The 72,089-nt window shown below is 34.9% G+C and overlaps 2 protein-coding genes and 1 long non-coding RNA gene across 4 annotated transcripts; 2 read left to right on the top strand and 1 right to left on the bottom strand.

Annotated features, from left to right (window-relative positions):
• Positions 1–11,762: 11,762 nt before the first annotated feature.
• LOC138316657 (uncharacterized) lies at positions 11,763–38,302 on the top strand. The gene is made up of 16 exons (XM_069258332.1): positions 11,763–12,287; positions 14,473–14,845; positions 15,208–15,355; positions 15,707–15,942; positions 16,630–16,698; positions 23,576–23,671; positions 24,681–24,707; positions 25,213–25,296; positions 25,447–25,542; positions 26,114–26,197; positions 27,160–27,294; positions 27,835–28,188; positions 34,515–34,649; positions 35,667–35,693; positions 36,414–36,494; positions 37,240–38,302. The coding sequence occupies exons 1-16, from the start codon at positions 12,057–12,059 to the stop codon at positions 37,341–37,343; spliced, it is 2,280 nt and encodes a 759-aa protein (XP_069114433.1). The 5' UTR covers positions 11,763–12,056; the 3' UTR covers positions 37,344–38,302.
• Positions 38,286–47,952, bottom strand: LOC138316676 (uncharacterized). Of its 2 annotated transcripts, XR_011207659.1 has the most exons (4): positions 47,729–47,952; positions 42,319–42,494; positions 40,383–40,471; positions 38,368–38,417 (listed from the first exon to the last, which is right to left on the bottom strand). It is a non-coding gene; the product is annotated as an uncharacterized lncRNA (long non-coding RNA). The 2 variants fall into 2 exon arrangements; XR_011207660.1 differs by lacking the exon at positions 40,383–40,471 and having other exon boundaries at positions 38,286–38,417.
• A 45-nt stretch (positions 47,953–47,997) lies between these two features.
• Positions 47,998–57,116, top strand: LOC138316666 (protein dissatisfaction-like). The gene is made up of 3 exons (XM_069258337.1): positions 47,998–48,353; positions 50,049–51,262; positions 54,845–57,116. The coding sequence occupies exons 2-3, from the start codon at positions 50,053–50,055 to the stop codon at positions 55,084–55,086; spliced, it is 1,452 nt and encodes a 483-aa protein (XP_069114438.1). The 5' UTR covers positions 47,998–48,353; positions 50,049–50,052; the 3' UTR covers positions 55,087–57,116.
• The last annotated feature ends 14,973 nt before the right edge of the window (positions 57,117–72,089 follow it).

Below are 72,089 nucleotides of genomic sequence, written 5' to 3'. Positions count from 1 at the left end.
CTAGAGCACAGGAGTGCACCAAGAGTTTACGTCCATAGTTAGTATCAGAATACTAGAGCACAGGAGTGCACCAAGAGTTTACGTCCATAGTTAGTATCAGAACACTAAAACACATGAGTCCACCAAGGTTTACGTCCATAGTTAGTATCAGAACACTAGAACACAGGAGTCCACAAAAGGTTTACGTCCATAGTTAGTATCAGAACACTAGAACACAGGAGTGCACAAAAGGTTTACGTCCATAGTTAGTATCAGAACACACGAGCACAGGAGTGCACCAAGAGTTTACGTCCATAGTTAGTATCAGAACACCAGAGCACAGGAGTGCACCAAGAGTTAAGGTCCGTAGTTAGTATCTGAACACTAAAACACAGGAGTCCACAAAAGGTTTACGTCCATAGTTAGTATCAGAACACTAGAGCACAGGAGTCCACCTATCAGAACACACGAGCACAGGAGTGCACCAAGAGTTTACGTCCATAGTTAGTATCAGAACACTAGAACACAGGAGTCCACAAAAGGTTTACGTCCATAGTTAGTATCAGAACACTAGAACACAGGAGTGCACCAAGAGTTTACGTCCATAGTTAGTATCAGAACACTAGAACACAGGAGTCCACAAAAGGTTTCCGTCCATAGTTAGTATCAGAACACTAGAACACAGGAGTGCACCAAGGTTTGCGTCCTAAGTTAGTATAAGAACACTAGAACACAGGAGTGCACCAAGGGTTTACGTCCATAGTTAGTATCATAACACTAGAACACAGGAGTCCACCAGGGTTTACGTCCATAGTTAGTATCAGAACACTAGAACACAGGAGTTCACCAAGGTTTACGTCCATAGTTAGTATCAGAACACTAGAGCACAGTAGTTCACCAAGGTTTACGTCCATAGTTAGTATCAGAACACTAGAGCACAGGAGTCCACCTATCAGAACACACGAGCACAGGAGTGCACCAAGAGTTTACGTCCATAGTTAGTATCAGAACACTAGAACACAGGAGTCCACAAAAGGTTTACGTCCATAGTTAGTATCAGAACACTAGAACACAGGAGTGCACCAAGAGTTTACGTCCATAGTTAGTATCAGAACACTAGAACACAGGAGTCCACAAAAGGTTTACGTCCATAGTTAGTATCAGAACACTAGAACACAGGAGTGCACCAAGGTTTACGTCCATAGTTAGTATCAGAACACTAGAACACAGGAGTGCACCAAGAGTTTACGTCCATAGTTAGTATCAGAACACTAGAACACAGGAGTGCACCAAGGTTTACGTCCATAGTTAGTATCAGAACACTAGAACACAGGAGTGCACCAAGAGTTTACGTCCATAGTTAGTATCATAACACTAGAACACAGGAGTCCACCAGGGTTTACGTCCATAGTTAGTATCAGAACACTAGAACACAGGAGTGCACCAAGAGTTTACGTCCATAGTTAGTATCATAACACTAGAACACAGGAGTCCACAAAAGGTTTACGTCCATAGTTAGTATCAGAACACTAGAGCACAGGAGTCCACCTATCAGAACACACGAGCACAGGAGTGCACCAAGAGTTTACGTCCATAGTTAGTATCAGAACACTAGAACACAGGAGTCCACAAAAGGTTTACGTCCATAGTTAGTATCAGAACACTAGAACACAGGAGTGCACCAAGAGTTTACGTCCATAGTTAGCATTAGAACACTACCACAAATATCATGATTGCACAATTGTTCTGCGCTTTTGTCTTCATATCACTGCTGAATATCACTTTGGCTGAAGTTCTCGACCAAAAACAGGGAAACCAATATAATGACTTTGCGGAAAGGCTTTCGATGCTTGAGGAGAGCATGAACACCATGTGTGAATACACTGTCTGTGATAGAGGTAAGCCCATAGAAAACATCATTATCATCATCATTATTAACCATTATTATTTTGACCACCAACATCATTATGCAGGTGTTTCAATCATAGAAACAACACTTCTTGGTTTGTATTATGTTAAACATGTACCGTTTAGTATCGTAGATTTCTTTGCCGCCGTGGAACTTTAATTCGGGTTCATTTGAAACATTACACTTGATGTGATCGATGACGTTTAAGTGATCTCCGTATGCTTATTCAATAGATTATTGCGATCAATAACTATCAGAGGAAAGTCATTTTATGCAATACTTCATGTGAATTGCAATATAAGTTGAAAGTGAATTTGATCAACAATATACATTTTTACAATAAGAATGTATACATTTTGTTGTTATTTTATTTAGGTGCAAGGTTTATTCAGTTACATTTGATGAGTTGCTTTGTTATAAGTTATACATGTCTCATTTCTTATGAAAGGCCCCGTTAACGGTTGTAAATGTGATTGCTATTAGTCTAGACTTTTACATTATATATACTGCAGGTTTTTTAGGTGAACAACCCTATCCCCGATGTACCAGATCAGAAGGTTTTGATGTATATAAACAATAAATAGAAATACACGAAACTGCGGCAAAATATGGTATTTATATTCGTCTACAATGAGTATTACTGTATATTTCAGATGGAAAATATGCATTCACTGCTACCCTGACAACTGGTCAAACTGATGTTCTGCAAGACGGCCAACTGAAATTTCGAAATGTCCTCTCAAATGTCGGAGGAGCTTATAATGTAAACACCGAAATATTCAGATCGCCGGCTGGCGGCACTATCAAAAGTGTACCCTTACGCTCTTCAAAAACAAATTACCATTTGTGAGTGCCTTTAGCGGCTTTCCGTCTTTCATGTTCGGGAACACTGCTATTGTGGAGCTAAAGGAAGGTGATGTTATAAATGTCCACATAATGGATCCAATGTGCCACCTACGTGGAGGTCTATTCACAACCTTCAGCGGGTACAAAATCTAATGTAAAAAAGCGATAAACGGACTGTCATGACACTCGGATACTCAGTATGAATTTATCCTAGATTTATATGTCTCTTCAACTGCTTCAGCTGAAGTCGTTTCATCTCATAACAAAATGTATAGCAAAACGGAAGTCTGTAAAGCACGAAGTTGATTTGTGTTTGTTATTCAAATAAAGATTGAACAGTGTTTTGATTGCGTTAAAGGTGGTATGAACGCAATGGGATACAGACATACGTATTCAATGTAGCGCTTAGCGCTACATGTAGAATATGTCTTTAACGCAATCAAAACACTGTTCAATCTCTATTTCCTGAGGAAAGTCCCCCGGTTGTAGTCCCGACCAGCGATTCATTTTGTAGTTTATTACCGTTACAATGCTTGATCACATCTTTTGCTTTGATGTAAAATACATATCTAATTGGACCTAATAAAAATCCTTTATTGTTATTTTGAAATCTGTCAACTTATGACACAAAATCTCATCGAAGCGTGAACTAGAAGTAGTCCGAACCTGCACTGCGTTCGTGTTCATACGTCATTACGATTACGCTAATTTGAACGCAACTCCCCTCCCGTTGACTATACAGGGGCATATGTAAATAAAGACACATAAATGCTTGCAAGGCTCTATTGAAATCACTAATTCACCACCAGCGCTTTGAATCGTAACCAATCTTTCTGTAAATTTCATGACAACCTTGACGATTTATTGTTAAATGATGTAGTGGTTGCAGTATTGTGTTCTTTGTGATATATTAAAATACTTATAACCTATTAGATTAGTCTTATGCGTAGTTTCAAGACCTTAAAAAGGGGAAACGTTTTGTTGAAACCGCAAGTAAGTATCTTTACAAAATGGTTAAAGATATTGACTTGTAACAGGTACCTGTGCTTTACAGTCGAAACCTTGACAAAGTATGATTTTTTGCGAGGGCTGATAACAGAACACCGTTTGATTTCAAAACATTTGTAAGATACTGTTTCTCTTTCAAATATTTTAATTGAAAATTGGATTCCTTTAAATATCGATGAATTCTATCGCAAGATGGACAATTGGTTATAACACAGTTGCTTTTTGTCGGCGTGCAGGTAGGTTTTAGGTAAGATAATATATATGTTATTAAATTGCCTCATATTTCAAATAAATACATACGTCATCACAAACATAAAATGTCCAGACTTACGAGACACTTGGATTTGTAATATTCATCAGTATAACTGTAACGTACATGTACCGGCGGGGGTTGTTACCAAGATATATTTGGGTCTCTATTATGAATAACCAACTATAGTACAGCAGCCAAATGCAATATATACATATAAGCTAGGTTACAACCAGCAACAATAGTCAATGTTCTATGTACAATACACGTTATAAGCACAATATGACAGAGTACCTCTCTGTACTACAATGAATTAGAAGAAGGGAGACAACTCAGTGCTGATCACGGCCCTTCACAGCTACAATATAACGACTGCCTGTCGTTAAACGTGTACACCGACACACGTAGCCCGCTGACTGCGAGCGTGTCGCCAACACTTAAACAGCTAGCTGTTACCAGCCCTACTCATGACTACCTATGTCGTGAGTGTTCACGACTACCTAGCTAGCTAGTGTTCGTGAGCTGATGTCGCGAGTTACTCGCGACCTGTAGTCGATATGTGTGTACCAATCAACGTATAGCCAAGAGCCGCAAAGCTCTAACCTCAACAGCTATACAATACGACTACTGGTCCTGTTGCTCGATATGACACTGATCAAGGCAAGACTTATTCAGCCACTTCTATCTTTCAGTGCCAATACCGACTACCTTGTCGAAGTTAACAGATCGACGTTCAGGATCAAGAGGTGAACAATTCGATGTGAAGAGTTTTACGTACCGTGACGCTATATATAACGTTTCGGGGCACGAGAAAAGATAGAAAATGGAGTAGGAAGAGCAAAGTATATAGAGAAAGCATAGAGTGAGTACTATATATCTATTAATTTTGAAGACGACTTCTAGATCCTAAAAGGTCCTGCCATGGCATCGTCTAGCAGTAACAAGCCCTACCCATTAAGAGCAGGGGGAAAGGAAGGAACCTAGCCTATCAATTTTGCAATAGATTCTATAATTTTGAAGCCCTTCTTATTTGTCTATGTAAAAATATTTAAACTATAACCTGTACCTATACCTGTGAACAATTCGCCAGCTCGTTCCCTTTTATACAATCGGAACACCTCGCCCACTTCTTCGAACATAGGCTCGGACCAATCGGAACACCTCGCCCACTTCTTCGAACATAGGCTCGGACCTAACTGTATGAATACACATGAAAATGATGTATTTTGTGATCCGCCGGACAATGACCAAATTACCACTACCTGTAGGACTATATCATAGAGGGTTACCTCCCTTGTGAAACAAACAGCGTTATTTTTGTCTGCTTCAAATCTCTATATATGTACCACAAAAAAGAACTTAAAACAAACTCCCTGATTTATACTATGTAAATTTGTGTTTTACAAGACGTATGAGATATATTTATAGGAATGAACATGAATGTTCGAACAAGAAACTATGAAATGTTTTAGAAAATTTATCCAACGGTAACCTTTTATGAATGGAATATATGACTTAATACATTATACTTCTTTGAAGAATGTTCATAAAGTGTACCTCAGTTCGTGCGTTATTTATACCATTAAAACCGCCGACCAATGGTATTTTTTTTCTATAGTATAAAAAACAGGAGCGGACGAATCAAGTTTGTTTCAGTTTCAGAAGTTACATACTTTACACCATTACCGTCATTGAAAAGTTTGAGCTTCTAATTTTACTTCAAAATAAAAAATGTCAAAAATAATTAACTGCTTTCCAAAAAAGTCCATAGCACTATGTCCTATATGGAATAAAGTACTGATCACGCATGCACCATTTAGTAAAATATACTATTTTACATATTTTTGTGTTAGTAAGACATACATTTACATGAGTAAACACCATTTTTTTTCAAATGATGAGTATCGTTTATTCTCTGTCGGCGATGGAACATCTTAAAACATATTTGTACCGAAATATACATTTATTTGTGTGGTGACTGTTCCAACTTGAAGACCAGATAAGATACATTTTTTTCATATGAAAACGATATAGACAATAATCTAATTTGTTTACATGCTTCATCCGTGATTCGGGTCGCGTGGCATTATCAGTCCAATTAATATATCATTAAAAATTTAATTCTCCATAGTTAAAACTTTTATTCCTCGAATAAGAGATACAGAAAATGAGATATAAATACAATGTATATATATATATATATATACACGTGAACATATATACAATCAAGGAAACATTATCGTAATTATTACAAACTCCTCTTCTGATTTTACTTATCAGCCATTATAATCATACATGTATAAACAAATTTACTAATACTGCAGCTATTAATATACCGCTAATTTCATCAGTATGTAATCAGTGTTTTAAAGAAGTTCATAGAATATTCAAAACCTTTTGAATGATATCCTTAATCATCATTTTAATAATACGTAAAGATAAAACAATTACATGTTACAAGACATTCACTTTTAACAAAATTGGTGATGTCCATTAAAAACACATTTTGAGTCCGATATCGCTGTTTGAAGTAGCCACATGTACCCCATTCCTAGCATTAATGTACCATAAAGACGCTAATTGATTACCACTTCGTGTTTGGTTTTAGCTTTGTGTGGCTAAGTCATATTAAATCTAGAAATATACCTGTCTCTCATATCCCTACGGCCCAATAGTCCGAAGGCCAGTTAGTCCTAAGGCCCGTTAGTCCGAAGGTCCGATAGTCCCAGAACAGATAATGTGTCTGGAATTTATGTGAACACGGTACTCAAAATAAGACAAACTACTTTGTAATTAACTTGCTAAGATATAAGAGACACGGAAAATGCTATTGAAAAACGAAATGTAGCGAATTTTAAAAATTGCGAAAATGATCATAATCTTGAAATACGTAAACGTTTATGATGTTAAAGAGTATATACATGTACATTGCAATCACGTTTAACATTTTCCGAGAAAGTAATATTATGGAACAACTTTCATCATTTAAATAAATCAAAGAAAGGGGGAATGAGACGAAAATAAAAGTCATTAGTCGTTAAATTGTACAATATAGCGACGTACAGTAACTTTCAAGAGCGGGACGCGTGGCAGAACGGACTTGTGTGTAAAAAAAAAAAAAAAAAAACACACACACACAAAAAAAAAAAAAACCCCAAACATACCGGCCCCTCCTTAAATCAAAAAGGTTATCTATATATGTTGCAATTGATGATTCACAAGATCAATTGCATTGATGTTTTAACTTTTTTTTCTTATTTTACAATAACTCATCTTCGTTACCACAAGAAATTTGAAGACATTACGGCTATCGGACACTACATTGTATATTCAAAGTAGGGATACGTAATGAAAAAAACCTTTTTATAGCATATTTTCTCTACCATTACTCCTAGGGTAGATTTTTTAAAGAGACTGTGCAAAAATTTGATTAATTTGTTCACAGGATCCCCTCCAATATGCTAAATTATCATACTACCGCTAGATAAAATTCAATTCTAGACATTTAGATATATACTTTTAGATAATATAAGTTTGAAATATTGAACGTAAACGGTTGAAAAATTAATAAACAACAAAGTCGTAAAATGTTTCTTGAATTTTAATTTTTACATTGATGACTCTAAATAACGGAACTGTTTTCACCGGGACCTTTTGAATCAAGGCCTGCTGTTTGACCGTACACCGCCCAAAAGAGAGCGACTGAGTCATTATCAAAAATGAGTCAATTAATCAAATTTCTAGTTGTAATCTATATACAAAATCAAAGATACCATCATCTATAACTCATGTACAGTAGATATAGATGCAGTCGAGGAATAAATACCTCTTATAGCCAACTGATTACGTTGAAGCGTGCTACCATGGGCGCCGCCATTTTTTCCGAAAGTAGTTCAAAATGGTTACTGGGGACCGAGACCACAATTAACTCTGCTATATATTTCATTGTAACGTTAAAATTCATAATAAATTCCTAAAATTTCGTTGACAAGTTTCCATCTAACCTGGTCAAGGTCAATATCCGAGGAACAAATTCTGAAAGTTTCAACCTAGCATGACCGGCATTTTCTCAAGATATCTGTCATCAAGTGTCACCATGTGCCAATTATATACATCCGGGTCATGGGTTCGTTGGGGTCAAAACAGGACTTTTTACACAGGATCCTGGAGCAATAAAAACATAAGAAAATTCAGTATTTTACACTATAACAGTTAATTTGACATATACACTACACATCTACATTAAATTTGTTGGCAAATACCAAGTTCACAGGGGCATGCTGCATGTTTTCATAAAATACATACATTTCTGAAGGGACTTACCGGAAGTATGTAATTGTGGTCTCAGTCACTTAGGTCCGAGTCTAGTTTCGGAGAAAATGACGAGGTAATCCGATTGCCTTTTATACTGCGAGAGAAAGCAGCGCCCCTAGCGGCAATCATCATAATGATCTCGGAACTCCTCGGGTTAACTAACTAATGTCATCGAAACGCTTACATCGTATACTGCCCTGACAGTGAAGCGTCTGCCTAACGTTAACAATAACAACACACACACAGCGAAGCACATGTGTTACACATGACATAGAGGGTAAGGCCTATTTTCGCCACAAAACTATAAAAACAATGCTTTTGCTAAAAGATACCACAAAAAATTTATTTTAGGTATCATAACTTAAGAAACCTAAACCATAAAAGGTATGTGCGAAAGGGAAATTGTTGTTTTCTATATCATATCTAAAAAATCTATAAAAACAAAACTCTTCTTTCGATTCAATTAATTGCAATGACATGATTAATTTTTAGCCCACCATCTGATGATGGTGGGCTATTCAAGTCGCCTTTCGTCCGTGGTCCGTCGTCCGTCCGTCCGTCCTTCCGTCCTTCCGTCCTTCCGTCAGTCCTTCCGTCCGCCCTTTCCGTTAACAATTCTTGTTACCGCTATTTCTCAGAAAGTACTGAAGGGATCTTTCTCAAATTTCATATGTAGGTTCCCCTAGGACCCTAGTTGTGCATATTGCATTTTGGGACCGATCGGTCAACAAGATGGCCGACCGGCGGCTATATTGGATTTTGATAGTTAAAGTTTGTTACCGCTATTTCTCATAAAGTACTGAAGCAATCTTTCTCAAATTTCGTATGTAGGTTCCCCTAGGACCCTTGTTGTGCATATTGCATTTTTGGACCAATCGCTCAACTAGATGGGCGCCTGGCGGCCATCTTGGATTTTGATAGTTAAAGTTTGTTACCGCTATTTCTCAGAAAGTACTGAAGGGATCTTTATCAAATTTCATATGTAGGTTCCCCTAGGCCCAAGTTGTGCATATTACATTTTGAGAAAGATCGGTCAACAAGATAGCCGACCGGCGGCCATCTTGGATTTTGAAAGTTAAAGTTTGTTACCGCTATTTCTCAGAAAGTACTGAAGGGATGTTTCTCAAATGGCATATGTAGATTCCCCTAGGACCCTAGTTGTGCATATTGCATTTTGGGACCGATCAGTGAATAAGATGGCCGACTGGCGTCCATCTTGGATTTTGATAGTTAAAGTTTGTTACCGCTATTTCTCAGAAAGTACTGAAGGGTTGTTTCTCAAATGTCATATGTATGTTCCCCTATGACCCTAGTTGTGCATATTGCATTTTTAGACTGATCGGTCAACAAGATGGCCGCCAGGCAGCCATCTTGTATTTGGATAGTTATCGCTATTTGTCTGCAATTACTGAAGGGATATCTCTCATATTTCATGCATAGTTTCCCCTTGGGCTTTAGTTGTGCATAGTACCTTTGGGACTGATTGGTCAACAAGATGGCCAACCTGTCGCCATCTTGGATTTCACCGCTGATTCTCAGAGAACAATAAAGCGATTTGTCATAAATATCATATGTTGTATATTTTAAAAAGTTAGAAAAGCAGGGAAAATATCCTTCTTCCATTGTCAGACATAGATCATTCTATGGTGGGCGCCAAGATCCCTCTGGGATCTCTTGTTAAAAAGAAAAATGGACATAACAGATATTAATTTGAACACTTCAAGTGATTTAGTTCATAAATGAATATTCATACGTATTGGTGTATGTATATGCTTTCGTTTTGCTGGCTGTTAAAAATGACGACAACAAAACACAACTATTTTAGTCACTGTCAAACCACCAAAGCAGATTTAATTTAGTCCGACCACGTGAATGCCAGTTTCATGTTAAACATACATATTTCATCAGTTCCTGTTTCATAATTCTTGTTAAATTCATATACTGTATATACATGTTTAAAAATAAACACTCGTTATGCAAAAAATGTCTGACCCTGTCACAGACTGACATCACGTTAGTTTGCTTTACTTTTTTACTCTGAGTACGCTGCAACAAATGACAAGTGTCCAGCTATGTATAACAAGTACAACGAAAATTACTGTTTATAATTGGTTGCCAGTGCCTAACATTTAGCGGAATATCATGAAAGAAGATGAAAACTTTAACAGGCATGAAAAAACCGCAAATAGATGGATCATTCAAAAAGATTAAACAAAACAAAATGATAGTAATAATAATAATGTTAGTAATACTGGCTTGTTGTTGGATGATGTTAAAGCATAAAGCTGACATAAAGTTTGAATTCGAGGACATTTTATAGGCGAGGTAAGTACAAATTACACCACAGCACGAGTGTAATTATGTAATACTGAAAACGATTTTGAAAAAGATAAGATGTAAATTAAAGTTAAGAAGAATGTTTTTATTCCATCGCAGATAGTAAATATAAATCAATATTTCATAATGGATTTTATATTCATTTCCTGTATTTACATTCCCACTGATCCCAATTCTGTTGCTAGTTTTAACAAAAAGAAATTAGGTGGCCTTAAAATTTCGGAATCGACTACTGGTGTGACTTTAACGAAACGAAGGTAGATTTGATGTCTTCAAGTTTTGCAATTCTCCAGACATTAGATTGATGGCTTAACATGTTAGCCGGTCAACGTGACATTTTTACCACTATAGCTGTGCTATAACAGTACAACTGATATTACAACATAAAGTCATTCCCATTGGGAAAAATAGAAACACAAATTGCAAAGGGTGCAAGGGTATGAGACGGATTAATTTGGGATTTTTTTTTAAATTTTAGTTTAAGAATTTATATTTTGATATAAGTCCCACATTATTTGGTCGTTTTTTCGAACCTGAGCTAATATCTTCATTGATGCGTCACTGTATCTAGCCGTGAAACATTTCTCTGTCAAACCCAAGGGTACCTGCTTACCGGAGGAAAACAATTATACATGATGTCACGAACGTATGCGTCTTAACCGTGACGTGCATAACGTAGATAACATAATGATTTTTGACATTCGGTTGACGGACCAATTATTATGTCTTGTTGAAAATGCCGACTTATGTATCGTATCTGCTTGACTAGAAGTGCAATTGGACGTCAAGTTTAGGCATATTATTTTTATTCATTTACAGAAACAAAAAATACAAGAGATTTATAAAGATACATATGTATATACGTTTACAGTTTTAAAGATATTGTTTTGTTCGTGGGAGATATCGCCTCGTCACAAAGTGACGTCACGTGATTCCGTGAAAGATGTTCGTGAAGATTAAATATCTGTATTCACAATATACGCAACATTTAAAGTGATGATTATTCTTTCTATAGCTTAACGGAATGTGATCAGATTAAGCTTATAAATGTCACCGCGTCCGTTTACGATCCGGGTTACCTCATTTGCTATTGTCTCACTTCACATCTTGCTTTCCTCGGGCGAATGAACCACATCTGCAATCACCACCATGCCTACCTCCTCGCGGCGCTAGTGTAGATCACCGGGCCGGAACAGTGTAGCGATTTGATTGGTTGATATTACAGACAGGTACTTGAAGCGTAACAATAGGTTCAATAACAATGTATAGTTGTAATTGTCAACGGAACAAAATGGGAGTGAATGGAAGTGACGTCAAATTTGGTAAATTCTAATAAAGGAGCGAATGTGTGACGGTTTTACATAAACAAAAATGAAGTTTCGGTCCTAGCAAAACGTTCTGTGGAATTTTAAGATGACTGTTTGGCATCCAGTGAAATATTTTATATTTCTAACATGGATACTTCATATTGTGTTAGGTGTTGTCCAAAACTACACGGACGAGGATGTAAATACCAACAAGTACCACAGACGGCATGGGGCAAGGCTGGTTGACCCCGCCGGAAGATCCTCCCTATGGCGAACTAACACAAAAGGAGCGATAGTAAATACTGATGATGACCAACAGAATTGTGGAGGGGTTAAGGTAAGATTTGTAGCTGTCCTATTGGTTCTATAATCTGAATTGGCCAAAAAAATAATAATAAATGATTTTTTTTTCGAAATTTTACTTGTCAACGATTAGATTCAAAAATTTTAAAGGAAGGGTATATATGTATGCTACGAATACAGCAGTTCCTCTCTCTGAATACTGATAATCTGTTTTCTCTGCTCTTCTAGGATCGAAATGAGTTATCCCCCTTAATATTGCCATTTGACCGTAAAGCCGCGAAAAAAGGAGGGGGGGGGAGGGGGTCAGGAGGGGGGGGGGGTTGGTTGGTTCGATAGCAATGTTAATGTGTCATGACTGATGTTTTATATTTATGAAATTCTGTTTTTGCATATTACAAAGTTATCTGCCCTTGTGGGTAGATATTGAATGCGACGTCATGTATTTACGAGCATAACGTCATAGGTTTAAAGTGGAAACGACGTGAATTTCGCTCACAAAATAGTGAGGTTACAATGGATACCATTGAATAGCGTGGAAGTTCCTCTGTAAATGTAACATGCAAAGACGGAATATGATAGTCTGTGTATACTTTCTAGCAATATAAAACTCATTAAAACTCTGACAGGGCGTTTAACACACAGTGGTATACTGACTTGATGGACGTAAACATTAACTCTAAGTGAAAATGCTCAAGGAAAAACTTCAAACATTACGTGAAAGATCACCCCATGAATAATGTTTATATTACAAAGGAAATCGAAATTAACTGAAGGCTACAAATTTTCCCCGTAGCCGCTCGTCCTTTTAACAAAGGTTTACATTATATTTTTTTCGTAAATTATACTTAATGGCGTTGACATCTTTCTTATTAACAATAGGTACATGTACTATAAGTGACGGAGATACTATCTAGAGGTATAAACTTATTTCTATTGTCGTCTGGGGGGAATTAAACAATCCTTTTGATTTAGTCATTTTTTACCTTTTCCTATGAGTGATTCGTAAATACAATATGAACAATGGAATTTAAAAGCGACAAATATTTATCCTTAATTGTAAGCTAGGGGAAAAGAAGTTGTAAATTTGTTCGTGATCCATTTTGTGATACAACATAATATGTTTAAAGACAAAGTTAAAGTCAATGGAATAATGTCATATGAACTTAAATAAAGTTCATCTAGCAGCATTGGGAAATAGACGCCTTGGATACGTTGCAAACATACAAATAAAATAAAATATAAACAAATATAAATAATAAGAAAGGGTTATATGCGACTGATTTGTAACAAATAAGTTACAACTTCTTCATCTCCTCTGCAAATCTTTGTTAGTGATATGCTTGATTTACGGTGCGCATTTTACCTATGATCAAGCGTTTTGGATACACTGATGAATTATACAGATTGATATAGTTACTATTTTGATTTTAAATACCTCGGGGAGAGTGTTTTATGACCTATAGGTGCTGACTGTCGGTCAGTTATCTTGCCATCAATAGTCTAGACTACATCTGGCCCGGCCAGTCACTGGTCAGTCTGCTCAAGTCATCGATTAGCGAGATATACACAAAGTTACACACGAACCTTCGCATTATTGTACAGTTTTATTGATCATAGAAAGCACAGATTCATATTCTCTTTCACTGTTTATCGTTGTGTTAAATTTAGCAAAGTCATTCAAAATACACTCGTTGTTTAACTGTTTCCTATTATCACCGAATCTGAAGTTCATGACCAATCTGTGAAACAGTCGTTGATTGCTGATTTGGCTGTCTGTTTTTCTTTTTTTCCTCTTTCTAATCTAGTAATTAAAATGTCGTATTCATTTATGATTAGAGAAAACAAAATAAAGACAATATACCTGATAATGATTTTAAGCAATATTTAAAAACAAAACTTAGATGAAATTAAGATTTTATAAATACATTTTCTTCAACAACCAGTAATAACCAATAATAATGCTATTATATGTAGGAATACGCTGGTATATAATATAATCAAAGATTCTGCTTCGCTTTAAAACACCTGAACTAATTTAAACACACATACGTCATCCAACTTTGATGTACCCGAATGGAACTAAAAATGGAAGTCGTTTAGGCTGGCAAACAAGCGATATTGAAAGAACAAAATCAAAAATTAAAACGAGGTGATTGTATAAAAGGTCATGTGAAAACAAACTATTCATTTTGTATTAGTGCCTCTGAAATTCTATCTAGGTCCAATGGCATGACAACAATGGCCTCTGCGGAATTTGTGGGGATTCCTGGAGCGGTCCACGACCTCACGAGCCTGGAGGAGTTTATTTCAACAGCAATTTCATCTCAAGGACATACACGAAAAATTCTACCATATTAGTGTCGGTGAATATAACAGAAAATTTGCTAGGATGGTTTGAGTTTCGGATAGCTCCTTACAACGACAGCAATCCAAAGGTGACACAACGAGATTTAGATAGTCACGTGCTTCCGGTGAAAGGTGTGGGTGTGTTCCGGTATCGAGTAAAAAAAGGAGATATTCACATTGTTCCATTACAACTTCCGGCGGATGTAGTATGTGATAAATGTGTTTTGCAATGGCGGTATCACACGGGTAAGTCTAAAATATATATTTCATATTCTGTTGTTACTTGTAATGTATATACATATAACGTGGGTCATTAGCATGGAGGAAGAGCGGTTTCATTTGTCAGAACTCTTGATTAGCGTTGGTGTTCGTGAGTCAAACGCATTCCAAGTGATGATACTGTTTCCTTTTTATTTATCAATCAATCTATCCTAGTGCTTTCTTTCGTTTAAAATACCCGTTTTTCACCTACATTTTATTTGGGAGGAAGCAGATGAGGTATGCATATATTTTTTCAGTGTTATTTTTATTATTTTATTGTGAACTTATCGTTAAACAATAAAACGCAAGGGTCAAAGTTTGCAGTGATATACTTTTCCTTCCTCCAGGTATGCTATGGGGATGTGATTCAGATGATAAAACGTCATGTTGTTTCGGGTGTGGTGTCATCCAGGAAGAGTTTTATGGCTGTGCCGACATCAGTATTGCTGAAAGACCAACCTCATCCGTCCTTTCCTCAGATCACACAAAAGAAAAGTAAGGTCGCTTATTTTCGAGTTAAAACAAAAAAAAGAATAATGTTTTTGCAAAAGTTTTCATTCGCATGATTGGAAGATTCCCTAAGAAATGTCGACGCTAAAGAATTGAATATAAAATACCACGTAGATGATTTTACTTATGCCACTAGTAATATACAAATGTATTTTTGGACCTTCCTGGCACATGATATCTGTGAGATTGAGGAGACGCGTCGAACAATTTTGGTATTGTCATCAAAAAGAGTCTAAACATGTCGAACAGAAGGACAATGAATTTTCCAAAAATGTCGGGTGGGGAATTAGAACTTTAAAATTTAACTTCAACTTAAATTTCAACTTTTCTTTTTAGAATCGATGCATTGTCATACAGGAAGTGGTGGTGTCTAAGTCAGTGTACAGGCGCAGAATGTATTTCCACTCCGTGTGATTCAATAGACCGGAAACAAATACGGCGCAGGCGCGCTGTTGGGTTAATACAATGTCGTGCCACGGGGAGATATTACGGGAACCTTGAACTAGACGCTTGGTGTGATTATAATTGTCGTAGAAGTTTTTGTCCACCTGACTACTGTATGTGTACCACTGGTACGTATCGACGCTCAAAGTATCAATTGTGCGTTTTTCAGTAACTTATTGAAAAACTAAACAGGTTACTGTGATTTTCATTTTCCAATTTAAGACACATTTTACCAAAATGAAATTTAAAAAAAATAATAATAAAAAAACCCAAAACTCCAAAAAAAAACAACAAAAAACTAGATGCTTCTGTGAACAAAACTTCCTGAAATATTAATCTTCACTTCAATACAACCTTTGATAACTACAATTTATTTTAATCATTTGACCATTGACCAATGAAATCACCAAAACAATAGAAAAATATGTTGTTTTTGATTTCATACATTATGTACCTGACCCTAAAGTACTTAAAAAATATTAAGCAAACAACTGAGGAGGTCACACTATGGCCTAATAATGGCCGATAAAATAAAATGAAATGTTAGTAGTTAAATATTGATATGTAAAATCAAAAACATTACATGTGTGAACTTAATCATGGTGAACGGGTAATGGCAACTAGCATCGCCAGGACCCGACAAGAAAAAAGTCATCAGATGTATCTTCTTATTGTTGTCTTGCAGACTTGTGCATGTGCATCATAAGATAATGTGCATGACATCATGCAACATAACTTGTAAATATTAAATACAACAAGCGTAAGGTATGTGCGAGTTGATTCACTATAACACAAATACAAATGTTGTTTTACAGCTACAACAACTTCAATGACGACAACAACACCAACAACTACTACAACAACTGAACCACCACTGAAAAACGGTAAGTAAATACCAACATTTTATTTTTAAGCTAGAATGATCATAAACAAATTTCGAGTTTAAGCTATTTAAAATCAGATCGTAAACTTGCAGCCATTGCTGTTAAATAAATAGTTATTAAAGACTTATATAATTATGTCATTCGCGATTCATATACAGCAGCTTGATCATCAGGTTTTATTGAAGGTTTAACAAAAAGACAAGGATTATGGATTTACCCATACTTATCACCCATATTTGTAAAGATTTTCAATTTCCACAATATTTTATTGACATTACATACATCAAAAGGATCGGACACCAGGCTACAAATAAATGAGAGTTTAGTGTTATCATTAGCTTCAATTATCAGAAAAGTTAATCTCAAAACCTGTATTTTTTCCTCAGATATTTAATGAACTCCTAATTATATATAAACTGATAAAAACATTTTTTATTCTGAATATCATGTCAAATAAGATATTTGAAAATTCTTTTAACATCGTCAGAAACGACACGAATTTGAATATATATACACATTTATCTTTCACACTTGACAATATGATAGAGATATATCGTAGTCACGTGACTAGCCGCGGGCCTCGTTCTCACCCGTTATCGTGGCCTCGATCTGACCCACTGACACACGATATGGTGTACCTAATCAGGTCCACCTTGTCGTTTACACACCTTGATGGTACATCTCTACCCCCTACAGACAACTTATACCAGGTGAGAAGTGTAACGATACACAACGGTAAAACCAACATTTATCTTGCTGAGAGATATAGCAACGATTCAAAGGAAATTAATATTATTGAGTCAAAAAGAAAATAATTTCAAACGTTGTTTATGGCACAAATATTTTTTAAAATGTTTTGAAGTATTTGTAAAACTGAATTAGAACTTAAACAACGTTGATAGATTAATGTGCAGTATTTGCAACCGTAACGTCGTATTTTTGTCTCTTTGAATTCATTGCAGTCTTTAATCTCTCCCAGGGATCATCACGATTCATCACATAAGGGTCAATTTTAACTCTGAGGGATTGCGCAGTCCCCTGAGTAATGGACCACAATGAACCTCAGGAGGTTCCAATCTATACCTTTTCCCAAAGGGATAACCTCTGTACTATGCGAAAACGAAGACTTGTTAATGCATAGTGTGGAGATTAGTTACACCTGTATGTTCCACTTAATTTTCTCTAAAAGACAACAACTATTTCCTAAAAACAAGGAACATCATATTTGATTAGAGAGTTGTCGCGCTTAGAACATAAAGCGATAGTAAGGCAAGTATTAGGCCTGCAGTGTTTGTGCATATTATTATATCAAATGACGATAACTATCTCTAATTGTTTTTGCATATGAATGGATTTAAAGTTTCCTGAATGTGAGGGTCAGTATTCCGTGTACATGTTTGCCCGGTTCTTCCTTTCGTGTTTCAATATATTATCTCGGTCATTAAAACTGATTATTAGTTTTATATATCTTTAGGCACATGGAACGTCATATTAAAAAGGGTTGTCGCGCTTGGAACACGTGAATGCAGCAGACAGACAGACAATCTTTATTTCCTCTTAAAGAGATTTACATGGTCATTTCATGTCAGAAGTTATTTACAAATCAATTAAACAGTTCATATCTTGAATCATTCTATGTATAAAATCTGAGACAGTTATCATTACAACTGGCCATCGTTCATCGTCAAGTAAAATGTCTTGTTTACTGCCGAGTAGAAAGAAACATTTCTCATGATCTTCTAAATTGTCAAATTTGACGTATTCATAAACATCCAAGTAGTTTACCAGAAATTCTAGCATTTTATCTCGTGTTTCGAATAGACAGTAGCACTGTATAAGGAAGTGAACAGTTATATTATCGGTTAATTTGTTACATAATTTACAGAGCACTGGTTCTTTTTCATGACGATAGCTGAGCTTGATCATTTCACTTAGTTGCCATGTGTAGTTCGGATACTTTAATGCTAGAGTCCAAAGAGGATTTGGGCCATAGTTTTGGTGAACCGAGGCGTAGATTTGAAATGATTCCAAATGGACAATTTCACCAAGCCATTTGGTTTGATAAAAGCTTTGCACAACATTTTTGCAGAATGATTTCCAGGAAAAGCGAGATGGTTGGAAGCCTTCAAAAATGTAGTCAAATAGGCTGTCTGTAGTGTCAAACTTGGAAGCAATAGCGAATATATCAAATACAAAGCTTTTTTCGTTTAATGACTTCTTGCCGAAAGCAAACGCGCATAAGCGTACTATAAATAGTAGTTTCCAGACAAATAAACTACTTGCGGAGCACAATTTGTTCCAGAAAATCAGTTTTTTCTGCTCAACTTCTCCACATATGTCGAGCATTCCAAGCGCCCGGGTTGTAGCTAGAGTCGGCGATGTTTTTTCGAATCCTTGACACCGTCGTGCAGCATATCGTTGTGTCTTGCGTAGATCCTCTTGTGATTTCAGAGTAGGTGCTCCCCAGAGTTCTGAGCCGTATAAAATCACCGGCTGAACGATGGTTTCAACCAATTTTGAGCTGGTGATTGGATTCATACCACCATCATGTATTCCTACGCTGATTAAAGAGTTCAGGGATCGCCGTCCTTTTGCACACGACCGCTTAATATCTTCATCACATTGAAGGGTTGGAGTAAGGATGATCCCGGCATACTCTTTTTGTGTTACCCAGGCTATTTTTTGATCACCCAATTTACACTGTATTTCTGGGGTGAACTTTTTACGACTGTTACAAAATCGAAGAAGCGAACTTTTAGTAGAGTTGTAGTTTAATCTCCATTTACATGAGAATTCAAACACAATGTCAAGTAGACGTTGAATATTGCCGACTGAACAGGATAGCAGTAGCGTATCATCAGCTAGAAAAACTGACGGTATGTGGATATCATGGATGTGTAGACCTAGCAATGAGGAATCAAGATTTGAGATTAGTTCATCAATCATTATCAGAAACATCCAAGATGACAGAGTCCTACCTTGACCGACGCCTTGCATGACCTTGTACGGCTCTCCTCTTTTACCCTCGTATAGGACACAGGCCGAAACGTCTTCGAACGAATTCTGAAGCAACCGCCAGATTTTTCCGTTGAAACCTAGATGGTAAAGTTTATAGAGCAGACCGTTGACCCATACGCTGTTGAACGCTTTAGCGTTGTCTAGGAATGCCGCAAAAACAGTTGTGCTGATTTCAAAGTGATGAAAAACGGCTTCTCTCACGGTAAACGCTGCAGTGATACTACCACAGTTCGAACGGAATCCTTGTTGCAGTCTATGCGGGAAATTTATTCTGTCACAAACCACAGAAATTCTTTTGAAGAGAACTTTTTCGAGAAGCTTCTGAAGAACAGGAGTCAGGGTAATATCCCTATAATTATTCATATCAACCCTGGATTTTTTTCCACCCTTGAATAGAGTGATGACAATTCCATGCTTGAAAGACGGCGGATAACTTTCAAACTGCACTATTAAGTTGAATAACTCCGTTATGCGTTGTAATAGTAACGTTCCACCATAGCGTAAATGTTCTACTATCAGGTGATCATGGCCGCCGGCTTTACCATTTTTCATTTCTTTAAGGGCTGACGAAACCTCCTTTGTAACGATGTACTCCCGACATACTGTATTTGCATTCGTATAGGAATCTGTACGCATGCGGGTTACTTCCGACTCTATGTAAAGTTTGTGAGTTTCATCGAAAATAGGTTTAGTCGAGAATTGCGCGAGCTCACTGTAATGTGCTGTCCATGCAGCTCGATTAATGTCCGGATCACGAGATATTTCACCATTTACTTTAATTTCTGAAGTCTCTCGTCTCGTTATTTTTCGCGCACGAACAGCACGGTAAAATGTACCCGAGTCAATTTCTGCAGCTTGTTGTAAGCTCTGAAATTCGGACTGTTCATATTCATGGCGTGCTTGATCAAGTTCCCGCCTAAAGTCTCGTTTACAACGCTTGTAGTCACGATAAGACTGAAATTGGGATCCACGTGGGCGACCATCTTGTATCCACACTACTCGTCTTTCCCGCATTGTTTTGTGAAATGCTTTTACTTGGCCAGCGTTCCAGTAAGGTTTTAAGTAGGGCCGATATTTCTTAGAAGGTAGTGTGTCCTTTGAAGCAGTGCGTGTGGCTTCTACGATATTATTAACTAAGCATTGAAGATGATCAACACTAGCAGTGTCTGTATTTCGCGGAAAGGGTTCACGTAATAAGGCAGAGACTTGTGACGAATATCTTGTTAGTTGAGCAGCTGAACATTTTTTCCAGTTTACGGCGTATGGGTTACCTGCGTGTTCACGCACGAGAAGAGGTGTACGATAGCGAATGCGTATAGGCAAATGGTCGGATACATTAAGGTAATTATCGTCAAGAGTTGAGCATTCTTCAACACAGTCCACTCTTCGTGATTCAATGAACATGTGATCTATGAGTGACCCATTACCAGTTTTTGACACAAATGTTGACGTTCCACCGTTGGCCCACGCTTGAGAGTTTATCGATACAAGGTCCTTGTCAACGATGAAAGGTTCTAAAATCTCACCTCTATCGTTTGGTCTCAGATGATTTTTACTTCCAAACTGTTTACTTATCTGTGCGTTGAAATCTCCAGCAATTATTACGTGTCCGTATTGTGAGTATTTATCGAATAAGTCCGAGATGTGTTCAAGTGTTTCTTTATATACACCAATTGACACATTGGTGGACGGCATTAGGGTTCCGATAACAAAGACATGTGATCTGTTTTCCAATTGCAATGAACAGCAAATGACTCTATCATTACACTCGCTCTCGATAGGGCATACGTTTATCTCTTTACGCCATAGTATAGCCAATCCGCCGAATCCTCTGTTACAGACTCTGCGTTCTGGCTCTAATGAGATCCTAGTATCACTTAAACCGTAAGATTTAAAATTTGAGTCAATACTTTGCAAAAAGTTCATTTGTTCCGGCAAGAGCCAATGCTCCGTCACAACAGCAATGTCAGTCTCTTTGAGAAGTTCAGAGAGCAGCGGGGTGCCGTACATGATTCCACGGATGTTCCAGCATACCAACGTGAATATGCAATAAAGGAGCGTCGGGTATTTACACACATATGGAGGCTTCATTGTCATGACGATCGGTGGGAACGCGACGTACCATCAAAACGGTTTCGATATTCCCATTCCCGAACGAGAACATCTTCAGGCCAGAATGTGGGGTCAGTAGCCGTTACAAAGTCACATTCGCGGACGTTTAATCTGGCTGTGTAGGTTGGTTCATCTCCACCCCAGTACTTGATTATTTGCATGAATGTCACCTTCACATCCCCTCTAGCAGCGAAGTCAACGATTGAGCTTATGACGTCCTCCTCGGGAGCGTTAGCGGTAATTCTTGACATCACAAGTTTCCTTGTACGTTGTTTGCGTCTTACACCACGAAACTCATATGTAGACACTCGCTGTTCAGTATTACGATTCTCTGTGCCAAGCTGTTGTTGCGTGTTGTAGCCGTGAAATGTCACGTTACGTGCAAGTTGATTTCCAGTGCTCGCGGTGACACCATTTCAATGTCACAGATAAAACATTCGAACTGTTTGTGCGACGAGCAACGTTTGCATATGTATCACGGACAGTTTCAGTATGATTCAAGCTGCTTTTGTTAGTGATGGGAGGTGTGCTGTCACTTGCGTTTACCACTGTATCACTACATATGTCAATAATGCCACTCGAATTGCACACACCGATTCCTTCATCTCTCAGTACTTCCGGCACTTTGATATGAATTTTGGAGTTGGGGTTAAACGACTCATTACCTACTAACGAGTTCACTTGTTTTGGTATGGTCTCGGATTCTTTACGCTCTATTTCCATGCGAGTGTTTTTCAAGGCATTTCTGAGTGTATTTATTTCATCATCCTTTTGTTTATTCACAGAATGCATTTTACGTAATTCTGCTTTGAGTTCATTGATGTCTGAGCGCAAGTCATTACTTATGTGATTTATTCCGTCAATCATCTCGTTTCGCATGTTTACAATCAATATAAACAAATCAGCCACGGTTTGTTTAGCGATGGGTGTGTCTGGATCATAGGAACTGCACGACTGCTCACCTGTACCGTTATCGTCTCGGTTGGGAGATTCGGCACTGAACACTAGTTTTGGTATTGTCCCACTGTGTGGTATCGACGTGTTGGGATCATCTGTTTGTCTGATCATGTGTTTAATTTCAGAAAAAATCCGTTCCTCCATCAATGTAATGGAACATATCTCGGTCATTAAAACTGATTATTAGTTTTATATATCTTTAGGCACATGGAACGTCATATTAAAAAGGGTTGTCGCGCTTGGAACAAAAGAATGCAGCTAAACCCGTAAGACAATCACATGGTTTGAGTGATCTAGGCACCTATTTGGTCGGTGAATGAGTTATTGTATTATTGTCAATTTGCCAGTGTTGTGACTTTTATTTTTTGATAAACGTTGGTGTTCAAAAATTCTATAATGAGTGTTGATTGTATCTTGAAGTAGTGCAAATCATTATTTATTTTTACTAATAATCTTTCCTAAAAGCGGTACAACATGTAGAAATTTTCATAAATTTGAATCCATGCAGTCCGCTCGGCCTACACACCTCGATGTTTTAAGATAAACCTCTCTCAAAGTGATAAGATCATTACTATATCCTCGATATATGAAGATATTCTAACCCCTCCCCTACACGTATCCCCACTGTCGCTCTGTATATTATAGTCTCGCTCTCTAATTGACCACAAAAGAAACAAACATGATTGTATTTTGTTATACTAGTTATCACAATTGTATATCATATGTCTGCTATCTTCATATTGTTGATAAATGGTTAACAATTACCATCATTATTTTTTGTTTATTACAGATACACCAATTTCCCTCCGTCTCTTGTCTAAAGCGGGATGTCGGTATGGCAGAACAAACGGCGACATTACAACAGTAAACAGTTTCTGCCATGGATGTAAGTTACATTAAATCATATATATATACTGAACTTCATTTCGCAGTCATTTTTTTTCCATATACTTTTTCCATTTCGCGAGGTAAACTTCCCTGGTTCTACTGTACCTATATTGAAACATTTTCGCAATCCCTTAAAGTTTTCTGTGAAATACGCGAAATTCAATCGCACGCGAACAATTGTTGGTTTACAGTCGATTTTCTCTTGATATTAATATTTTTGGCGATCAGATTGATAATATATCGCTCTTATATTTTGTGGCTAAAATATACCCCATTGGTTTTTCTTTTATCATTAATATAAAACGTATACGTTGTAATGTTGTACGTTTTAACTCATTGAAGTAAATAAGATTGCGCTTAGTATTAATTTCGTCAATGTTCCGTCTTACCTCAAGTGACCTTCCTTGGGGGAGATATCCAATGTGATGTCATTATTTGTGGGCAAACCTCACGTCAATTTCTCTTTAAAGTATGGCTTTGGGCTCGAAAACACATGACGTCAAATTAATACCTATACTACTGTATAATTGTAAAGTTTCGCGGTTCACTGTAAGGAACTAATTCATGAGGATTTAGTTTCGCAAATTTTGATTGTAGCCTTTTATAGTGTCAATCTTACGATGGTAAAACCAGGATTTTGATAAGTTTCGTGAGATATCAAATTTCGCGAATTTGTATGAATATGCGAAATTACCGAATTTAAAACGCCACAAATATTAGCAACTGTACGGTATATAGAATATGTACGCTTACCACAGTTCTGATTCAGTTTGGTTTTTGTTGTACAATCATTTTGTTTGATATCGACTTGAACTGTAATTTTGAAAACCCACTATTTATGTTTTTTTTTTACTTATCGTGGTTAATTGCCTGACACCATTGCCTATCTCATTGCAATGTCAAAATATTTATACCTGAATGATATGTAAAAAGTATTAAGCAAACTGTTAAAAAAAGAAAATTTAATTCTCTCACAGATAGACTCATTAATAAATTCAATTTTACAGATAATACGACTTCCTTTAATTTCCTGGGTGAGTATTTGTTTCGATATATTTATACATAGAAATTTCATAACAATTAAATAGAGAAACAAAGAGATATAGATCAAACAAAAACAAGGACAAATAAAAGCATGATAATGCCTACACAAAAGGTTTACAAGGATTTGTATAAATATATACTTTTGATGCTGTGCTGATATTAACTAACTGGTTAAATTTGATTCTTTCATTTTCAGCTCCTTTAAAAATAACTCGTTATTACAAATGATAAGTAAGAAGGGCCTACTATACATTAAAATACATAAACAACAATGGAAAATAGATTGCTTTTTTACACGTTGACATTGACCCAATTTCATATGTTAATAAATTCCTTTAGGTTAAAATTATACATATGGAACCATTACAGAAGTTACGAGATGTAGAATCTACAGTTTAGGAATTCCTTAAAGTTAAGAAATGTTGATGAGACTGATCCCAGTTTGACATGCTAAAAACGGGAAATAAAATAGGTATTTGTACTATTTTACTTTAGGGACACTCGATAGTCGTCTGCGGCAGCTGTCAGATGAATTTTGTGCCTACTGCGGATCTGATGTGAACTGCATTAGCTTATTTTGTAAGTAAAAATCATTATCATGTTTGGTTTTAAGAGTAAATGTTATCAATGATTTGGACATACAATGTAATGATGAAAGTTCAATGAGGACATTTGGTTGATTAATCTGTTAATACTAGCCATTCCTATATTATTATTATTATTTCACAGGTGCCGAAAATTATGCCTTAGTGTTGGTCGCCAAGGCCCAACGTTGTCAACTATGTTACCATCGACAAGACCACACGTGTCTGACGGACCCCGCTTGTATGTACTAAGGAATAAATGTCTTAATTAGCATCTACCGTAATTTCACATTTTCGTGAGTCCGATCTATTCTACATCTTAACTGTATTATTTGTTTTATCGTTTTTATTGTTGTATTAGGTTATTTCGACTCCCGTTATCTTTGTGTAGGTAAATGACTAATGAATATTGCTAAATCATGAATAAAAAATCACAAATGATGGGAAAGGACTTCAAAAGATTTGTAAATGAAAAGCGCTATTTCTAAGAATGTTGCAATTTTATACCGTATCATCTGTCCAGTTTAAATATTAAATTACACATGGAATCCAGTCATCATTAGATGCAATGTACATAAATTCACTTTTTTTAGATTGAATATGCGGACACCTTTCGCAACGACGAGAATTATCCGAAACATTTCGATCTTTGTCTTTGACCCTTTTATATGTCGCCATATACCATTTTATGTCAGTATGAATTACCTTGAAGTTTGTTTATAGAATGGTGTAAGCTAATTGATTCAATATATTAATGTTGAACATCCTATAAATACTTCCAATTTGATACATGTTTTTTCTTTCTGTTGCAGGCCAAATTTATTACAGCCTAAAGAATGACAGTTTAGTTTCAGATTCACTAAACGTTAATGATAATTCTTCAAATGCAGCGACAGGTAAAGTTTTATTACAAATAAAGTTTAGAAGATCACCTGTCCAGTTCATTAGTATGTTTTCATTCTCTTTTCTAAAGTACAATTTATCAATTATTTATCAGCGAACAATGGCTATTTGATAAAGAAATATTACAAAATAAACCAGTACATAAATATAATATAATAAAAATAAACCAACTGAAAAAGTCAATTATTATCAAATGGTTTTGCTACGTATTAAAAATAAGCCCATCTTTAAAAAGTCAGGAATAGGTGAGCCTTTTAACTCGGAATTACACATGTAAAAAAGAGAACCAGACATTTAATTGACGTCAAAATGTCGAATTCAAAGAAATTTACAAACTGCAAATTAAAGGAAGGTCATTCACATTTTGCAGTACAGGTATATTTCGGGATAATGAAGTCGAGGGCGAAAACCGCTCAACGAGAATAAAATAGATTTTAGTCGGAGTCACGATTTTTAACGCATAAACCACATGCATGTATAAAATCAAACGTCCGCGAGCAAAGTAATTGCCGATAATCTTTGTGTTGGGATAATAATGAAGGTGCTAATTATATGATTAAAAAAAAACCATTTCAAAGTTGTAAGTTAAGACACGTTTACTATCAGATGTTCATAGCAAAATATTGAAATATTTATCTATTCAAGCTATTCAATTTATTTGTATATGTATTTCAATCACACCACAATTGTTCTATTTACTATATGCAATTGACAAATAATAGTGCAAATGTACTTTGTATAATATCTTTGGTTTAATATTTCGAAAAATGGTATTACAGCAAAAAACGTTATTTTCACTTACTGTAAAATACTGTTTTCTGCTTGGTCAATACTGAGTAAAATATCAAAAGTAATATTTACAATCAGATGAAAAATATCACATATATTTTCAACATAAAACCTTAAATTTAACGCTGAAAATATAATAAAACATTTTAATTCATATTGTCCACAGACACGTCCTCCGGGCGTGTGAGGCGATCTTCCAACCAGTGCATAGCTATTGGAGGGTACTGGGGAATGGATTCCATCACCAACTGGTGTCGCTCCATCTGTCCCACCGGATTCTGTCCTGAAGATGTCTGCTATTGTAAGTTGATTTCATGTTTAATCCATATACCATTCTTATTTTTACAGCTACTAAATATCATCCCAATGTTCCCTCCCAATAAATATTATGTACATATATATCTTGTAACATGGGTGTTTTTCGAGTGATTTTTACCACGTAGCCCCCCTTCTCTTGATCCCTCCATTTTATGATCACTCTCTTGATCTCTCCATCACTTGACATCTCCACCTCTTGATCCCTCGATCTCTAAATCTGTTTATCTCTCCATTTTTGATCCTTCGATCTCTTAATCTCTTCATCTCTTGACATCTCCATCTCTTGTTCCGTCCATCTCTTGATCCCAAGATCTTTTGATCTGTCCATCTCTTGATCTCTCCATCTCTTGATCCCTTCATCTCTTGGTTACGAGATTACTGATCCTAGGTCGATATTTTTTCTCCGCTGCTTTCATAACCAAGACACGTCCAGAATTAACTCTCACCGTTAATTTAAAACGAAAGTAAAATCAACTGAATCAACATTTACTAGCTTTAATATATTATTATCTTTTTATTTCAGGTCCAATGGAGAAACAGGCAACACCAATAACTTCAACAACATCATCAACAACGACAACAACACCTACAACGACTACAACAACAACACATACAACCACTACACCAACAACAACCACAACACCATCAACGACAACAACACCTACAACGACAACAACACCTACAACGACCACAACACCTACAACGACCACAACACCTACAACGACCACAATACCTACAACGACCACAACACCTACAACCACTACACCAACAACCACAACAACACCAACAACCACTTCACCAACAACCACAACAACAACTACAACATCAGCAACTACTACTACTACAAAAGCAACGACAGTGGATCCCGCGATACGGGGTAAGAAGATGACTTCTTTTTTCATTTAAACTGTCGGGTCTTAGTGTTCTTGATTGGTGTCTTTTATTATGAATGTCACTGGTGCCCCATCATCGGAAGTGTTTCCCATTGGCTGTCAGAAAACCCACTGACGTTACGTAGTCTGGAATGACGTAAGATAATAATTGCCTCCTTTGCATTTTTGCAACACATTTTTACTTGAAAAACGTGATGAGGTTTGTGCTAATTACTAGTGGGGCAACACCTTAAGGGATGTTGCAGATGAAATGAGAGACGAAAAGGACCACGATAACTCGTGATAATTCTCCAAAATATGTGCTATGCATATAAATGTACATGTATACGGTGCATACGTGCATGGAAATTAAATGAAAAATAACGCACAAGGGGTCATGTTACATATATCTCTGATCTATTTTGTCTGTATGAAGGAGTGTCGCAAAAGGGATATAACTCTTGCTTTTACTCTTAAAAGAGAGCGGTTTCATAAGCTTAGGAAACAATATCCAACAATTCAAAGTCATTTTACAATTTTAGTCTATTTGACCCCTGTGGCTGTGACTTTAAATGAAGGTCAAGGTCATTCTTTTGATCAAAATCAGAATTGGTAGCCCTTCAGCCCAGCATGCTGCAAACGTAATACATGTACCATGCATATGACTACATCAGACCAGTCAATTATTGATAGAGGAGTCATTTAAAGATTTAAGCTCATTTGACACTGTGACCTTAAATTAAGGTCAAGTCCATTTATTTGAACAAACTCTGTAGCCTTCCATTTGATTTCAGCATGTTACAGGCACTCCGAATTCAAAACTGGTAGTTTGATTCTTTTAAGACTTATCCTAACCTTGGGAAGATAGTCCGATTCTATTACAACTTACCAATTCTTCGGAAGGTAGCCTATTCTTTCACGTCTCATCCTAATCTTCGAAAAATATCTTAATTTCCTAACAAAAAGCACCTGAATGTACACATTCACATACCTTTTTGGTGAATAATGTATTTACTTGTTAAGATAAGATGCATTATTTTGTCTTAAGGTTACTTTCCCTAATAAAAGTAGCATTAGAATGACTATTTAATGTTTTGTATTCCTATGAAAATCTGCCTTGGGTATGGGTCTACCAAATTATTTTTCATCAATTCTACATACACTACTGTACATTTGTGGACCCTTTGACAGTGTGATATGAAGGTTTATTTATCTGAAGATGAATTATTTACTGAGGAATATTACATCTTAGGGTAAATTAACCTTCATATCACACTGTCTCCGGGGACAAACATTTTATTATATAACTCAGTGAAAGAGGAGCGGTTATACTAGAATTAAATATTTAGCATTATGCTTGGAAGTTTTGTGTTCTTACATGTACCCTGAAAATATGCATGTTCATGAATAAAAACTCCCCTATACTCATTTTATCAAAAAGAAACTGTTTTTCCTCATATAAATAAGAAAATGAAATTGGTAATAATAAACAATATCGTCCTCGTCGAACACTCAATCAAATTGGTAAAAATAAATAATATCGTCCTCGTCGAACACTCAATCCCTTACAAATACATACATTTTAGAGAACAAGATTAAACTGTTTAACATTGTTTTTATATCATATAATAGAGAATCACATAATTACACTGTAATGCTACACATTAAATTAATATCCAGAATTCATGTAATATGGATTGTATGACACCCAACAAGTTATTAAGAGGTACCGGGAAGTTTTGCAATGAATGTTAGCTGAATGCATGAAAGTGAGCAATCAGCCAATTACCTCCCCTTTCCTATTCCAGATGAAAATCTTATTTTATACCTGCAATTTTAACCACTCAGTACCCACAGCCCCTAACAAGCTACTCCATCTTTTTCACCTTCTGAATAATTTAAAACAGTGCGTTCTAATATACGTGACCAATACTGATGAAAGGACGGCAAAGAAAATTAACCAGAAAGTTGAAATTAAGGTGATTATAAAGTCATTTTGCAGGGACAAATATTATGCAATCATTGTGTGTTTGACTTAAGTGGTGTCTCGACATATTTACCACCAGCACACTACCTTTGGGTCACGAGTTTGAATCCCATGTGTGGTAGATTCCAGGTATTGACTGTTGGTCAGTGATTTTACTCTGGGTACTCCAACTTTCCTCTATCATCTCCTTAAATGACCTTGCAATTAATACTTATTCTGATATTCAATTTAGATATTATAATGGCATGACATTAACGATTTTGAAATGTCTTGAATATTAGGGGGCCGCGATGGCCAAGTGGTTAAGATGTCTCGACATATTACCACAAGTCCTCCACCACTGGGTCACGAATTCGAATCCCACGTGGGGCAGTTGCCAGGTACTGACCGCCGGTCGGTGGTTTTTCTCCGGGTACTCCGGCTTTCCTCCACCAACAAACCTGGCACGTCCTTACATGGCCGTGGCTGTTAATAGGACATTAAACAAATAAACCAATCTTGAATATTATAACCATGTAAAAGTCTGGGCCACGGTGGCCAAGTGGTTAAGATGTAAAGACATAATTATTACCACAAGCCTATAGCTAGCTCCACCTCTGGGTCGCGAGTTCAAATCCCATTTGGGGCAGTTGCCAGGTACTGACCACTGGTCGGTGGTTTTTCTCCCGAGTATTTTGGCTTTCCTCCACCAACAAACCTCACATCCTTACATGACCCTGGCCGTTAATAGGACATTAAACCACAGGTGTTTGTTTCTAATATAAGTATACGTTTGTTTTCTACCAAACTTTCATTCTTATGATGCTGAAGTGTTGACATGCAGTGGTTTTTGAGCTACCTATTAGAGCCCTGGCGTATTTATCGGAGGACACCACAGTGTCCGAACAGTTGAAATCTGGCTGTTTTCCGATGTTTCTGGATACCTAGTGACATTTATACGGCATGATTTATATTGTATCATATACCAAATTAAAGATAAATTATCTGGCTGTCGATTGAGAGTATTCATATTATCATATCCAATACTGTTGATTAATAATCATACTTTTTCTGAAATTGGGTAGTGTTATATGGCCGGACAAGTTACAAACCTTGACCCAGTATTATACTTATACTTATATTAGAAACGAACACCTGTGATTAAACTAATACTCATGTAAAAGTCTCCGCTATCCCTATTTGAGGTTATTTCATCAAAAAGAAACTTTTTTTCCTCATATTAATAAGAGATAATAATAAGTAGTAATTAGTAATAATAGACAATATTGGTCTGGCTAAACAAGAAATATGTTACCAATTACATACATTTCCATATATTGCCTATTCTTTTAATTGTATTAAGCATTATGCTAGAAAATGAACAAATAGACAAATTACCTCCCTTTATTCAATCCCAGTATTAAAAGACTTTTTATGTGAACATGTAAAGAATGAAGTATTTAATTGTAAGCAAACCTTTTCAAAGTCAGCTGTCATTTTTCATACGTTGAATGTATACATGCATCAGATTACAGCAGATATTGTCAGAAAACACTTGTAATTGATAAGATGTATAATTATAATGCTACTGAAAAAATTCTGAGGTGGGCATGGCTAGGTGTCCATCTTTCTAATTTTGTTCTTTCCCCTCTGAAACATGACATTTACGAGACCGCATTTCCAAGCGCTGACTGTTGGTTAGTGGTTTTTTTCTGTAGGACCTCTTTTGTACATCCGAATTCGAAACACATATATATTATTGTCAAGGATATGAAAATCAATTAACTAAATTCTTGGTACATAAGACACAGAAATGAACTATTTAGATACTTTTTTGTTATTATTTAGCCTTATTATTATAGCCTTTTCATGTTCAGGGGTCAATACTAACAGTAGCCTGGCAGCCCGGGGCTGATGAAAAAAAATCAGGCTGCCAAAATGTCAAAGTACAGTAGCCCTGTTATATTTCAGACATGTACTTTTTAGTTGAGGAAGATAAAATGGATGCTTTTAGATCTGCAAATTCAGTACCAAAATTCAAAATGCCGGAAATTGAATATAGAAATTGTTCCCCGTCCCGGAGGAAAATCATCCCAACCTACATGTACTCCATTATATACTGCTCGCGCCTTTTTCCACAAATTAGAGAACATTTTTTTATAATAAATTTTTAATATAAAAAAAAAATCAATTAGCCTAAAAATTCAGTACAATTAATTTTTAAAAAAACCTGTTGTTAACTATGCCCCCACCCCCTCCCTCCATTCTAAGTAAACAGTAACTTACAAGGCAATGTACATACATGTAGGGTATGTGTCATACTAAGTGCATATAATGTTAATCATATCCATTGTCAAACTACCAGATTTTTCAGGTTTGTCTTCTTTAGTTGTCACTTTATAAGCCTGTATTCATGATATTTGGTTTACAGTTATCTCTTGTCTGACATTGTTGCATGGACGTGTCATATGCTCGCGCGATCGGTAAGTCTATTTTTAGACTGCAGACGAAAACAGCTGACAACAAATCATGTGTCATCTTAACTATATTAGCAGTAGGTAGCAATTAAAACATTTATAATCAAGCAATATATTAGGAGAAACATATTCAAACGGCATCTGTCTCAGAGTCTACACAATAGACTGTCAATTTACGAGTTATTTTTTATTCATATCTAACTGTTACACGTATGATTCAGTCGCTGTCATGATCAGACTCGGTACTGCAGTAACGTTAGGCCTACGCCAAAAACAATTATAACGGACAACAGCAACCTCAAATATAATATAAAGATACTAACATCCGCCGATCGTGATATAGCCTAACAAGTAAAATACACAACTAGGCCTACTTACCTGATATTGACGATTGTAACTTGAAAAGCGAGGCGGCTTTCAACATCAACACAAACCGGTTCAAACCGGATACACAAGTGACACAACACATTCCTCCTACCAGATGGCGCTTGCCGTTGGCATTTCTTTGTGCGGTTGAATGCCCAAAACAACACACACTTCCCAAATTCACGCAATCCCCAATATATACTTGGATATCATTGCAAGACTTGTAAAACGTTTTATAAATTTAAGTAATTATTTCATAAAATAAACAGAATTTTTCATTAATACGACCCATTTGTGAATGGTTCACTCGTCGATTCAATCGTCAGAATAGCTTTGAAGGAAGGCGGCCCAAGTCCCAAAATATCTCGTCTGCCGTGGAAATTTACTGAGAACCTGTAAAATACCACCAATTTCCAAGACCGTCTTGTGGTCGTTCTTTATAATATTTTCAAAAACCAAAATTATCGTTTTGTTCAGAATTACTTGTACTAATAATGTGTAAAATCTCAATTTGTCAACTATGAGCGTTTGTTTGCTAGGACGAATTTAACAGAAACTAGCGATGAAAATGTCGATTTTTGCCTGTTTGACCCTAAATTTCTCCCTCAAATGAATTTTCGCAGAGTCAACAACTATCTCAGAAGATAGATCACGCCTGGATTTACTTAACTGTAAAATATCATTAAAAACTTTCTGTCAATTTCCTTATTACCCAACTTGCGGTTATAAGCGTGTTGGTAGGTTAAAATCGTCGTGGTTAACATTCGTTCCGAAGGAACGATAACTCTGTTATCGCACCTTACGTCTCTCATTTCATATAAGATAAACATATAAAGATGAAATTTGTCACAAAGTTGTAATTTCTGCTGGAATAAACTTGTAAAATGTCCCATAATTTTTTCTCTGTGACGTTGTTATTATTAACAGCTTTCTTTGTGTGTTTGTCTAAGCAACGAAGCAGGGGACATCTTGTTGTTTTAGTGAAACTCCGTATGTGTGTATTACCCTGGGTGTCTGTTTGCGAAGGTCGGCTACATAACTTGTTGATCTCAATTATTTTTTGTTTAATTTCACAGTGAAATATATATGCGTAGGCATTTCTCCAGAAAACAATATACAACTGCGGATGAGTACAATTGAGTTAATTCTGTACCAAACGTATAAAGTAGATTCTTTCAGCGTGTCAAAATGTCGTGATATTTATCTTAAGATTAAAAGATGTGAAATAAAAATATTAGATTTTAACGATAAGACTTCAAACACATGAATTATTTACATTTTCTAATTATTCCACCGATCAAATCATCTCCAGGCCGCGAGTTAATTACCCATGTGAGGCATTTGCCTGGTACAGACCATAGGTCGATGTTTTTATTCCGGGGTACTTCGATTTTCGTAAACCTGACACGTCCTAAAGATACGTAAAAGTGAACTACTTATCTCTTTACTGATGGTTCAAAGATTGCAATACTGACTAAAGTGTTTTCTGGATTTTTTTCTGAATGTTTGTTTTCTTTTGCAGATGATATTTCGCTATACAGCTTAAACGCCCTGGTTTACATCATATGCAGAACATGCGTTAAAAAACAACAAAAAGTGACAGGTTCTAAAGACTTTCAGAAGTGTATCCAGGAATTTTGCCCTCATTACAAACCCGGTATGGTTCATTTATGAAAAAATCACCTTTTTAAGGTTTTTCTGTGGGTACAATCTTTTTTGTGATTCAATATTTAGACTAAATGTAGATTTTCTATGTGGTCACATAAAATTCTAATATATAAAAAACTGTTGTTTCCAAAATAAAATTCTTCATTGTGTAAAACAATAAGTTGCTACATTAAAAGGAACAAGTACATGTACAAAATTAATTTCCTACCATTGGTGAACTCGCTCACAAAAAATTATCTTCCATTAGGAGTTCATGGGTTTTCTCTCAAGATTCTAATGGCAGGCGTTCGGACAAAATCCAATACACATTGAAACCTGTAGAGAATATGTTTGATATTAAATAGTATACAATAAAACATGGTTATAACAAAACGCTAACAAAGAATTCATGACTATAACCAAGGACGTACATGAGAAGGATAAGTCACACTGGGTTTTGGGGAAGTCCAAGGCAGGCGCTTTTGTGTTTGTGCACTGACCGTGACGTTGGGCGACGACTGATTTTCCTTTGATATCCGCCGGCGCAGCCTTTGATGTAGCTTGCGGGTGCGAGGGTTACCGTCTTACTTTCTGAAGCGGTGCCGTCATTTCATGAGCTGTCGATCTTTTTTAACGAAAATTTAAGACATATCCTCTAAATATTCCGTCTTTAAAGCAAGTAATATACGTCATGAAATTTAATAAACTTTACAATGGTGTTTCGTTTGACTCGATAAGACAAGTATTTGTTGAGAAAAACGGTTTTTATTCCCGGTTCATAGGCGTCTCGCGTGGTGTTTAGTAATGTAAAGAGACAGTCACGAATCCTTCTCACTTATAAATCCTTGCTATAACATAGTAATTTGCGTGCCCCATCAAGATTACTATAATATGTTTTTTTATAATAGTATATAACTAACTATGTTTATAACGAAGCGATATCATTGATCCCCATCGGTTCCTTATAACCGAGTTTTACTGTACTGTTATGGTTAAAGTTATAATACACGGATGTTATGTTTTTCAGATTTAACACGACCAGCCAACAGCGAAGGTATGAATGATTTAATTATTAAAATTGTATACAGTTACACTGTTCTGCACATTCAACGCAACAATTTGACTAGGTGGCTAGAGCAATGATACGTCGGTGTTAAATTTATTGAAATTCAAACAGCAGTTATGCAAATTGGTCATCTTAAATACATATTATTTAAGGAGGTGATTCCAGTTCAATGGTTTGCTAAGTTACACACTCATTGATACATTTGATAAAGTCTATGCATTACTCTTCAATATTTGTTATGATTATAAGTGATTAAATGTGATTTCAGTTCCATTTGGACATATATATATATAACAAAACGTTTTGTATTCAACCTTTTGATGTGTATTTAATTCCAACGGTAAACGTGAACTGGAAAGGATATTCAACTAACGGTTTTTTTTATTAAAAGCTTTTTTGTTTCAAAAACAAGTGTTTATCGTTCAACGGTTAAGTAATGAAGGTCAGTTGCTGTAGAATGCCGCTCATGGTAGATAGGTGATAATGACATCAGTTATATCATGTATCTCATACTTTCTCTACAGTGAATTTATTTTTCTGTTGACAACAACAATACGGAGGTATTTACAAATAACCAATATTATTTCTCACCTTCAGGTCGACGTCAGTTATTGTGATGATGCGCTAACAGATAACACAAACATTGACTTGACGAGAAGTAAACAATTTACACGTTTGATTTACCCTGCTGATTTCAATTTGTTTTAGGATTGGTTCCTTCAATAGCAATACCTTTACAATGTGCGTTAGCTGAATACGACGCAAATATCTCACACATGTTAACATTATGTAAGTATTTGAAATGTGTATACATGTTGAAATATCATCAAATTCATGAATTTACAGAAGCGTATACTTTATGATTTTATATCATTTTCGAACATATGGTGTAACTAGCATCCGTAATTATGGTAAACAGTGTTCATTTAGCTAGAGAGCTTTGAATATTGACGGATCACTAACTGTCAATCACACCGTGCGTGCCTTTGCATTTTGTATTGTTTATGTTACGATGTTTGTTCCGACACTGAATAGGTACATGTACACTTGTGTTTGGAAGCACGTTGCATGGCTACATAATTGTTGCAAAAATAGCAAAAGAAGTAGCAAAAATAATTACAAAGAAGTAGCAAAAATAATTACAAAATAATATATAATATTTTTAATACATTGTAACGTGTTTTCATACTATAATTCATGGTACTCTTCTCAAAGTTTTTATTGATTTGTTATGCAGTCCAAAGTTCACAAAAAAACTAAGCAATTTTGCAGTAAACACCCTATTAACTCCCTAGTCGGTATTTGCATATTAAAAATTTCGCTGCCTATGCGGGTAGGTATTGATTTTGACGTCATGTGTTTGCGAGCGCAACGTCATGCATTGAATAGAAAATGACTTGAAATGCGCACACATAATGATGACGTCAAAATGGATACCTTCCCACAAGGGAGGTAACTCTGTGATATACAAAGACGGATTACAATGTGTATATTAATTACTTTAAAATGAACTAATCAACTATTCATTTTTTAGGTCAGGACGAGTCGAGGATACAGGAGTACATCTACTATGGTATCTGCTATAGCTGTGTGATATTAGGAGGACATACTCTATGCGATCTGTATTGTCTATATTAGATACAACTAGCTCAATACTGTTTTAAAACCAATATTTCACTTGCATTTGAAATTATAACATCGTATCAATTTCTGTTATTTTCATATTTTTACCTTGGCGAATATATAAATGTTTAATTATTTAAGAACATATTGAATGAACAAGAAATAATTGTATTGAGTCTGCTACAACATCGTCGTGATAGCTTTATATCGATAACGTGCGATTTGATGCTTGTCTGTGAAGCAATTGCATTTGTATACTATGATAAATCCAAATAATTTAAAACTTATAATAGTTCCTTTGTTGTAGAAAGAGAATAAGTATTTATTGATCCGATACAAACGACTAGCGTGAATACAGCATAATTTTGTACATACTTAAGTAGGCAGTGATTTTATTTAATCAATATATTATTGCCTGAAATTATTCATATTTACAAACGCACACTGGCACAAAGCATAAACTTGTTTATAAAAGTAATATTTATACGAGAGTTCTTTTCGTAATGTTATTCTTGAATACAATATTATACAATCAGCAATCGTACATGTCTTGACCTTCAGTTTCCGTCTTAGTTTTCAGTTCTGGACTGCCATGTTCATATACCTGCATGTTATGCACAATCATCACAATTAGATTATATAATTTAAAATAGGTTTAAATAAGATAAAAAAATGAGACTAGATCAGATTTTCTGAGAAAATGATGATGCAAACGTTATTAGTGATTGTGTTGGACTTTGGTCTGAATCAGAAAAAAACCCAACACTGAATATCAAACTTCCTGGCGATTATTTTGTTTCGGACACCAAACTTGTTAATGATCTATAACTCTCGTTGATCCTGTTTCCTGGGAAATGCGTGTCACTGAGGATGCAGATTTCTTCCTATACATTTTCCTACAACAGGATGCCAACCAGGAATTCCTCGCACTTTTCCGTACCAATTCCAAGTTGGTTGCGTAGATTAGCGGATTTAGAACACTGTTTAAGATGCCAATTCCGAGCAGATAGGTAAAGATGACATTTTCAGACATACGTGGACTAAGGGTTTCCTCGATGTTTGTTGTATATACGATCAGGATGAAGATTCCTAAAACATAGGTATTTGGATATTTTGTCAGAATTATTAAACATATTTGTTTTTCATTTCGTTATATTTGATACGCAGCTTTTGAACAATTATGACTTTGTTTTGATATCCTTTTATCGCTTCAAGTCCAATTGCAGTTTTTTAAGTATTTGATTTCAGAGAAGCGAGTAATTATCGTGTGATTTATTTTAGCGCCTAAATAAAAACTTTGTACTGCTCAGGTAATGTAGATCAATGTCATGTTACAATATCAGATGTGAACTACACTTAAACAATAAAACATTGGTATAAAATGAATTTTAATATTTCGTTTATTCCGGAAATTGAAACTCGAAAGGTATCAATGTTTTATTCATAGTATATACTATTTTAATCATAATTGTTTAAATGTTTTTAAATATCAATTATGATACCAATGTCACAGGTGTAATGACATTTCATTCCTTAAAATAAATAATTATTTCATTTCTATTGTATTTTGATAGTTATGATGTCATACTTCTTAACGCCTTTTTCGAAGAGCAACATTTTAAGAAAACAAACATCATACATTATACAAGTAAAACCATTCCTGAGCACTGTATTTCTACATTGCACCAACATAATTTGTGCGGTTTTTTTTATTTAAGGTATGTTATAATGGTCCTCAACGGTGTATGAATAAAACGAGGACTTGGTTGACGTCATCATGTTGTAATTTTTAACTCTTGTTCTCTTTGATATATCTTTCCTTTCTTAAAAAAGAAATAATGAAATGCAAGTTAAGTTTGCAGTGATCAACGCATATCTAGTTATGTTTTTAATGTTTGCGATTTCGCGAGTTACATTATTATGATCACGGAAATTTGGTCCACGAACAATTGATAAATATGTGAAGCATTCTTAAAGTGAAATCGCAAAAAAAAAAAAAAAAAAAAAAAAAAAAAAAAATACGAACATTTTTACCCTCGAAAATATAAGTAATATAATCAATCTTACCTACACGTTGGCGAGTTTTTTGATAGTTTTATAGTGATGAATTGCACCGCGAATGTTATCGTGGTTTTTTTTAACTTTTGGGTTATATCTGGTATCTACAAGTAACCTTAGTAACGCCTCGTATGTAATCACTAACGACATGCTGATGATGTATTTCATGTGTTAGAGCTTCAACTTACATATTTTTCCCACCCATTTGTATCCAAAGGTTTTACGTTGAAATGTTATGATACATGCATTCCCAGACCCACACCATTTGCAGAGTGTATCAGTATCGAAAACAAATAGTAGATATACGGGTGATCAGCTTTTAGTTAGAGGTTAAGCCATTCGCCTTTCACATAGTCGACCGGGGTTCGATCCGCGGCACAGACGTGGAAAGGTCATGCGTCACCTATTCGATCACAAATGTTTTCTCCGGGCACTCCGGTTTTCTTCTATCCGACACCTCACGCGCATACATCCGGGCTATCGAAATATAATGTATGTCTTTTTTCGCAATCGGTGTCAAATGAATACGTTACTAGTTCCAAAGGCGTTATGATATATTCACTAAATGCCCCAAAGAAAACATTGTTGATTAGTTTGCAATTCAGATAAATAATGTATTAATTTAATTATTTATTTTTTAATACTATGAATCTAATAAAATATTTATATTTACTAACTCAGTGTAATAACTAATTGTCAGGGCCTACAACCTATCAAAGCATCATATCACATAAACTTCCACTTAGTAAATTTTAATATCTTCAAATACATGGAGCAACGCAAAATGTTATTTTATCATACATAGATATATTTATGCGTGTCATATATATTTCTTTCCGTTTTAAGTTATTCATTGAATATGAATTTCTCGATTGGACTTCTATTTATTTTATTTGGATATAATCACTTTTTATCGTTCTGATATTAAATAAAAATTCAAATAATTTTCTAAAGCTTGCTTCCCTGACATAGAATCCTATTTAAATGTACACTTACCCACTGGACTCCAGCATAGCACATAGGCGCCGACAATAATCACGGCCATTTTAACCGCTTTCCACGGATGCCGTGAAGACGCAACCTCTCTGGAATGACATTCCAAAGACTTGATAGCTTTTAAATGAGCCAATGATGTTTTTGCTATTCTTATGTATGCAAAAAGCATTATCAGGAAAGGCAAGGCAAATAGGACAATAACAAACGTAATGTAACTCTGTTCCATTGTGCCAAAAAAGTTACAGATTTGCAAAATGTCTTCGGTATTCCAGCCGAAAAACGGACAAGATCCGATTCCGAGAGCGACTACCCAGAGAACAGTAAGGAGTTTTTTTACCCTCCCTTTTGAAAAATGCCTGATGTATTTGAAGGGATGCTGTATTTTGAAGTAGCGATCAAATGTTTGAACAGCCAATGACCACACAGAGGCTAAGTTCACTGCGATGAAAAATCCTTCTCTCATTACACATTCCACAAATATCTTAAATTGCAGAATGTTATATACGACGTCATAACAAACAAATAAGCCGATAAGAAGATCCGAGACTGCTAAATTTGCAATGAATTGATGTGTTTGCTCCAATTTTTCTCTGTGGGTATATAATATCCAAAGAATCCATGAATTCAGCGACATTATGACAACTCCAACAAGCGTGAGAGCAACATTGATAAGGATATCCCAGTGGGTTAAACAATAACAATTAGACCAGCAGACTATCTCTGTAGTGCCGTTTGAACACATTTTCCTCTATCACAAAGCGTCACAAAATAAGTCATCAGCTAACACTTAGTACGTATTACAATGGAATACAATGCACAATACGAATTAAAAACTTATCAGATCTAGTGAGTACATTTGTACCTGTTGTTACTAGTATATTTCAACAGATCGCGAACATCACAACGAGAAACTCACAACGAGAAAATGTCCCGTACATTTTCGTGACTGATTTCGTACGCTGTCATTTAAATATCAAAAAATGCAAGACACACTTAAGCGCGGAGAAAATTCTGATGCAGCAATAGGCACGTTTCGATTATGTATGGTACGTAACTTTTGGCTCCGTAAGCTATCCATTATAAGAGATCGTGATGATAGGTTTCATATGTTGGTGTTAATCACATGCAGTTTCAAACCAATGGTGTATGCAACAACATGCGCATAGTTTGAACCTCTGACATGTGGAAAGACATGCCTTAAATCATTTGCGCCTTACCTTTTATCGGTATGTACGTTTCAATTTGACTCTGGCATTTACAAATCAGGTTTAGTTATGAACATAACCGTCAATGACGATGACATTTCGGTGAAGTATGTGGATGGATGGGGAGGGGGCGCTGTTTTAATAGATTCAATGTATACAAACACAAAGCAATTGTTGTGGAGAATTAATGTAAATGTTTAGAACAAACGTTACTCGCCTCAGAGTTTGCAAGATAGATTTAGATAGGTATTTATCAAAATTAAATCCATAGTAGTATACTGTAAACCTCTTTTATGAGATTCAAATTTTCGGGTAATTTCACGAGAACTTAAACGCAAATCCAAATATTCCGAAAATAATGCTATAAAATATAAATACATAATCTAAATACACTTTATTTCGTCGTAGAACCCGTTCACCGGGTACTTAACACACTTTGGATGCTAATTAAATTATTTGAAGATACATGTATATTAAAATAAACGACAATTCGAAATACAGTATACATGGAACGTTGTTTTCAATCGCAGATAGAAACTGGACATTAATAAAAAATGCATCATCGCATTCCAATTAAAGTTTTTTTTAATCTTTCATTGTAATACATAACAAAATTAGTGTTCGGTATTTTTTGCTAACAATGGAAGTGTTCTTTACAATCAATTTGAAACTAACATTAACTGATAAATTGATACGGCATAGGAATTGCGTGAAAAATAAAGCCTTCCAACCTTCGCAAAAGACCTCTTGATTATTTGTGACATTCTTCCTACGCATCTTCCTGTTGTTTGTATTGCGATCGGCATGGAAAATGTTTGTATCATGATTATTTGCTTTACCACATAGGAAGAAATGACGTCCTTAGTCTTGATGCGGTTTCCTCATGGAGAGCTCTTCAGGGAGTGTACTGTAAAAGAAATCACTGATACCAATTGTTTGACCACGTGCAAGTTATTGTTCAATTGTATCTACTTAATGTCGGAGCAAGTGTCGTAGCTTTCGCAATAAAAAATGTAAAGGCACGTGCTGTACCTGAATTGATTGAATAAAGGCTATATGTAAAGAAAGTAGTGATCTAATTAAAGAAAAAAAATGAAGTAGGAGCTCCAGAGAAGAGAAAATGGTCCATGGTTCATAATTATGGACTTCCGACATAAGGTGCAGTTAAAATTAGCATTGTACTTTTTAAAGAATCATGATGGACACAACCAAACTTCAAATTATATTAGAAAACAATTATCAATTGCACAATTGATTAATTTTCATTTCTGTTGTGGGAATGATATTGCAAAACAGGGTTTTGCCAGGTCTTTGTAGGGTCTGGTAAAAGAACCCATTCCCAACTGAAAAATAGCACTGTTTTTCCCAAATTTAGTCCACATTTTCCCAATTATGGTAGAATTGAGTTAAAAACCCCAAATAATGTGAAAAGCTAAGACAATAACATAAATATGTCTTGTTAAAATTGAAGGCATTAAGCAAAGATCAAATATTTTTTCCAGAAATTTTCAAAATTGGAAAAAAAATATTAAAGTTATACTTTTATATTTGACCAGTTTTGAAAAACATCAATTTAATTTTCCCAATATTTGCTTGGGGTCCTTTTCCCAAAATAGCTGGCAAAAACCCTGCAAAAGTGCCATGTCGAACCAGGTGTAATGATAGCACTAGATGATTGACAACAACCTGAAAAAACACCCTTCTTAATTAAGTCTGTCATAGACTTTAAAAGAAGAAGTGTCAAAACAAATGGCATAAGTGTCTGTAAGAGTTATCTTTCTTCAATAGTTCGCGCTTTGGAAGTTATAAATCAAATTTTGTTCATTTAGAAAAGTAAGATGTTAAAACGCAAAAAGGAAAGAGTGTTTCTACACCAATGAACAATTTATTCACTCCGAATGCATATTAATCGGGAGGGGATCTAATATCAACAATTATCGAAATTATAGAAATAATATCTCAAGAGCATATAAGGGCTTGTAAAGTGTTACATAAAAGCCATTCCCGGAAAAAAGAGACTAGTATTATAACAGTTATCGACCTATTTTCAGGTGGATACGGCGAGTTATCAACCCTCGAAAATTATATAACCCTCGGCCTCCGGCCTCGGGATATATCACTTACTCGGGTTGATAACTCACCCTATCCACCTGAAAATAGGTCGATAACTGTTTTATTATATGACATATACAGGATATTTACCCGGCTATTCAAAAAGATTTTACTACAATAAACAGGATGATATTTGCAAATATTCTTTTTACAAAAGTAGTTTATGAAATCCATTACATGTAGTAAATGGTAAATATCCAAATGCATCTTGCTAATGTTTTAGACTGGTACGTAGAACCGGAATATTTTATCGATGCATCAACTGCCCGTCTGGCATTCTTGAACGTTTTCCATAAATTGAAGTTCGCAGTTGATCACCGTTGATCGCAGTAAACTTGCTGTCTTCCGCCATATATGTTGCCGACTATAAATATGACGTCACAATAGATTATGCCGACGTCATTGAATGAGGGAAACTCCCGTTACGCTATATTTGGGTACGACTCGACGTCAAAAGTGAATATGACGTCACATCTAAAGGGTGTTTCCCTCGATCTATTTTTGACATAGGTAACTGGACTCGCGAGAGGTATCTGGACCGAGTCCAGTAATCTCGCGTGCATTTCGCCGCCGATTTTGGGGTTGATATCGCAGTTGATGAATACTTCTGAGAAACGTATCTGCCAATCAAAATACAGCAAAAGCACCAGTCATATAATAAAATAAAATGATAAAAAAGAAATCATTGCTAGATAACAGTAAGGGATTCAGTTTTATATTTTATTAGGATTTAAGCAACAGATTTGTTCATGCAAATAAATGTATGTTTATTTTTACAGAGGTAGACAGGATATTGTCATAACACTATAGCTTCATTGCGCTTTATTCAGAGCGCTTTTCATCTACCTAGTTCTAGTACATAGCAATATATCGAGGAACGAAGGATAAAGTGAAGGGAGTTATATTAATCGCCTCGAGCTATAGTGTAAACTACATCAAATCAATTGTTTGGTACAACTATTAAATAAAATCTTGCCATTTGTAACACTTCTTCCAAACATTACCGTGTCGTTGTATTTTCGTCGACAAGTATTGTTAATAACGTCATATACTTTCACAAGTTGTCGTTTTTTGTCTTGTTTGCGACTTTATCAAGGAGGAAACTAGCCTCCATTTGTAACGTGAATGAAGTACACATGTATGAAAAAAATTCGGATACCGACCGGTGTTTTTGAGTTACAAGCCTATTAGTGATTCGAACACTGATTCTTTAGCAAACGGTGCGACATCCAAACGATCTGGGCTACACAAACTTGATATTAAGATTTGTTCTGACATCAATTCACACGGAGTCTGGATGAATTAAAATTATTTTCTCATTTTTTCGGCACGACCGCATCGGAGGACAACTTTTTGTGAATATGATTAAAGTTGTATTTCATTATACTGAATAAAATGAAACATAATACAAGTGAAGCTGGTCCTCTGATGCGCTCTATGTGAGAAGAAAAAAAGTCACATATCGCACGATGATACGACTTAGTGGTCATTAAATAAGTTATCAACAAAAACAACGAAAAAAATGCAATGGTTATTATGAAAAGTTTTATTAGTTTTTGTACACGTTTTGGGAAACTACGGTATATTGCTGTTGAGTCTCAATGTAATAATGAAACTCAATCTCAACGATTCAAAAACTGTCTGTTCAGATTCATTTAGTCGTTTAATCGTTCATAGATTTGGCGTCACTTTCTCATTTCTCGGCACGTAGGAGTTATCTTTCTTTAGCAGGTCGATGTGTTCACGTTGATTATAAAACTTATCTATACAGTTCCAGAATAAATGCATGACTAAGACAAAATTGCAAGGCAAATTAAAGACTAAAGATAAAAAGCTTGATATAAAAAATAATTGGTGGAAAGGAAATAAAAATCTATGAGATAATGCGACATTTAAAATGGGTAGCTGGTTGAGTATTATATAAATAGCGTGAACGAATGAACAGGTTTTTAAAACAAACTAGACTTAAAATAACTCTTAAATATAATAAATATAGATGGAAGTACAACAATTTGAAATAAAGTATCTTTAAATTTACTTAGTGAACAACCATAATATGGTATATAAAGAACACAAAGCGAGTAAAAAAAAGCATTGCACTCCCGATTTTCAGGAAAAAAAGTGGCGACTTATACTCCGGAAAATACAGTACGCATTACTGAAAAATTGTATTAATGAAGAGAGCATAAAAACCTATCATTACAACATATTTCAATGATATACATAATGAGAGAAAAAAAGAAATATAAAGAATAGGATAAAACTAATAATAAAAAAAACACTTTGTAAACATTAAAACACTTTAATGTAGAGTAAATAAACAATACTTTACACTACAATATTGTTTAATAATAAAAAAGTAACAAGATATGTAAGGAATGGAATGTTCGTGTGGAAGAATACTCTGACAAATACATCATCATGATAAAGGTATCAGCAAGGGAGTGGTACCGATTACGGATAAACAGTGTGCTCCGAAGTGTATATAACAGTTATTTATTGTTATTAACACAATACAAGAAAATTCGTGGCCTTGGCAGCAGGGGTTTTGTTTTTCACCTTCCTTTTGTTTTCTATCACACGATATTATACGCAGGAGTTATAACAATCCATATATACAGTATATATACGAGGATAAGTCACCAGATGTTACCGCTACATCCCACGCTAAAACATAACAATAGCTTACAAAACAACAATGGACGTGTGTATTTGAACGTACACCAGTAAGGTTACATTTAATTATACTGGGATGAACATTAAAAGCATAAAGCGTTTTCTTCGTTGGTAAATATACCCTTGAAGGACAAATATTAGTCAGGGTAATCAAATCTTCCGTATATCAACAAACCAGAAAGAAATAAAATGTACCAATTTTATCAACACAAATATATAATATTTCGTCTTACTTGTACAACAAGTTGTCTATCAATTCGTTATTTATCTATCGCGATACGGAAGATTTCCACCCGCCGATCGCTGGGTGATGGCTGACCCAATAGGGACCTATTTTCGTCAGGGGGCTGTTCTAAGCTTATAACGAAAATTGAGGTAATTCCAAATAAATTTTGACCACCGCTTGTGACATCGTGTTTAAGCTGAAAATTTCTTGTTGTTGAACAGACACGTGAGTTCCGGTACTTTATTCAGTGCACGTGGACAGTCAAACGCTGACGGTAGTGATTTAAAGTTTCGTTTTAAATGGACTTAAGAAAATACCTTCATTTTGAGGTATATTGCTACATCGTTTTTATAAAATCACTTGGTTATAGCATGACAAATCTTCTTGATCAAATCTGCTTTGACAGACGACACTCTTTATGAAATCAAGCGATTGTTCATGAGATATAAGCAAAATTGTAAACATGACGAAAACAGGTCCCTGACGAATTTAGGGCACTTGACCATTTATATATATATATTTGAAAAATCAATATTATCAACATGATGAGATTAATAAGGGAAAAACAGACAGGCAATAAACAAAAACAAAAACAGATTTAATACTGGTAAAAGTTATGTATTAATATTGTAATCCTGCTTGTTCTTTATATTAAAAACATTCATTATTCAATTCTCGTTTTTAACTTTTGATGTGTTTTTGTAAAAGTGTTTTTACATACTGAAAATACATTAAGATGACGAAAAATATATATCACTAACATGAGAAAAGACGCAAAAAGTCGTAGTGACCTTGATGGTACATAACGAGTTTGACCGAATTATAATCCTGTTTATCTAAACCCCACTTAGTCACATGCCGCACAGATAGTTATACAAGTAAACACTAGACGATCATTCATACAAAATGTATGTATACACATAAACCTCGAGCCTCGCGCCAACCAGGCTTTCCTGTCATCGTATTGGCTGGCTGATCAATATAAGACCATCCCACAAATTAGATATGTTATGTACGCCTCGGCTTTCTTCGAAGACTCAGTACTAGAAATTAGAAATTCCTATTCCAAATCTCGAAAAGTACCATAATATATGATTCTACAAAGTTTAGATTATAAAATTATTTACCAAATTCTCTCTTTCGGAGGGTGAAGTTTGTGTTTACAAGAGCTGACTTCGCTGCACCAAGCGACAGCCTTCACAACAGGAAGTGGGTCGATTATGCGCACGTGGTTTTGTTTGACAACTCAAGGTCATGACGTCAGAAATCTAAATATGAATAGAAGTGCTACACCCAGTGGATCATGGCGATTTTCTGTATGAATCACCTTACAACGTCTCATTTTATTGGTGCATACCTCTTTATCACACTCCCTTTAAGTAAACAATTCTACATACACATAGAAAACCTCATAAACACAGACTGAGAACCGATTCCCACATTCATTCGGATCTCCTTTAGCTTCTTCTGTTGTATATATGAAGCGTTAACCTCGTTGAATGAAACTAGGAGTCAAGGTCGATGGGTTGTATGGGGCAAGTGCACTTTGAGGGCTGAAGGGATATACTTTTGTCGAGTGTCGATGGAGCGAGCAGAACATTCAGAGAGATTGACGGGGCAAGTCGCTTAGCGTTATTCAGGATATTATCATCGTTGTTTACATAAAAGGAAGTTTAATACATTGACACTTTACGGATAACTTACACAGAGATATTCAACAGATATATTTACAAGGAATATTTTGTCAACAAGGTATGTATTTATTTGTTTTCTTTTACACGTTGAGCATGTTATTGTGTTGATGTAATGTTTATTTACATACAATGTTATTTCAAATCATGTTTAATTTTCTACATTTGTGATGTTTTTTATAATGATTTACATTTTTATTTTTTTTTTTATTTTGTTGTTGTTTATTTTTTTGTTATTTAATCCGTTATTGGTTTGATGTCTTGATTTAATTTGTGTTTTTGATAATTATTTTATAAATTTTAAAGAATTTCATGTATACAAGGGTTAAAACATCTTTGAATGTGAACGGATGTTTTTTTCTTCTTATTCTTAATTTTGTCATTCAATTACACAAACAAACAAACCAGATAAATTGCTTATTTAACTGTCATTGAAAGACATCAATACCAATAACCTTTATCAATATTTCAATGAACATTATGGAAAATTTACTTATATGGAAATAGTTTTACATCCTGCATCCTCTTTCATCCTCCCACTAACATCCGACAGACTTGACATCCCTATAGATAAACCAACAGTATTGTCATACATTTATATATAAATGTATATACATATGTATAGTGTATTTGTCATTGATAACAGTGCTCAGTAATCCGGGTCATTCATTCAATGTCTTTCTCATAGCAATTCATAAATCGGTGTATATATTAATTTACAGTTAATATAAGAAACAATACAATATAAATTAACATGTATACTGTATGGTATTTGTTGCTATTTATGCCACCACATTAAGTAAGACGAGTGGCGCGTGTTCCCCGAGGTCGATATCTCACAGAGGCCGCATTAGGACGCTAGTAGCTACAAGTACATAGGAACCACACGTGCACTTTTAACAGCTTTCTCTTTGGTTAAATCTATAAGAAAGGCTTTATTGTGTTAGAGGTTAAAGTCAAATACGCAGAATTCAAGTGTACAAGAAACCAGCGTGGATTATATATATACATACATATGAAGGACTCATATCGAAGCAGAACTAGTTCAGTAGGTCATATCTAAGCTGTACAACAGCCATGTACTTGTAGGTTTTCTGTTCCCCCTACCAGGCAAGGCAGATGGTGTATCATTACGCTCAGGTCAATACCTGGCTTTATCGCACGACTGCCGGATATTTTTATACAACCTTCTACTTTTAATTTGAGGAAACCTTGACTCACCGATAACATTTTTCTTGTTTGGTTACCTCGCCCTTCCAAGTCAAATATAGGAGTCGGTAACAAAGACCTCAATGGCCAGATGTGAGCGAAACAAAGAGAAGTTACAAGCGGATCTGGCGTGTTATTATTAAAAAGCACAGACGACTGCTGAAATTTAACTTTCTAATTTTAGCTACACGTTTGCTATGATGCAGCAAATTAAACGGATTTGATCCAGATTTTATAAGGGAGACTATAAAAATATTTGAGTATCAAATATTGAAATAAAATGAAGGAAGTAAGATATCGCATGACTTTAAATCTTTCCTGGTCACAAAGTCTATGTTCATTCTTGTTTGTTTTACATGATCAACTTAAAGTTAAAAGATATATTAAATACTGAGGTATAAAATCAGTTTTAGAAAATTAGTTTTGATTTAGCTAGTCTTCGATGATAGACAAATATTGGATTTTTTTTAAACAGAAGTTAGTTATATTGTAAATCAATCACTTTTAATCAGTATTTGAAATTTTTTTGTTTGTTTTATTTTTGTAGGGTCATGGACCTTGGCCGAGAGAAGGGTTCTGTCTGTACCTGTCATCCGGTGTCCTACAGCAGTAACACACTAGAACGACTTCTCGTACATGGACCGGAGGCTTACAATTCATTTTACAACACCCAAAGACAACCATCGACCTGCAATAAGGCCGCTATGGACAATTTAAGTCACGTGGGGCACAACAATAGACACAACACTCTTCAGAGTGTCTTGTTGGGCCAGGTGCCTGCCGAATATTCTCATCTGGCTTCCAGTCAAAATTCCATGAGAGATATGCTTTCTCCAAATGTACCTCATCAACGCATTACAACAAACAACGTCTCAACTTTAAGGATTCCAAGTTACCATGACAACTCTTTGCCATCTTCATCTCCGCGTCATATTCCGTCTCCACATGTCATGACGTCATCACCTCACTCTCCATCACCGCGTCACATTTCTTCATCGCCACATTGTCGGCTATCTCCGGCGCACATGACACCACCAAGACACATGTCTTCACCGTCTGAATACACGTCCTCAGCACACATGAATTCACCAAGACATGTGTCTTCACCTTCACGACAACACGTCCCATCACCATTTTCAACCAGCTCCGCATGTTCACCCTACAACACATCCGAATCTTGCCAAGAAGAACCTATCGACCTGTCGTGTAAAGGGTCAAGCACAGAAGACAGTGATAGTGTTATGTCAGAATCTCCTAAGTCGGATGCTGGTTCATCCCTGTTAAGGAACCTCCTTTGCATTGGCAAGAACTTAGACATAGACGAACAGTGCCCAAATAACAGTATGGAACTTGATTCTGCTACAACTGCCATCTCGAGCAATACAAGAGTAACACTAGCCAAGAAAAACATGCTACCAGTCAGTTCAAGAGTCTCAGATTGGTTAGTGAAAATTGTACAATTCTCAAAGTCCATTCCTGAATTTCAGAATTTATCTCATAATGACAAGGTCACCCTGATTCTGAATTCCTGGACCAGATTGCTCTTACTTTACATGTCAGAGAGCAACTTCCAATTCGCGGTCACCCCGACACACAGCGGTGGAGCACCTGAGGAAGAGGCCCCCACGACTACCCCAACCCCCGACACACCTACAATGAAGTCGGTGGAGAGTGTGCAGAACTTTGTAAAGAAGTGTCAGAATATGAACCTTGACCAGAAAGAATATGCATTCCTTAGAATGGCCGTCCTTTTCAATGCAGGTATGTTGACTTTAGCATATTCATGAAGTAAAAAGTCAGTGACTGTAAAAGCAGTCGAGGCGAAATGTCAAAAGGAAATATGAAATTTAGTTAGCTTATATGAGTTTATTATGTCTGAAATCCGATACGAAATATTAAAAAATACGAAAATAAATCAAAATATTACAATATGACTTTCAATAGACAATAGATGAATACAACGTGAAATAATATTATGAAAAAATAAACCTTTATAAAATTTCATTTAAGTAGCAACATTGTTAGCTCGATTAATTATGAACATATAAATTGTTATATATCTTTATTTCTAAAAACATATCTGAAACGAATCGTTCGGTTGAACACATATTACAAAACAAAATTATGATTACAATATAAATCGTTTCAAATAAAAAAGAGAATACTGTTTTTGAAATTCCCATAAAGTATGTTCATATAGTCATAAAAGTTCACTGCTAGCCTTAAACGGTGAAAATATAAATTAAGGTGAAAATACGCAAACAAAAAATCTTTAAAATGACCCCCACTTGTGATAACTGCTACTGGTAGTGGTCAGAACTGACCTTGAACATTAATACATTGGGGACGCTTGAGTTCATTTATGATACATTGACCTGCCCCGATACCGAACAAAGAAAAGGGGCCACACGGCAAGGAACAAAGGCACCAGGGCTGGCTTCACGCTTTGGGGATTATCACACCAAGGTATGCGCAGATGGCGCTGAACAGACTGGTGTGTCACTCCGGGCCGGTCCAGGTCATCGCCCTGGTATTCCTCAACTGACCTTCTGAGGAGCTGACCTCTCATTAGCCTCAGTGTGTATCGGTACTATACACAGTAAACTCGGCTAAGGCGAGACTGAGGTCAGTCACACTCAGAGCGGAGGAAAAGGCGGATGACTACAGTACTATATTAAGTACTATTGCACGTTCATTCACCGGTTGAACGACATTTTATATGAATATAATTTAAAATGTATTCTGTTAGATAAGTATAAATTACGTAATATAATAATATAATTTTTCGTGAAAGCATTTTGATTCAGAAGTACAGTGTATATACAACAATAAATAAATAAACAGATGGGATTTGTGTTCGTTTAAAAAAAATGTAAAACAAAAAAATAGGTAGACATATCATAACGCTTAATTATGATAATTTTCCATCCTTGAATGAAAAAAATCGTCTCATAAAAATAAAAAATAAAAAAGATAAGTGTATCCACTGTTTTGTGAAAAAATCAGAACCAATTTAAGTAAATGCGAAAAAAACATCAATCTGTCATTTGAATATGAAAAATAACTTTGAATTAAATCGTTTCAGTAATTCAAAATAAATCTACATTAAAGATGCTCCACCGCTGACAAAAGGTATTTTTTCATTATCAAAAACAGCTGCAGACGATTTAGTATTTTCATTCAGATACAAAAGTTACTTACTTTACACTATTACCGCCATTGAAAAGTTTGAGCTTCTAATTTTACTTCAAGTTAAAAATATAAGAAATAATTAATTGCATCCCGAAAAAAATCCGTGGCACTATATCCATATGGAATGAAGTACTGATTGCTCATGACCCAAAGACAAAATAAATTATTTTATGTTATTTTTTGTGTTAATTAGACTTATACACGATAAAACACCAATTCTTGTTCAAATGATGAATATCATTTATGCTCTGTCGGCGGTGGAGCGTCTTTAAATTTATACTTGACTTAAACAACAAAATATGCAATCAAGCGAAAACTCAAAGGACAATTAGTGAAATTTATTCTCATTTCATAAACACATTATAGAATCATGGATGAAATCATAAACTTAACATTAAAAAGATAGCTATTTCACCTATATGTTTGTTTAATAATTAAGAAATCCCTGAAGTAAACGCATGCTTGCTTATCATATCAATATCAATTGAAAAAAAAAGTATTTAAACACACACTTTTATAATTTGTTAGAGTCAGGGTCACTGTAATGTGATTCCTTGTCAAGGACCGGGGAGATTAATTAAAACGATGAAATTCTTGTTGTTCTTTTTGTCCCTCATCGCCATTTATAGGTAAAACTAACCCACGAAGGTCACACGCTATATCGTTGTAGGTCTGCTACAAAAAAGTCGGCCTTCTACCAGGAATATAATGGAACCACCTAATAATGGTACTATTGAATATAGGGTTACAGTGCATTGAGGGGTTATGAAAATACGCCCTTCGGGCTTTGACGTATAAGGTCGAGTATGTCCTTGGAACGAAATTGGCATTCAGCATTCTTTACAACTCGGACTGAATACAAAAAGAATTGGCACGCTGCCAATAAACTCGCGTCATTCCGCGTTGCTGTTTTTAGGAGTATATGTACCGAGAAAAATGGGGAGTGTTCGACCGAAATTATTATTTAGGAATGTTTTGATAAATATTAATTACAAAGCACGGAGGAAAAAATTTAAGATGTTAATAACACATTTTAAAATGATTAAGAATATAATAAACAAAACGAAAATAGAACTATAAACAATGGGTAGAGATTTGATGAAGGTATATTTGGCAGTGTATTTATATACTCTCAGCTGTGTACTGTTATCGCACGATTAAACGTTTGAGCTGGCATGACTCTTGGTTTGTGTACTAAACCTAGGTCATTAATAGCACTCTGCTGACCCGTGGCCGTAGACACAATTATGTCATTGATGGGAACGTGACCGTTGGTCAGATGAACTATTTACCTTATGGCTAATGAGCGTAACCTTGGAGAGCGAGGTTACACTCAATGAGGCGTGCCATGGGATGAAGCACGTTCATACGTATACGTGCTAGGACACGATCCCCATTTTACCACATCCTATATACTGTTCCGATCCCTCCGAATAACTGATTTTACGTCACCGTAAGCACGTAAACATTTCTATACACCGGATCAGGATAATATATACAAATAGCCGCGAATGGTTAAACCTTGACGTCTTCATTCATCGTGATTCGAAATACCACATTCTTTGTTTCTTGTAATAAAATTTAAAGCTTGCTATCTGGTTGAAGGGGTGCCAAACAGATTCAAGCCAAATGCGTTATCACATTACAATCTCGTGATGGTTGTCTGATACAAGCTATTTAGCAACGCACATGCTAACTGTTCTTCTGACCTTCCACCGAATTTTAACTTCCAACGCTTCATACAATTATGACAAATCCGTCTGCCCGCGTGCGGGATCTTCTATAAATAGCCGACCTCTGTCGTAATAAGTGTGCTTACTGTAACAGTGTGTTTATATATATGCGTAGTCATCCCTGAGCATCCCACTAAAACAGAGAGCCTTCAAATACTTTCAAATAATTCATTTATTATCATCAATACACAAGTGGAATTATTTAGGTCAATTATACAGAAAATTCAACTTCGTAATAAAAATATCACATATCTTATGATAATAACACTGATATGTATAAATTTTCAATGTTAGGAATTGCTGTTTCCTAAAAGTCTTTGTCATTGCTGAAAAATGATTAATTACGAAATGATTTGATATATGACATTTTAATAATACCTCACAATTTATTCATGATGTTTAATTCTGTATGTTTTAGGTTACGTTGGATTGGACAGACCGGGTATGGTTGACCAATTGAATTCCTTGATACAGCAGCTTTTGCAAGAACACGTCCGATTGGTCCGACCGACTGACGTCATGCATTATTCCCGGTTATTGTTGCTACTGCCTGCCTTGTATGGGATAAACTGTAAAATGATTGAAAACCTCTTCTGTGGACATATCAACGGCAATATGGACATGGAAGTGTTGTTGAAAGAAATGATTCAAAATCTGTAACCAAGGGGAAGAAATTGAAAAGACATTGATGGAAAACAAAAGACGATGCACGATTTGTAATTGGATGAGAAGAAGCAAGACACACTAATCTAATTGGACAATTACAATGGTACAACTTGTTGGGATTAGAAATTAGTATACATCGGATTTGATTGGACAATATCCGTGAATCACATTTTGTTTTTATAAAGTGTCATGACACTATGAACTGTATAAAACTCGTGCTGCTAAAATCTTTTTAAAAGATAAAAATGGACATATTGCCACGTGATACAAGTCGTTTGATATACAATTTATATTCATCAAGACAAGGCCAAAGCTATATAATGCTTGTTCAGGTTCCCTATGTTTCGTCGTTATACTTTTTTGTTAACTTTAAAAATAAATTTAATAATTGAAAACAACTTTAGGGTAAAAAGTCTCTGCATTATAAAGGCACACAACCGATGTTGTGATTGATGAAATCCAAAATAAAGCCACAAGACATGGCTAATAAGAGCTTTATGAGTTATGTAAACATCAAGAAAAAAACGTCTTGTCATTGTAAAATATAAATATGTTGCCAAGGAGCCTGAAACTTGTCATTAGCTATAATTGTCTTAGATCTTCATTAATATCTAGTGCTGGGTACTAGTTTCATCCTCACAGTCCAGTCATTCCAACCGGATATTTTCTTGAATTACCTCAGTGTGTTTTTGTTTTAAATTATTATTATTCTTATTATTATGATTATTGATATTGTAATATGTGTGACCATATCAAAAACTACATTCGAAAATCTACCATCACGTGAATTATTTATGTTATAGACAAAGGTGTTTTATACATTTAAAAACATTGTCTACTTCAGATGGTAGACATTCACGAACTAATGAGATAGTTTATAGGATTGAACGATAATCGGATAAAGGAATCTAAACACCTACTTTCGGCCACTTCAAGGGAAACTTTATCTTGCCAGAACGCCGTGAAATGGAACCATACGCGGCACATCATGTGTAGTCCAAATACAATTCAGATTCAGAGCCTGAACTAATTAGGTCAAACTTCACCAAATTATCTGACCTTGTTCAGATAAGATAACATTTTAAATCCTAGTTTACTAGGAAAGGTAGATTTGTATATTTACGTAGTCTAAATTATATTTTCCACGTAGTAATTTATTGTTTATTTAGTTTTCTTTTCCTATTGTTTTGTATATATTTAAAGGCATAGTTTGACAGTAAGGGGAAATAGTGATACGACTTACATAGTTAATGGTATTTTATTCAATATATATCTCATTTATTTTATTTAAAGCATCAAGCTGTCTTTTAAGAATTTAGAAATGTACACAAATATTATTGATCGGTTTAACCGCAATGATAAAAGACAAAAACGTATGACCGTAGCTGTTATATGATAGACATAAAGGTACGGGTTGGTGTGTGAAATGTTTATACAAAGTAATCAAAAATCTTGTTTAATTCAAAGATATTCCGAAATACTTAACCCGCTGTCCATTTTAAGTATATTTGGGAGTACTTACATGCTGTCTTGTCCGTGGTTTTGTAAAGACCACTAATACCGGTGAAATTTCTTGTGACGATATCATTATTTGCTGTGTGAGAGAAATTGTTGTTGCCTGAATGAAACTCTAAAAAAAGTACCAGTTTAATTTGAAATCTCAAATTAAAGAACATTTTTAACATGACCTTATCAGATTTCGGAACAATTGCAAAATAAATTCAAGGACAAAATGTCAAAATTTAACATTTGTCGTCTTTGCACACCGTCATGTTGATCGAATGACATTGGTAAAGTTAGATTGTGTAGCTGGATTATCTGTTCACTCTCTACCATTTTTGAGAATATACAATGTATTGAAAGTAAGATAAAAATCATTTACATTGTATTCTGTATGTCGATAAGCTGAAAAGAATGTATGTCTAAACGTCGTGAATAGTGTGCTTATATATTATCATATTTGTAGAAATCGCATTCTATTTTATTTATTTTCATGTCAAAATAAAAGATCAATAAGAATTCAATATGTTATTTGTTTATTTTGTCAACACCCAAATGACCATGAGTTTTGTAATACAGCCACTGACCATTGAGGAATATATCAATTAAGTGACCTGAAGTTGTTTACAAGACGATGACCAGTACTGCTATTTACGCTCATAGTGTAGTTTGCTTACGAGACATGGAAATCGATACTGAAGTAGATTAAGGTTAACAGCTTAAGGACACAAAAACTGTACTGAAACAGCAAGACAAGGGTATTTATTTATTGTTATAATGCATTGCTATCAATAAAACAGATTCGATAATATTATGTGATGAGTCAGTATTTGCTGTTTAATTACAAAGTTTATAATCACAGAAAATATACCACTTCTTCTATTGCACCCAAAAAAACCTACTTAACTCAAGACAAACCAAGAATAAGAGACTATTTTGTAAACCATGACTGAATAAGGTCCGGCATTGCTACAAAAAGTATAATTTTAAACCAGAACAGATTTAACGTTATATAAATGCTCTATGTGTACAGTAATATATTCAAGACTCATGTATCCCAGAAGCTGAAGCGTTCATACGTAATCCACAAAACCAGAAATATATAAATTCGAGATCTCGAAATATCAAATGGCAATACTTTTCTGCCGGAGTAACAAAAGGGCAACACGTATATCTTGAAATGTAACACATGTTACGGTTGTAAGTAGTTATTTCAAAATGAGGTTAAAATGTCGACCAAAGTGATATCATTGTCTCCATTAATTTGCATTCGCTTTCAGATTAGAGGATAAAATATTTGTTCTGTAAAAATTATTCGTGAATCAGTCATAGTGACTAGAGTGTATTTATTTTTCAAGAGGAGCTTCAAAACCTCTGGTAACAGTCTGTTTGAACTTTACCAGTAAGCGCTATAGCAATGTAGAGGACCGAGTATGTAACAGATTCTTGTATAGGTCTATACAAATCAGAATCAGCCATGGTCAGAAATAATTCATTTCCAGCACAAACATATTAATGCGTCTGATTTATTTGACCATCTTAGTGAAGGGATGATACACAATCAACTAGGTGCATAATGATATTGCATCATTATCGCTGACGTCATCAGTCTATGCGTGGGTAGGAGAAATGTTGCCTTGGTGGGACGGTGTGTATAAACAGAAAGCAGACTTTGAACCGGTAGATATAAATATACACAGGCGACCTGTAGTATGTATTAACCGATATACGTATGTTTGGCCCTGGAAATGACCTCTGGTCAATACTTGACCAGTGCATACTCTAGACAGTAGTAGTGTAAACAGTTCATGTTTACAATGCTAAATGGGTCACCGTATTAGCCTAGGAACATTCTAGACCTTCATAACGTTTGTATACATGTACGTGACTCCCTGCTCACGCTTCACACGACGACTTAAAGTACAGTTTTCTTAACTATAGGTCAAATCTCAACACATTAACCTTATCCGATTTTAAATTTATATATGCATATGAATAAATTATATGAATATGGCGTCGGTCAGGAACAGTTGAATTCTACCCACACATTTCACAACTGAAAAAAAGGAAAAATATTTATTCATATATTTATGATAGAAGTTAAGACAATATTATATTGTTTCGTGTGTCTGTTTATGTGTCTGTCTGTCTCGGTCTGTATATATGTGTGTCTGTCTGTCTGTCTGTCTCGGTCTGTATATATGAGTATCTGTCTGTCTGTCTCGGTCTGTATATATGTGTATCTGTCTGTCTGTCTCGGTCTGTATATATGTGTGTCTGTCTGTTTGTTACCGTCTGGACTTCTGTCTACCCCTGTCTGTCTATATGTCATTTTGTGTTTGGCATCCATTCAATGAAGAGAAAGTACAAGCTTTGAAGGTGGGCGTCGTTGTCTGTGTAATCTTCAAAGGGAGTCTGAGCAGGCATGTGATTGTTTTTATTTTCAGTTTTGCTCTGACATAATCCAGGGGTGTATATAACGGCAGTGATAGTAACCCAGGTTAATATCAAGGATAATATTATCACCGTGATTTGTCCGCATTGTCCGCAAACAAAAACAAGAAAATGTACGAGTAAAAAAAAAAGAAAAATATAAACAAAGCAGCTAACACGAAACGGGAAATTATGGTAATCTTGCATTTTTAACAAAAGGACAAAAACAAAAATGAAAATATAGGACTATATCACAACACGGAATCTCGTCTTAGACCTTAATTAAGCTTATTATATAAAGCACACGGCCAACGCACTGACCATTGGATCCAACAAGAAATATAATAAGTGGGTCGGCGGGTTGACCTGTATATTGGACAAACACTGATCTGATAAAGAGACAAAAACAACTTTGCTGATTCAAAAATGAGACTAAATCCAATACTGACCGATGAACGAAACATGAGTTTGTGTTTTACTTGAAAGTGAGTTCTAGTTTGACAGTGGCCCAAAATTAGGAGATACTTTCAGTCTGGCCTAATACCGACAACAAACTATCAAATCTAAAATCGGAAAGCTGGTCATGATCACAAATATTATCAACACTAGCAAAGAGTATTCTCCAATGATAACATTATTAAAATGACTTTTAAAAAATAAATATCACACATTACGATGCAATTTAATCATCCAAAATGAATATTAAACAAAAGCGATATAAAACATGTCACAGGCTGACAACGAAAACAGCTAATGTCTTACATGTTGGGATAAAACGACAGGAATTTAATTATTAAATTTATAATTGAAAAAGAGTGATAAACATGACGAAGAAGTTCAAATGGAGTTGTTTTCATCGAAAGGCGGTCACATTTAAATTGACCATTGAATCGGCAAGTACATCCTAATTATCACACAATTCACCAATATAATGACAAATGTTTCATATTGTGTAAATACTATGTAGATTGATAAGTGAATGATGTTATGACTTATTGACCATTACACTGACTGACTCGTTGACACAATATACCAACAACCAACACACTGACCCATATCTCGGACAACATGCATGGACTGAATGTTCATACATAAATATGGACTCCATAGAGATCCAGAATGAAAGCTGAATATGTTTAACTAACCTGCTATATCAAAGTTTGATAAAAAAATACAATGCGGTGAGTAAAACGTTTACATCGACTTCTTCCAATAAAAATACTTCATTTGCCATAGAATAAACTAAGCACACACGTCAATAGTACAGACGCGGGAGCCGTTTATAGTTTCGATATTATTTGTTGTTCTCTTACAAAGAAAAATTAAAACTTCCTTGTTTCGTTTTTAATTATTTATTTGAATTTTACATTTTTACAACAAAAATTGATCGTTAGTGTTAAGATGGTACATATAAATAACCAAACTATATTAAAGTCGAGTAGTTGTACTGACAGTGGAGCAGAACGTTGATACTCCAAGGTTATTTAAGGAAAGTCATGATAAATACCTTCAATGATATATCGGTGTACTTTAGTACATATCATGAACGTACAATACCCATTTTTCCCCTCTGGATCTAAAAATCAATATTACAGCTGTTGCTTTCTACCGCGCACAGAAATGGCCTTAATATAGACTTGACAGATAAGGTTAAACATGTCCAAACAGGTGAAAGACGTATATATATCGCACCTGTGGCCTCTGACGAACGAATTCCTTTAACATTGATCTCAAAGGACGCGTGACCTTCGGTTTTAAGTGCTAATCTTGATTCCGTCATCTCACATGATAACGCGATTGGTTGGTTCTGTCTCTGTGAAAATCACTGCATAATGAAAGGTATGACGTCAACCATCACAATATGTACTGTGGGGGTAAGGACATACTTTTACCTTCACAGGTAACATAAAATTATGAATTGAAGGTCCAAGCTTAGTCTAAATAAATACATTCAAACTTTATCTTTTTAGATAACCATTTTGAGAACGGTTCAGTGATAAGATTTGAAAAATAATACATAAAATGTGTCTTGTTCTAAAAAACGAATGTGTTGATCTTATCAAATTTGATTCAATCATATCTTTTTGACACGAAAAAAATGTATATCTGCTTTTTAAGCAATTGTGGATTAACGCATTGGCAATTTTATAAACATAATATTTCAACCCCACCCCTCGCGTAAACAAAGATGAATTGTTCTAAGTCAAGATAACGTTTATGATGTTTCCTTATTTGCAAGTCATTCTTTCTGACTCATTGTGGTCAAACAGAATTGTGTAAGCCGGATACCACCCTCCTCACGTAGGTATAATCTGAACGCTGGTCATTAAGGCTTGTTAAATTACTGATAATTTGAACTCGATTTTGTAATTCCATACTGAATCCTAGAATGACGAAGATTTCTGTACTTATTAAAAGTATCAACAGTACTAGTAGTGTAACTACATTTTGTAATATCACAAATCCCGACTACTAATTAAAAGTATCATTAGCACTAGTAGTGTAACTACATTTTGTAATATCACAAATCCCGACTACTAATTAAAAGTATCAACAGCACTAGTAGTGTAACTATATTTTGTAATATCACAAATCCCGACTACTAATTAAAAGTATCAACAGCACTAGTAGTGTAACTATATTTTGTAATATCACAAATCCCGACTACTAATTAAAAGTATCATTAGCACTAGTAGTGTAACTATATTTTGTAATATCACAAATCCCGACTACTAATTAAAAGTATCAACAGCACTAGTAGTGTAACTATATTTTGTAATATCACAAATCCCGACTACTAATTAAAAGTATCAACAGTACTAGTAGTGTAACTATATTTTGTAATATCACAAATCCCGACTACTAATTAAAAGTATCAACAATACTTGTAGTGTAACTACATTTTGTAATATCACAAATCCCGACTACTAATTAAAAGTATCAACAATACTAGTAGTGTAACTACATTTTGTAATATCACAAATCCCGACTACTAATTAAAAGTATCAACAGTACTAGTAGTGTAACTACATTTTGTAATATCACAAATCCCGACTACTAATTAAAAGTATCAACAATACTAGTAGTGTAACTACATTTTGTAATATCACAAATCCCGACTACTAATTAAAAGTATCAACAGTACTAGTAGTGTAACTACATTTTGTAATATCACAAATCCCGACTACTAATTAAAAGCTCAAACGCTTGACAGCTGCACTTCAGTGTTGCATTTCACTTCCACAATGAAATGTTTCACTTTTTGCCGTTTTCCTTTTATTCTTTCATTATTTTTTACTTCAAAATTTACATTTGAATTTAAACACTTAGATTATGTTTAATCACATTTCACAAACCATAAAGTCAACTATTCCAAGAAATAGGTTTGAGCGTCACACATATAAAATTACGGACCTCAGGTGTTGCGGTTATCAAGCGATGTTATACACCCATTGACCTCGCAACGTTTGAATAGTTTCTGTTCGAAATTAAAAATAAATACTAATCTCACGATCAACCTTCCTTGGTTAAGCTGACGTAAATATAAAGCCACATGTTCCTTCTGTTTGGATTGGCTTAAAACCGATAAACATAGACCCCCACTTCCGGCTGATGGCCTTCGAAATAAGACTCTGATTACAGTGGCTTCCTTTGATTGTCTGCTTAATATTACAAAATACAAAACGTATTATATTATTTCTCTTACGTTACTTTATACTTACTTCCTGCAGATGAAACTTAACAATATTTGTTTTGTGGTGTAATTTATTTCCGTAAATATATGTCAGGAAAGATAAATTATATGTCTAATTTCTGTTATAAATCGTTATTGCGTTCACAAATCTTCTCAGAAATTTGTTTGTTGGAGAAAATCGTGATTTTTTTTCTATACGACATCTAAGAATTATACAGTATAATTGTTCTGATACAAGATATTGTATGACTTTGTATTGAAAATTGATTTGGAATACGTTATCTGCAGTACATATTTAAGGTGTTTTTTTAGTTTGACATATCATACAGACTGGCCACCAGTCTCTAGAATATTTTCAAAGTCAAACCAGCATTTCGTTTTTTAATGTTTGACCTGTTTCCCAGTACATACCATCATAAATGGGCTATTTGAGAGTTGGACCTGGCTTCCTGTGCATACCATAATGACGCGTTTGAGTATTGGACCTGTTTTTCTGTGCATACCATCATGAAGTGTTTTAGACTAAGGCCTGCTCCCATTTATGTACATCGAGCAATACCTCTTCATATTGTGTTGACATATTGATTATAAAGTAAACATATATCTCGCTTTATTTCTCCGTAACACACCCAAGCTGCATTAATATCGGTCGACTTATGGCTAGAGTTATTCCACAAGGTCAGTCGTCGCCAATGCTATACTTTAACCTGGTGAACCACACCCGTATCATATGTCAAAATGATCGCTGAAGACATCACAAATGATTGCAGAAACACGATTTCGAATATTCATTGTGAAATAAAAGCATGACTTATATCACAGTGTGATAATATCCCCCTACAATTCCTACAAACCGGATGCCCTCAAGGACACTTATTAATAGTATGCATGATTAATCATTCTTATTAACATCACATCATCTATTTGGTCGTGTTGACGTATGTCGTTACACAATATGTTTTGATTGAAATTGAATATGTTATTCGAATTTACAGATCCATGATCGGGATTCCGGAAGTAACATGTTTGCACTTGATTGAAAACGTAATGAATCGTAACAAAGTCCTGATTGAAAATCGAAAAAAAAATATGTTCATATGGGAAATAATATTTTTATAAAGAAGAGAAGTAAAAGATCTAAAAGCATAACATGATAAAGCAGTTACTTTTATTTAGGTATTTATAGATAGCTTGTGTACGTAAAGTGAAAGGTTCTTTCTCTCACTACGCAAAAACCTTGATGAACCCGACTGCACTGTAGTAAACAAAGTATTAGTCCCATATGACATTGATTGTAACCTCAAGGTCACGAAAAGCAGGCAATGTTTATGTTATTTACTCGCTATACACTAGACGCTACGCTACATCGCACTACATCTTCACTAGGGATTTTACGATATCAGCCTCTGAAATACGAGTAAAAGATAATCATATGGAAAAGATGAAATCAAGCATGCACAATTGGTAAACATTTAAAATGCAACTAAACTTACTTAAATCCATAACCTCAATGGTTTCACCTTTACAATTTCTGTGTATTAAAAATGTTTCATAAGTTTTATAAATATTCATGTTGGATGTTAGCACAGATTAAAAGTAAATATTGCAAGGTACCAAATAGATTGTGCTGTTCTTACAAGATTTTGTATATTAAATATTTACTCAATGCTTTATTGAAAGCAACAAAATTCACACACGGTAATAATCAAATACTGAAATCAAAAGAAGGTAATGAATTTGTACAGTTAATTACGTACAATGGAAGGAGTACTTCAATACAGTATATCAACAGGTTGTCAGCTGTTAATTTAAAAAGTAAGCAAAGCTGAAGAAAGAGAATGATATAGATATCCGATACTATTGCAATTTAATGCTTTTTGTAGATACAGATATCATATATATGCTTCCTAAAAATTAAATAAAAAAGTGTGCTTTTGAAATTAAAAAACGCGTGGTTACAAATTAAAGCAGAATTGGAGAGTGTGTTTCTGAAGAAAATTAATAAGAATTTAATTATAAAAGTGTGCTTTTCTAATGAAAGTGGCATGCATCTTTTTAAATTGGGTTGTGGAATTTTGAAATATATTAAGCAATCAACACGCTTTTTTACGATCATGAAATGTCTATTACTTTAAGAATGAAATTACCCTAACGACCAAGAGTATAGTTAATGTACTTAATTATGTACTTGACTTCATCTCTCGAATCTCTGTTTCATAATCAATATGATTTACCTTCAGTACATCCCCAACACCTGCCCTACTATACTTAACATTTTCTGTTGAATCCACCACCTACCTATAGGATTAATTATCAGTCACCCTATCATCCTATATATAATATGTTATTGTCATTGGTCATAATCCTGGTTTTATAAGATTGTCATCATCGAACCCCTCCAATGTGTAATCGAATGAACCTATTGGCCTCGGCGTCTAGACTCATTCCAACCCTCTTTTCATCAAATTTACGACTGCTCCTGGTCATCAACAATTCTCTAAAAGTCATTTTTAAACAATTGATAAATGTTATAACGAGCGTAAAATGCCTACCATTGATGGATGGGGTATAAGCTTATGTGTCCTTGGATGTTCATTGTTGCGGTTTATTATCTATTTTTTGATGATATTTCTGTCTTTGTGTTCCATCTCTGTTATATATATCAAATAAAATTTACGCGTTTTTTTGTTATTTAATTCTCAGGTGATTTTGATATGTGAAACTCCATTATAAAATTCGCTTGGTGTAGTGGTAGTTTGTGCCCGATAACGTTTTGGTAAACTATTGTATCCTTTTCAAATAAAGTATTTTATTACCCTCAATCCTCCTGGTAATCCAGTAGTCTTTTTCTTGAAAATGTAAACCTCATAACTGTATATTTAAATTAGCGATTAGCCATGGCTTCATTTAAATCATTAATATATCTAACTATTTTGTTCATGTTTTGTTCATATTTTATACAATTTACATACCTTTTCATTTCTGGTGTAATTACCATTATTTGAATAATACAATTATAACTCTACGACTATATGAAATGTTGCTGTTTTGACGTCATTATGATGTCATTGATTTCGGTGTTATTCGCCCTTGATTTGCGACTCAAACACACCTAAATATTTACATATGTCACTGTTTCTGTATCGATAAATCCCAATAACCTGAGTGCAGAACGTAACCCGATTCAGTGCGTATGGATACAGGTAAACATTTGCGGACTTTCTTTGACATTCCACAAAAATCACGTGTTGACCTGAATAAAATAAATGAAATATAAGAACTATTCTTGTGACGTCATGGAAAAAAGGGCGGATGAAGCTGTCAGTCAACGGCGCGCTTTTTCTGAATGGCTGTTGCACGGTTAATGACGGCAGTATAATTTTGACGGCGAATAATACACGGTAAATGATTGTATCTGATGTTCTGGTTTATTTTATTGTTTAAAGAAAATATGGTAAATATAAGGATTAACCTCTCATTTTGTTTAGTTTATAAGATGATAAACCCAATAAAACACGAAGTAAATTGCGTCCACTGCTTTATGAATTGTGAAATGAGAACCAAATAAATAATAGTTATCAATATATCGTTAGTTCATTGCACACCCTAGGATACATTCGGCCTTGTAAAGGTTCAAAATGTCGTCGACCTTACGATGCTATACGCATAATTTTCACACGGCCACTAACCCTTCACAATAATTGTAATCGTCTCACCGATGGTGAACAACCTCTCAGTTATATGTTCAGAAATCCTCTTAATGTGAATACGTTAGTCTGTTAAATTTTATAAAATCATCTGATTTTACCAAATGATTCGACCTTACATTAATACAATTGAAGTATATATAATTGTTATATATTATAATATATAATTATATAAAGTTGCATTAAAAAGTTATCCATCAAGTGACAATACTAGTGTTCATATTTTAGTAATACGCGATCTATGTTTTTTAATGAAACTATTTTTTTCAAAACCTTCATGCCTCAAATCATGTTTTACGTTTCTGAATTTTCATGCTTAAAATCCCATTTAAATGACGCTGAGATTTTGTTTTTACTTTCCTCATTGTTTTCAAGGGTAACCATTTTCAGAGGTAGACAATACTGCGTTTGAAATCATAAAGCGACATTACAATTTTGTAAAAAAAAACCTGTAAATTGTGCAATGACCTATTTTTCAAAACATCATAATTATCTTAAATCTTAGACAACATTTACATTCATTGTTATACTGTACCAAAATATCTTTTTCGAAATTTCTTCGAATTGGAATTTTACAACACCAATAACGATATCAAGCTTTTATGCTTTAAGTTGTTTCACGGATCTAAAACAGGTTATAGAATAACAGGAAATAGCGGATTCTATTCGCCTACACTCGATCGATGATCAGAATAGCAACTACAAAGGTTTGATATAATACATACACGTGTATGTTAGTACTGTTGTATAATTGACCCGTATATTACCCTATAGTCAGTCGTTTTGAGTATTATATTCCTAATACACAAAGGTCATTTTAGCCAGTGCATGTTATACAATAGTTACCTATATGTACTCATCAGCATCAATCAGAAGCCGCACCTATTATAAGGTGAAAAGGCGTGACTGCTGTTACCTGTCACATGCTACGCGTCTCCATGGCCACGTGCATTCCGATAAATCCGTTAGGTTTGTAAAAATATTATGAGTGGTAAGCTCTATCTAATCACACTTTTCACAATGTTTTCTAATTCACATTTAATTAAGAGACCTATCCTTAATTCATAGTGTACGTGTTACTTGTTGATCTACGAAATATCTACTTTCTATATATATAAATATATGCAATAGGTTGTTCGCCGAAAACAAAAACTTATCTGGATAATGGACAAGCTTCATTGAGAAGGATATCTCTTTGTTGACATTACTATATGTCAAACTCAAAAGTCATTTTTCGTTTTCAAATGGGATAAATGAATAAATTTAGTCCTGAACTATAAACGAAGCACGCTGAATTAAAACCCCCAGAACCAACTCACGGACATTCATATGCTGCTTTAAAAGCTAATATTAGTTATATAGTCAGTTATTGACCCCCTATAAAGGCATAGAGGGTCAGTAAGATTTATAGGGGGCGAGGGCGTAGCCCGAGCCTCCTATACTTCTTACTGACCCTCTATGCCTTTATAGGGGGTCAGTAACTGACTATATAACGAATTTATCTCATCGAGGACCATTTATTTGCTTCATTAGATCTTTGTTTCCTATTTGTTTTTCTCAAGAATCCGATATCAAACCTGAACCATGCTGGCGAAGTATAAAACAATCGCTGCATTTTTAAATATTTGGCCTACAGTAGGCCTACGTATTTATTTACATGTATGTATTTCTTTCCAGAATCTGCAAATTACTATATAAGGAACCTGAAGAACAATACTGAGTAATTCATAAATCAACAATAATTCGACATTCCTAGTGCACAATAGGCCTACCTCAATGCGACATCAGAATGGTTGTATATTGAAAGCATCACAAACAAAAGTGACACAAACATCAATCCAACATTTATAGCGCAGACTCATGATCATCTCTGCATTCTCGCTGAGTTAATCACTTAAAGCAATGCCGATAAATTAGCTGTAGAGTGAGGGTTGATAGATCTAAAGATACGAACCCCTCCATTTGTTTATGGTCGCAGTCAAGAAAACGCTTGAATTCTTACGTTTGACTTTCACCGCGTCATCAACTTTCAAACTGGCGTAGGGGAAGCAACTCGTATTTAAAAAATGCGTTTCATTTAACTTGAAGTATTAAAACGATTTTAAATGAATTTTACATAAAAAAATAATAAGTAAAATATATTTTTACGATAAAGAAATGGTATATTTAGTTGAAGAGAATGTGTTAAAATTTTGAAGCGAGGGCGACAGCCGCCATATTGCACCATAATAAAATTTACTGACCCCCTATAAAGTATTAGGGGGTCACCACGTGACGGCTCTCCGCCAATCATTTGGGGACATTTCTGTCCGAGGTGCGATAATCATTAATTCATTTAAGCAATAAACTGTTACCAGATTGGACATACAGTTGATATGAAGCCCATCCGGAAGGAAGATAAATAGAATGGCGCCCGTTAGGGCGCTATGAATATTTATCTTTCGGACGGAAAGGCTTCATATCAACTGTATGTCCAATTTGGTAACAGTTTATTACTTATATTTCCAGTACGATCATTCAAATTCAAAACTATACATGTATATCTTTTGAATTTCCCGCTTGCGCTAGTGTTGACGTCACCAAGTTCAATAAACGGAACAGCCATAGCATCAGCTTCTGAATATAGTTCAACACAAAACGGTTTGAAACAAGCGAACAAATGAAATTTAAGCGATAGTATTCTTTAATACATGCTATTTTGTCAACACGATAATACCGTTAGATTTCATAGACCGCACAACTGTAAAACCACTTTTAAAAATATTTGACCGTTATGTATAGGCGTAAGTATACAGTGTATACATTGTCAGTGACGCGGCGGAAACGTCAAATATTCATACGCTTGACCAGATTGGAGTTCATAGCCAGATATTGCCCATCTGGTTTAACATAGATTAAACGGGAAACTGAATGTTGAATGGAAATATAACTGTATACACTCCAAACTCATTTATTTTCTTGGTGACGTAGGTTCAGACTTAATTTGTTTAGCTCGTCCTGTGTTTGTCATGTGTTGACGGCGACTAATTTCTAATTCCCAAATTTCGCTGTCTCTAATATTCTGCAATATAAGCAAAAAAGAAATCGTACGCAGAAATTAGTAAAAAATGCAGTTGTCACACCATAAAAAATTTCAATAAATGATTTTAACTATCACATATAGGAACACAATGTATTATTGGGTAGTAAATTGACTTTATTGACCTTATTCTTATCAATCATACAAACTAATTAATTACGATAACCTTGAATTACTACGAACTTTAATGACATAAAAACGAAATCAATTGGATTAAATAATTGAATATTAAAATTTCATGCTGCTCTGTCATATGTCTATATCAAATCAAAGTCTCCGGTGAGTCATCTACATATATTATGTTATGTAAGTTCATAAAAATAGTTTCAAGGTGAAAACAAATTAGAATATTACTTAAAATAGAAAATTAAATGGATGATATTTGATCATGACAGCATCCTGTGCTGACACTGACAAAGGAAAGATATACGGCGGTACATCTCTAGGTGTATAAATTGCATGTATTTGTTCCCGATGAGATTATATAACAATGGAATACTATAAGACTCTTTCATATGTGGATATGAAGGATAGGGATATTCTACCCGAGGGTCACAAAATGTAGTAAAACCCGAGGCTTGCCGAGGGTTTTGAAACATTTTGTGATCCCGAGGGTAGAATATCCCTATCCTTCATATCCACTTATGAAAGAGTATTTTTCTTTCATACCACGACGTTTTACTGCAATTTTACAACTATAATATCCCGCCATTTTGAAATAAATTCGAAGAAATCCACGACTGGAAGTCAATTTCCATACATGAAAAATTACGTGATATTTTCAACACAAATTCCGTTGCTTGCATCTTTTATAGTAAAACCAGTCAATTTTGTGAAAAAAATGTTAAAATTTTACCGAGGAAATAGAGATTTTGTTGACGCCGTGACGTCACGAGGCTTTATTGCATGGGTAGCCATGTAATACAGCCTTAGGCGACATGAGTGTATTGCCCTAGACCAGCCAGTATTACACGTGTAGGTGTGAAAGAAAAAATCTATACAGCATGATCTTGAACTATTTAATGTTTAAAGTCAAAACACACGTTACCAAGTAGAATGTTGTTTTTTGTATTTCATTTTATTTTATTTTATTTTGAAGCAACACGTTGTATCATAATCTTTTGAAATACATATTATACATCATTCATCTCATTCTTCCATCACTAATTTCAATCTCCCTGTTTTGTAGAATATATTTTTATAGACATTTGAGATGTAGATATGAAATGTCCATAAGAAAATTAACATGTTTGCGGGTTATATAAGAATATAAGAGCACGATTCAAGGATATGGCACTATCTGAAATTATTTTCACATTTCCTCTACGAATGCTACTAAAGTGGAAAATAGAACGCAAATACCATACCCGGTTTAGGTCTGAATCAGTATAAATGATAAACTGATATATAAAAAACGGCATGTTTTCACTGCTGCGGTAAAACTTCTGGATGATAGGAGTTGATTCGAGTGTTAAAGATTGATAAGTCAATGGTTATATTATCAGTATAACTGCAAATTGGAAAACGATATAAAGAAAACAGGACTTAAACTAAGGCTGAAAAACTAATACAAATAATTGTTTTTTATTTGGTCGTAATAATTTATCACATTGATTTATTTTCTCCCATTTTGTACAGGTCCAGTTATTCTATATACACATAATGCATTTCAGTGCAGAACCTTCAATCAAAGAGGAAGTATTTATGTTGTCAAGTTTATATAAAGAAAAGTTTCAGCATTATGGTGACTTGTAATGTCAAATTAAATTGATTTTTTTTTGTTAAAAACTAAACAGGCATTCTTCAGATATCAAGAAAAAACTTACTGGTTATATTATATAAAATCTCATATAATGTTTAAGCGATACCGTACACGTATTTGACCTTTAATGACTAATATGAATGACATCAAGGATTTCCTTTTTAACAAAAATGTATCTAGCAAGTTTAAGAACACCATACTATCTATAAGTACAAAATTTAATGGTTGTCAGACCGTGTAACATATATAACTAACGTATAAAGGATGCCTTTCATGCTTCATAACTTCACGAATACTACTTTGGCAACATACCAGGGAGAAAGAGGGGAAAGAGAGGGAAAGAGAGAAAAAAAAATCTCTGTCAGCTATCAGCTGTTTACCGGTATATGCTTTATCAAGTTTCAAGTACATGAATGTATATATATTAACTAAAGAACTAAATAACCTGAGTTAATTAACTAAACGACATGTAAATGGCACGAAGGATGTTTTTTGTCAAAACATGTTAATATTTTTTCTCTATGTCTATCAAGTTTGTAGTACATTACAACATATATTCTAACAAACGGTAACGGCACGAGTTACCTAAATGACAGATATTGTCATCAGTGTCCTTTTCTAACTACAATTTGTAAATATCTTCTTATTAAACATTATGGAAAGTTGTTCAGCAAAATTTGGAGCAAGGATAGGTCCAAAATTCGGATCGCAAATTCACTCAGAAATTTTACTTTGACATGATAATTTACTTTGAAATTTGACTATTGGTTCCAAAACTGTTTTCATAAGGCTTGAACATGATAATTTACTTTGAAATATGAA

Source organism: Argopecten irradians, chromosome 1 (genome assembly GCF_041381155.1).
Source record: "Argopecten irradians isolate NY chromosome 1, Ai_NY, whole genome shotgun sequence".
NCBI classification, from domain to species: Eukaryota; Metazoa; Mollusca; class Bivalvia; order Pectinida; family Pectinidae; genus Argopecten; species Argopecten irradians.
Note: the sequence above shows the minus strand (reverse complement) of the source record. Positions and strands in the feature narration are given on the sequence as shown.

What these genes read in the sequence shown, in the direction of transcription:
- LOC138316657 (XM_069258332.1), top strand. Translation starts at nt 12,057, where the DNA reads ATGACTGTTTGGCATCCAGTGAAATATTTTATATTTCTAACATGGATA. An exon ending in AGAATTGTGGAGGGGTTAAG is followed by an intron (nt 12,288 to 14,472) that starts GTAAGATTTGTA and finishes AATTCTATCTAG; the next exon opens with GTCCAATGGCATGACAACAA. An exon ending in CTACTGTATGTGTACCACTG is followed by an intron (nt 15,943 to 16,629) that starts GTACGTATCGAC and finishes GTTGTTTTACAG; the next exon opens with CTACAACAACTTCAATGACG.
- LOC138316666 (XM_069258337.1), top strand. Translation starts at nt 50,053, where the DNA reads ATGGACCTTGGCCGAGAGAAGGGTTCTGTCTGTACCTGTCATCCGGTG. An exon ending in GGCCGTCCTTTTCAATGCAG is followed by an intron (nt 51,263 to 54,844) that starts GTATGTTGACTT and finishes TGTATGTTTTAG; the next exon opens with GTTACGTTGGATTGGACAGA.